This window comes from Mirounga angustirostris, unplaced genomic scaffold (genome assembly GCF_029215605.1).
Source record: "Mirounga angustirostris isolate CCGP_5_RB_7025 unplaced genomic scaffold, mMirAng1.0.hap1 SCAF_8, whole genome shotgun sequence".
In the NCBI taxonomy this organism is placed as follows: Eukaryota; Metazoa; Chordata; class Mammalia; order Carnivora; family Phocidae; genus Mirounga; species Mirounga angustirostris.
In genome coordinates this window covers 119,076,428-119,148,516 of record NW_026991716.1, presented here as the reverse complement: position 1 = coordinate 119,148,516, position 72,089 = coordinate 119,076,428, and the positions used below count along the sequence as shown (strand labels likewise).

Sequence of the window (72,089 nt, the reverse complement as noted above, 5' to 3'; positions counted from 1 at the left end):
GTAATGAAAATGAAGATCGTGACTCAGTGCCTGGCACATGGCTGAGAACTGTTGACTGCTGTTATGAAGCACATGAGGTGGGGTCACAGGTGGCGAAAGGACAGGAGTGCTCGGGAGACTTTGGGGGACGCTGTGGCTTGGGAAATTCCGCACCGGAGGTAGGCTCCAGACAGTGAAGTAGTCAGTATAAGTCACTATCAGATATGGATCCCTAAAGTCCAGTGGCTTGGATTCAATAATACTGATCCTAGCTTAATTTAAAATTTTCGTATTTTTTTCATCCTGGATTTTTTGCCTTAGTTTCTACTTTCAAAAATATTATAGGTGCGCCTGGGTGGCTCAGTCAGTTAAGGGTCTGCCTTCGGCTCGGGTCATGATCTCAGGGTCCTGGGATTGAGCCCCCTCATCAGGCTCCCTGCTCAGAGTGGAGTCTGTTTCTCCCTCTCCCTTTGCCGCTCCCCCTGCTCGAGCACTCTCTCTCTCAAATAAATAAATAAAATCTCTAAAAAAATTTAAAAAAATATTACAGTAAAACAACTATCTTGATGACTGAGTTTTGAGCCACACTCTTTAAATTCTTTAAAAAGCAGCTGAGGCAAGTGCTTGTCTCACCTTAGTCCCAGTGCTACTCAAAGCAAGGCTAAAGATTTGTTTAGTCCTAACGTATAGTAATTTGGTATGGAAGGTTGAAGGGGAGCAGGGTATGCCACTCCAAAATATGCCACTTTGACATCAAAATTATTTTGAGCTGAAGACATTTGAATTCCTGAAATCCCTTATCTGCCCAAAAGCAGAGCCTCCCCAAAGAACTCAATTGTCATAAATCCTCTCCCTGGAAGCAACTCTGCTCTTCTCTTCTGGGAGCCGGGAAATCAGCACCACACCCAAGACAGACGTCTGCCAAATTATCATATCTCCCATCTATTCTCCTAAGGGCCCATTTATCTTTCCAAAAAGTCATTCGCTTTTTCCATAAGTGCCTTTTCTCCTCCTCCTTTCCTCTACTAAGTTAGATACATAGGCTCCATGTTCTAACCACTCCTTTGAGTCACTCATCACTGAGGGCTCCCACGTGTAAGTGTGATACATGTGTTAATACGCTTCTGTTTGTTTTTCTTTTGCCAACCTGTCTTTTGTCAGTTCCGCTTATAGTGCCCCCAGAGAACCTAAGATGGGTAGAAGGAAAAAAAAATTTTTTTCCCTTCCTGAGAAGACTCAAATCCATCTAAGTGATCACAAGAAGAAGAAGAGGAGGAAACCTACCTGTTTTGTTTTGTTTTTACTGACTACGGAAGGGAGTGAGAAAATGAGAACTGCTGTGTCTCCCCTATTTTGGCAACCACCTGCCATAAAGACAGAGTCTAGGCCCCTTAGAGCAGAGGAAGAAAAAGTAACAACACCATTAACATAAGCCTTTCTTTAGAATGCCAGGCACAAGAAGACTCCAGTGGAGCTTTCTAACTTGGAGAAGAAAAGTGGACTGCTGTGAGGCCTTGAGCAGGAGGGGGAAGGCAGAAGTTCAGCTTCATGGCTAGTTGGTCAAGGATGGTTCTCTGAAGAAGCAGGAATTGTTCTTGTAGATTAGCAGCTATTGGGCAATTTGGATTTTAATGAGGACAGACGGAGAGGGGCTATCATCATGTGCAAAAGTGGGTGTGGAGGAATAGCTGCAAAGATAAGGATAGGTGAAGGCCCTTGTGGGTGAGCCCAGGCCTCAGGCTCTCTCACAGGCCTGCCCTGGGCATCCACAGGTAGGAGCCTGGGCTGATATTCAACATTTTCACTGGAGCTCTGATTATTTCTTTATAGCCGGTGGGCTCAGTTGGGGAGGGAATGGATAGCTTTAAATATCTTGGAAAGTTTGAGTTTCCCTTGGCTGGAACAGGCTTTCTTATCTGTTCTTGGGAGAGACAAGAGCACCATTCACAGCTAAAATGACAGACAATATGGTCAACAACCCATTCACCAGCACCTACTCTCAGGCCCTGTACTAGAGCATGAGGCTGCTCACAAGAATACTGCCCCAAGGAGGTTAGGGGGCAAAATTCAGACATCAGAGTGACTAACACAGTATGAGCAATGTTTTGTTTGCTATCTCTATCATTTCATATGGCACAGAGATTCCTTATAAAGAGGTTTTATACATATTACTACATTATACATAGCTTTTGTTTTTACTCCTACACTGTGGATAAGGCAACCATTTTTTTTTAAAGATTTTATTTATTTATTCATGAGAGACAGAGAGAGAGAGAGAGAGAAGCAGGGGGAGAAGCAGGCTCCCAAGGAGCAGGGAGCCCGATGCAGGACTCGATCCCAGGAGTCTGGGATCATGACCTGAGCCGAAGGCAGACGCTTAACCGTCTGAGCCACCCAGGCGCCCCAAGGCAACAATTTTTAATCCTTCCTTTTATGGATGAAAAACTACCCCATAATATGGTTAAGTGGCTTGCCCAATATTAGTCAGCTGGTTAATGAGAAAACAGGAGACTGAGTTTCCAAATTCTCATTCTTCAGTTATTTCTAGGAGACCACACAGTGGAAGAATTTGCAGCTAGGGACACCTTTCTCTGATCCAATAAAAGCTCTCTTTTCAAACTTCATTAAGGACTTTTTGGTGAGAAGGTTGGCTGTCCTCCCCAAAGCTGGCCAGGAAAAGAGCTCACCAGGCTTCCTCATGGGGCCAGAGTCCACCAAAGCTTTCTTTCACCCATTCCCTCTTATTTTTGCTCCAGGAAAGTATAAACATCTGTTATCTCACCACTGGCCACCATAAATTTCTGGTTGGCCTCTGTGGTCTAATCCTGGTTCTTTCTTTATCAGAGGGGAAATGCAGTGCAAGAAAATCCCCAGTGTGTCCCAGATAGTTTATAAATTTATTCATGAAAGATAAAATATTGTCCTGATGCCAGGGACATCATCATCATTATTATCATCACCATCAAAAGGTACTGAAATTTCAAGGAAGATACTTACTCTCTGATTTCAGGGAACTTCACGTAAAAGGAGGAGACAGACTTACAAATAAACAATCTCTACAGTATGTGATTGCTGAGGAATGAAACAGATTCAAGGCACTATGGGAGTAGAAAGAAAAAGATGCCTCAGTCTCCCTGGTGATGTGATGAGAAGAAATTTCCCGAATATCAACCCCCTCATAAGACTGAGGCCACATGTGTGTGTGTGTGTAGGGGGGTTAGAGTGGGCTGGGGGACATTTGCAAGGAGGCTCATTATATGTAAACAAATCCTACTTAATATTTTAGAATTATGTTTGGGGCTAAAGGATCACCCCCAGGTCTATGTCCAGGAAGGACAAGAGAATTAAGTAATTGAGTAAAACATTCAGTGACAATTTTTACTTTGTTTATGTTCCTGGGGCAATGCCCTGATCTGCTTTATAATCATGACACTGCCCAAATACAATTTACTGAGTGCCTAGTATATGTCAGATATTCTGGGCAGTAGGGCAATTTCAGTGAACAAAACAGAAAAATGAGGCTTATTTTAGTGGTGTATATTGAATATGCTTTTCAAATGACACCTGTTTTCCTTGGACAGTGGTTCCCAAACTCTACCCCTTAGAATCACTGGGGGACCTTTTAAAAAATTCCAAAGCTTTGCCCAAATTTGGGTGATTCTTGTGTGAAGGAGGGTTGAAAGCCACTGCCCTAGAAATTCTCATGTACTTCCCTAGGGAGGCAGGTCATTCTTTCCCCACCTCCCACCAAGCTTCTGAAGGTCATTTATGTAATTAGCAGATGAGGAAATTGAGATTCAAAGACTCAGAGTGATATTGCCAAGGTAAAGGCCACATCTAGAGTCACAGGGCCAGAACTTGAACTCCAGTCTTCTGATTTCCTCTAGTGTACTCTCCACGATGTTGACAGAATTGAATGTTGTTACTGCTTACAGCAAGGATCCTAGGGGCTCCCTAGGGGCAGTGAGGAGATTGTCTGCAAGCCTCCTGGTCACTTCTTCTCACTCACTGAAGACTTTAGCACCTAAGCTGATCTTTATTCTAAGAAATGAATATCCAGAGGCCCATTCAACACAGGGTCCAGTGGACAGGCTCTTTGCTATGACCTTCTCAGGGTTTGTACCCTGCACTCCAGCCATCCATTCCCATTGCTTCCCCCTGCACATCACCTCTATTTCTATTTCAAACTAGAATTTCTCCAAGGAGAAAAGTTTATCCTTTCAGATGCAGGCCCTAGTTTGCCCACTGCAACAGCTCTCCAATCTCATCAGCCACGGGCAGGTCACCAACGCACCCCTCACTCTCCTCTTTCAGCACCTCCTTTTGTCATGCCCCTTCATGCCCAATTTAGAACCTGTACTTTTCATCACTGTGAGGCAAAGACTTGTAACTACCATGCCTACCTCTCCAAAAACTATTTTGAGCGCCAGCCTTCACACCTGCTGTTGTCAATGTCTGGTACCCTTCCACACCATTTTGGCTGAGTCCTTTAGGTCTCAGTTTAACTACTTTGAGAGATCCTCCCTGACCCCTCAGTCTAATAGAGGGACCCCCTTGTTACACCATTCCTTCCCAATCCTTGTAAGTTGTGTTTCTGCATGTATCTGTGCAATGCTTTGCTCTATGTCTCCCCACCAGGCAAGGGCATGGGCTCTCTATTTTGATTACTGTTATGTCACTTTCTGTGGACACACCTTTTGGCACATAACAGGTACATGAATGATTGAATGAATAAGTGAATGAATTGATTAATATGCCCAAATTCACATAAGGGTTATTTAGTGGCAGACCCACAGCTTACCCATCTGATTATGGTTTGACCTCTGAGATGATTCTCCACCACAGTCAGACTTCACAGTTGAACTCTCAAGGCGCCCATTTGCAAGGCCCTGTTGTTCAGGACTCCATGAGAGGCAGAGTTTGTCCAGTGGTGAATCCTAAAGCTCCATGGTTGAAGATCCTATCTCATGGGGTTGTCCATGTGAACCCCAGAGGTCATAATGCATCATGGGCAGAGTGAAGAGCAGCTCAGGTTAAGTCACCATGCTAGCCGGTTCTAATGCCAGCTCTAAGAGATGGCACCTCCAGTTCTTTCCTAGACCAGGCCAAAGGGATCTTGCTTAATATGCAATTTCCCTAATTCAGTTTCAAATGGATCTTCTTGAATATAAATTTAAAACATTTGTTTACATAGAAGGACTTTATAATTTTAAAATTCAAATTTTAAATTTTTAAATTTTGAATGTGCTCAACTGTTCCCTACAAAGATCACTTTCTGGCAGGGCTTCTCCAGGTTTTATACATATGACCTCTTAGGAGAACTATTTTTTTCCAAAGGGAGATTATTTTAGATCCCTCAGAAATCTCAAACTTGTGTTGCTTCTTTTAATATTTATTTAGGTCCTGACTGAGAAGACTGAAATAGGGACCAGGAGAATGGAATAAGGCATCTACTGCCTTAACTGGTTAATTTATTAAGCACAGAGAGGAAGGTGACTACGGTCATAGTTTTATGGAGAGTAGGATACATGACTTGGAAAGTTTGAGGCAATGGCCATCCAAGGTGAGCTAGGGAAGAAAGGCACCCTTTGTCTCTGTTTGGTATCTTCCCCAGGACTGGGCATGACATAAGCTTCTGTTACTCATCAGGTGTCCAAATAGAACACATGGCTGGGCAACATGCTGTAACTACTGTTTTCATCTAGCTTACGTAACCTTGGCTTCCAACCTCAAACTGATGTTAATATTTGAACTTCACCCCCAGAGATCTGATTGAGAAGAGCTAGAGCAAAACTTGGTGTCTGTTGTATTAAACTCCACAGGTGATTCGGCCAGAGTTGGCTACTTGCCACCTTTACTAAAACCTCTGAGTAGAAGTCTTTTGGTGATTTAGATGACTGATGTCATGTATTTATTTAGTGAGAATCATCTAGGCCCTGTACTTTAAAGGGCCCAGTGTTTCACAAACACACACAAAATAAATGTATTGAAGAACACATGGGTGGCTTTGTGGCTTGGGATCTGTCATCCAGTGCCGGCCTAGTATTCAACCCCTAACCCGAAACATTCTTAACAACGAACACCATCCAGACCCCCCGGAAGCTCTGCAATGGTAGCAGTGGGCATGCTGGGCAGCCAGTAACCTGGGGTCTTCTCTGAGGATGGATCCAACTGAGCCCCCATCCAGTATGTGTTTCTTTTAACCCTCTGCCCACCCTCTCCCTTTCCCTTCCCCGAACTAGCTGGAGTATCTTTTGGCCATGCTAAGAAGTTTTAGCGAAAAGGAATGATTCATTTGAAGTTCATTCTTAGAAGCCCTGTTTTCCTTTGATAATGGATCCGGAGAAACCAAGTGGGAGAAGCACTCTCCCTGTCTGGGCTGTTAGTCTTTATTGAACCGTGAATTCCCCTGGACTCAGGCCTAGTGCCGAAATCCCTCATTCTTTACATAAATAAACAAATAAATAAAATCTTTTGGCGGGTACCTAATAAAAACTCATACAGGCAAATCAAGTTTAGCACATATCTTGGAAACTCCCAGATTTCAAACTTCAATAAGATAGTCATAGAGTGTTCGACCCAATTAAGGTAATACACATAAAATCCCCGTTTAGCCTAATAAACAACAAACAATGGGGTCTTTTGCTTTTCTCCAGACACTTTGATTGAGGTTTAGTGGCTAAGAGTGGGATTAGTAGAGAAAATTATTACTAATCTGAAAACTTTTGGGGGAAGGAAAATGCCATGATGTATCAAAATATCCTAAAGCAAAACAAAACAAAACTAGGTTGAAAATGATCTTTGGCAAAGGGATTTGCCACTTTTGGCTCCCGTGCTTATTTTAAAAAGCAAGAGGGGAAAAAGGTGGGTGTCATATTCCTGCTCTGGACATATGGTTTTGGTTTTATTTGGATCGGTTTGGACAGAAACATCCAAAAGCAGAGACTGATCAACTTCCCAGCTTTCAAATAATGCCAAACTAGAATCTGTCCCCACTCTATTTTGGTCCCAAAGCCAAAATTATGAACTGAAAAATCCCCAACAGATATAATTTATTTCTAGTGGCATACATTTTATATTTAGAGTTTGGAAACTCGCGTCTAATGTGACAGAGGTACAGATTAAGATTTTTGGAACCCTTTTATTTTTCTTCAAAAGCATTTAATGCAGTGGTTCTCAACTGCGGGTGATTTTGTTCCCCTCAGGGGGCATTTGGCAAGGTCTGGAAACATTTTTGGTTGTCATAGAACTGGGATGGGGAGGTAGGGGTGGAGGTGGGAAGCAGGTTCTCTCCAGTGGGGAGAGAGCAGATGCTACTAAAATCCTACAGTGCTCAGAACAGCACTCACCAGGGAGACAGTGAATAACAATAGCTATTATTTATTGAGTGTTGCCTGTGCTCCAGATGCCAAGCACATTAATTTTTTAAATTAATAGACTTTATTTTTTAAAGTGGTTTTATGTTTACAGATAACTTGAGCAGAAATTATGGAGAGTTCCCATATGCTTCCTCACCTGTCCCTTTGTTTCCCATATTATTAGCATCTTGCATTAGTGTGGTATATTTGTAACAGTTGATGAGCCAATACATTATTAGAAACCAAAGTCTGTAGTTTACATTAGGGTTCACTCTTTGCATTGTACATTCTATGGGATTGACAAATATATAATGACATGTATCCACCATTATAGTATGATACAGAGTAGTTTCACTGTCCTAAAAATCCTCTGTGCTCTACCTAGTCATCCTTACCTTCTTCCTCCCAAACCTCTGGCAATTATTGATCTTTTTACTCTCTCCATAGTTTTGTCTTTTCTAGAATGTCATATAGTTGGAATCATATGATATGTAGGCTTTTGAGATTGGCTTCTTTCACTTAGCAGCGTGCATTTAAATTTCCTCCATGTTTTTTCATGGCTTGATAACATTTATTTACATTGTCCAGATGTATCACAATTTGTTTATCCATTCCCCTATTAAAGGACATCTTGGTTGCTTCTGTGTTTTGACTATTATAAATAAAGCTGCTACAAACATCCATTGCACAGCTTTTTGTGTGGATATAACTTTTCAACTCATTTGGATAAACACCAAAGAGCATGATTGTTAGATTGTGTGGTAAGAGAATGTTTAGTTTTGCAAGAAACTGCCTAACTAACTTCCAGAGTAGCTGTATCATTTTGCATTCTTACCAGCAACGAATGAGAGTGCTTATTGCTCCACATCTTCACCAGCATTTGGCATTGTTAGTTTTTTGGGGGGGTTAGCCATTCTAATAGAATATAGTAGTATCTTGTTGTTTAATTTGCAATTCCCTGATGACATATAGTGTTGAGCATTTTTTCTTATGCTTATTTGTTATCTGTACTTCTTCTTTGGTGAGGTGTCCAGATGTTTTGGATTGGATTGTTTGTTTTCTTATTGTTGAATTTTAATAGTACTTTATATATTTTGGATATCAGTTTTTTAATGGATATGTGTGTTTTGCAAGTATTTTGTTCCAGTCTATGGATTGTCTTTTTTCTTTATCTTAACAGAGTCTTTCACAGAGCAAAAGTTTTAAATTTTAATGAAATCCAACTGATCAGTGTTTTCTTTCATGAATAATGCTATTGGTATTGTATCTTAAAAGTCATCACCAAACCCAAGGTCACCTAGATTTTCTCCAGTGTTATCAAATATAACTTTCAATTCCTCTGTGGTCATCCTTAATACCCAACAAAGTACACACTTGAGAAATGCATTTCACAATCATCTGATCTGATATACACACATACCATTTTATATTCTAACAGGTAGTACTCAGAGTTTACAACATGTAGATCATTATATAATTCCACTAAGAACAGAAATGACTTTACACTGAACTGAGTGGCCTTGTAGTTCGGGATTGGTTTGTAACAGGGTCAGATTAAATCCACTGGAGGATCATCACTTGCATATGCAATAGAATGGTGAGCACGTTAGTGGGAAAACAAGACTGTCAAGTAGGACACAACACATTCCTCTTCTCAAAAAGCCTGATTTATAACTGGGGAAATCTCTCATTCACACTATATAACAAGTTGAAGGGGGATGCTGGGAATATAAATGCTAAAATACTTTGAGGGATGATTATAAAGTCAGGTGGGATTAATCCTATGTCTTTCAGCAAGAGGTATATTTTTCAATTGTACTGATAAATGAAAAGACTGCTTTTGGATATTTCAAGGAGTTTGGTTAAGAAAGTTAAAAATGATGAGGATATATTAGGCTGACAAAAAGGGAAGCAATTGTGTTTGCTGGACAAATTCGTTAGGATGTCCTCAGGGCCTGCCGGTGAAGCATCTCTAAATGGGAAATGAATTAAAATGAAAAGAATGGCCACCAAAGAAGAAGAGCTTAAGGGGCAAGAGAGAGACAACTTGGCTCCAGGATTCTGTTGTTTCCCTAACATATTCCCTGCCTGTTGTCGAGCCAATGGACCTGTTTTGTAGCATAAAGGTGTTTCCCCAGCACAAATGAGCAGCGAAGATGCCAAAAAATAAAAAATAATAAAAAAAAAAGTACAGCTTTAGCCATCAATCCTTGCACTCATTCATTTCTTAAATCTGCTGATTTTTCTGCTTAACTTGATGGGAGGGAAGATTTTGATGAAGAACAGCCTGGTGAGAGACTGTGGCTGACAGAAGGTAGAGGGACGGACTGACTCTACAGATCAGCATCTGGTCTGGGCATATCAGCTGCAACCACCTGGAAGTCATATGGCCAGACAGGACATTTCAGATACATTAGCTTCATTTCAATCCAATCAGCATTTTTCAGTATCTGTGCTGAGGTCGCACCCTAATCTGGAGGTTATACTGGGCTGAAGGGATGATGGGGTGAATACAGCATGCTTGCACTGTGGGGTTTATGGTGGAATCTGTAGTGTACATGACTGAGCAATGGGAGCATGGGAAACTATGAGAACACAGTGAAGGGCACTGCAATATTGTGATTTATACAAAATATATATTTGCTCATTTTGATTCATCCACGATTCCGGGCTCATAGCTCTCAAACCCTTGGAATTTCCTAGAGAGCTTAAAGGTGTTGTTTGTTATGTTAATGAGGTGAGTTTTGGACAGCATCTAAGGATGGGGTCTGGTTGCCAGTGGAACCAACCATGTGATTAGAGGGTTGAAACTCTCAGTCTTGCCCTCAGACTTCCAGGGAGAGAGGAGGATCCGAAGGTTGAGTTCAATCACCAGTGGCCAGTGATTTAAACAATCGTGCCTCTGTAATGATGCCTCCTTAAAAACCCAAAGAACAGAGTTCAGAGAGCTTCCGGGTTGATGAACATGTGGAGATTTGGACAAAGTAGCACGCCTGGAGTGGGCATGGAAGTTCTGTGCCCTTTCCCCATTCCCTGCCCAATGCATCTCTTTCATCTGGCTGTTCCTGAGTTACATCCTTTTATAATAAACTGGTAATCTAGTAAGTAGAATGTTTCTTGGAGTTCTGTGAATTGAACTGATAAGGGAGTCATGAGAACATCTGATCTATAGCCAGTGGGTCAGAACTACAGGCAACAACTTGAACTTGTGTTCGAAGTCCAAGGAGGGGGTTTTTGGAACCCCAATCTATAGTCCCTCAGTCAGAAGCACAGGTGAAAACCTGGATTTGGGACTGGCATCTAAAGTGGAGGGGAGAGCAGTCTTATAGGACTGAACCCTTAAATTGTGGAATCTGATGTTATCTCTGGGTAGATAGTGTCAGAATTGAGTTGAATTCTTGGATACCCCACCTGCGTCCAAGATGTTGTGTGGGAAGCTACCCCAGTCCATTGGAATTGGGTCCAGGAACCTAATTTAGGTACACAACCCAGCTTCCAACCCTTCCAAACCTTCCAACCCTTGAGGGAAGACTTCTTAGTGGACAGTAACATTGAATGTCCATAAAGGGCACTCTAATGATAAAAACATCTGAGCTTCTGTTTATCTATAGGAAAATAAAATGGAAATAGAAAATTCCCTCTTACTGAAAAGAGTAAGACTAATGAGGTGGAGGGAGATTTTGAAAAAGTTAGAGAATTTGTGGTGTTAACCAAAATTTGATTGAGTAAATCTGATGATCTAATTGGCTTTTTTAAATTTAAATTCAACTAGCCAACATATAGTACATCATTCGTTTTGATGTAGTGTTTAATGATTCATTCGTTGCACATAATACCCAGTGCTCATCATATAATGTGCCCTCCTTAATGCCCATCAACCAGTCCCTGATCGCCCCACCCACCTCCCTTTCCATAACCCTCAGTTTGTTTCCCAGAGTCGAGAGTCTCTCATGGTTTGTCTCCCTCTCTGATTTCTTCCCATTCAGTTTTCCCTCCCTTCCTCTATGATCCACTGCACTATTCCTTACATTCCACATATGAGTGAAACCATATGATAATTGTCTTTCTCTGCTTGACTTATTTCACTTAGTATGCCTTCTGCTATTTCTAATTGGCTTTATTCAATGATTAATGAGTCAGACAGCATCCCATCTAGCAGACAGAACCTAGCTCCGAGGAGCTGTACAAAATGGAAGACATCTATAGGCAGAATGGGCATGGGACAAAAGTTATTAGCAAGAGAAAAGAGAACTGTTTCAGGCAAGGTCACTTTCCTTTGGGGGAAGGGCAGGGGGTCTATCATGCCGATGACCTCACTGGTGCTGATCAGGAAATTCCAGATTGACTGGTGAGAGGTCACATTACTGCAGTTTAATCATGGAACCAAGTTATTCTGTTTTGAACCCATGGTTTGTTTGTTTGTTTCAACAATTCTCTCCTTCTGATCAGACTGTCAGCCTGACTGAGATGTGATCAAAATTTAAGTCATTTGCACAAGTCTAAGCTACCACTCTGTAGTTGTCATGGCTTTTCCTGATCCTCTGTGATATTTACAGGTCATGATACGTCTTGCTGAATCTCTATGACATTCATAGGTCATGATTTCCAGTTCACAGTTTTTCAGTCCATCATTTTCTCCATTCCTTTTCTGGTGTTCCTGTCTTAGGGAGATTATTTACTCAGTGGCTATCAGTTGCAAACATTCATTTAAAGCCTTTGAGAGAATATAACGTCCCAGGAAGATTACTGTGATTACTATAAGCAGGATAATGCACGATTTTGGAGTGGACTTCAGAGCCATGGTCCCCAAGGCCCAAACCAACCAAAATCAAGAAAGTCACAGAAAAGACTCCATGAAAGGAGGTGCCTTTTAAAACCAAGTGGCTTGCTCAGTCGTTTTATTTAACTGACTTTCAACTTCTCCAGAAATGTTAAGCCAGGCTCACCAGGTGGTGCTGGCCACAGCATAGACAGCTCCTTGTTCAGTTACCAGATAATCAAGAGCTATTCTATTACTATCAACAACTTTGGCCAGAGAGTCTAAGGATTTTTGCTGGGCAGCTAACACTTTTGCATCAGATTCTGCAATATTTTTATGAGTTAAGCAGAGATTTCTGGTCATAGCCTCATTTGCAATTACTTCTATCCAGGGAAGCAGGGACCTGCCAAAGGAAGTGAACCATGAATCATGAAAACCTCCTGGTAGGTCCTTTCTAAGTTGATGATGTAAATTCAGGGCAGTCGACCGATGAGGTGTCTTAGTTTGTTTGTGATAAGTCAGGGGCACAGTTAGGTAAGCTAAGGGGCATTGCCCAGCTATGTGCCAAGTATCGAGGAGAATGATGACCACCACAGACAAAAATAAAGCCTGTTGAGACACCAACTATTCTTGTTAAGGTGATACTGTTAATAAATTCATTCACAAGGATTGTTGCATTTGCCTATTCAAGCCAAGGGTCAGTTAAGTTTACTCCTGGCCTGAAATTTAAAAAAAAAAAAAAATCGTTCTAAATTTCAAAGGTTACCCCCTTAGCAATGACCAGGGAGATACTGAAGATGACATGATTTTTCCAGGCCTCCAGAGTAAAGGAAAGAAAAGGAAGAAGAAAGGGTTTCATGATCCAAGTGTGAAGTTCTGATCTGGTGTCTTGGGAGCTGTCTACCTTGATGCCAACTACTTTTCTCACAAGCCAATTTGAATTGGAGGTCTCCAGCATTTGCACAGGACCAGGTGTCAAATGGAGCCTTCTTCAGCTGTGAGATGTGCACTCAAGATTTAAGTCCCTGAAGTAGTGAGAAGGACCTGGGCTCGCCCCTTCAGAGAAGATTCAGGAGTGATCTTTAAATCTTAGTGATTCCCAATCAGAAGGGTGGGATTGGACACATTAGTATACTGAGTTACTGCCAGATATTTGAGGAAACTAGGATTCAGGATCTAATCCAGTTTACAGGTTTATAACATAACCTCAAAGACAATTAGCAGGATTAGAATCTAATATATTCAAAGGTGCAAACATAATTTTTCTCTCCATGATTATCCCCGTTTTTTCCCCCCCAAGGATAATTACGTAGAACTAATTTGCTTGCACTGGACTTGGCCTGATCATTTACATAAGTGCAGTAAAATACTGATTGGCCATATAAGCTCTTTTTAAGGTTGCTTTTCAAGACCCTTGTAAGCAAGATAACAGGCCAGTTTTTTCCAAGGGGTTTTATTGCCTCCATAAAGTCAACCTTAGCTCCTTAAAACTGCCTGGTCATATTACAGTCTATGCACATCTCTCTCAAATATGACATTACAGTCGAAGTCTTAGTAATATAATCAATATTTCCAGTGGTCTCCTGTTAGAAGAAGAGATTCTCATTGAACTTATATAAGTAACTATATTTCCATGAAAAGAATATTCAAGAGATTCTGAATTCTGGACAGGTCGGGTAGGGAGGAAAAGTAAATGTTTCACCTTTGTTCACAATGTATGTTTTACCAAATTGTTGATAGCATATGAGAAAAGAGAAAAAGGTTTCCTAAAATCTGGAAAAACAAAATATTAAAGAAGCAGCAATGTTTTAAACAAGAAGTTGTAAAAATTATAATCAACTTCCTCAATTCATTCAGTCCTGTGTAACTGGTATTTGTTCCCCTTAAATCTAGTTTTCCTGTTAGTTCTGGAAATTCTTACCTAGTTCAGTTTTGTGATCTTGAAGTTATCAGAAACCTGTACTTGTCAAATTCCTCTCCTTGAATCTGCTTGATAATTAAGTACTTTTGGGGCGCCTGGGTGGCTCAGTCAGTTAAGCGTCTGCCTTCGGCTCAGGTCATGATCGCAGGGTCCTGGGATTGAGTCCCGCATCGGGCTCTCTGCTCAGTGGGGAGCCTGCTTCTCCTGCTCCCTCTGCTATTCCCCCTGCTTGTGCTCTCGCTCTCTCTCTCTCTATCAAATGAATAAATAAAATCTTTAAAAAGAAAAGAAAATTAAGTACTTTTGCAGGAACACCTTTACAAAGGGTCAGAGTAGAGCAATAACTGTAAATTACAAAAGACTTTAAAAAAGTCCACTATTAGAGATCTGATGAGAGTTAATCATAATGGAATTGACAAAAAAATGAGATTATTTCTATAACATACATTTTAAGAAGATAACTACAATTATGACCAATAACATTATACTAGGACATATCACACTTTAGGAATTTCATATAATTTCTACAGCACTTATAACATATACAAATACAACATAAAGAAGGCTTAATATTCTTATTTGACAATGCTTCCCACAGGATTTAACACATCAAATATACCTATCAGTTTAACACCTCCCTTTTTATAAGAAGAGAAAAAGTTTTTAAGATGTTTCAGAGAAACATCCCAGTTATTTCAAGGTCAGAAAGATGTCAATTTCAATTTTGAAATTTTGTCAGAAATAACAGAAGTTTTAAAAACTTGAGTCATAGGTCACTGTGAAATAATTCTTAGTTATCCATTTATCCATCGTGACAACTGAAGACTTCACAGGCAAATATAGGTTACATAGCTCTAAGCAAAAGTTAGGTCCTTTACTGTAGAGACAACTACGTTTGCTTAAGTCATCAAAGACCTGATAAGGACAACATGGAACATAGGCAATTATTTTGACAAAACACAGGATCTTTGTTTTTTCTAAGCTAATTACCAAAGATACATAAAGAAAAACCTTTTGTAATCTCTTATTAACAAGAACAGACCAGTAGTCCAAGAAAATTTTGTCCTTTTAACTGAGAGAAAACCAAATTCTAATTTTGGACCAGCTTAACTTGTGATAGTAATACTCATTTACTTGATTATTTCGAGTAGGCTTAATTACATATATTAGAATTTTTAACCCTTAGAAACCTTTCATCTCTACTGAAAACTTAGAACTAAGCAGTTATGAATTGTTTTAAAATTCTTCTTATAATTTCTCATAAGGGTAAATTTCTCAGCGTGGGACAAAACATATTTACTCCTAGACCTAAATGTCTGTAGTTTTTCTGTAACAGGAAGGAAAAAAATGGATAAGCCTACGCTCAGTAATTAATATTTCAATATTTTACCTTATTTAGAAATGATCTGGATACTTAATGACCTTAAGATTTAGGGAAATTATTTAAAGGGTTCACCAAGAAACTTTTTATCCTACTTTCATCTATTTGATTTACTTGTTCTCAGCAATTATGTTTAGGCGGCCCACAAGACCTCATGAGACATTAGACCAAGTCAGCCATCATCCCACACTATTTTTCTTGCTGACAAATTTTGTAAGAAATAACATGAACTCATTTGACCTTTAGTAAGCTTAGGTAGAGTAAAAGTATTATATTTATTGCTGATAACTCTAAAGACAAGCCTTTTTTTTTTTTTAAGATTTTATTTATTTATTTGACAGAGAGAGACACAGCGAGAGAGGGAATACAAGCAGGGGGAACGGGAGAGGGAGAAGCAGGCTTCCCGTGGAGCAGGGAGCCCAATGAGGGGCTCGATCCCAGGACCCTGGGATCATGACCTGAGCCGAAGGCAGATGCTTAATGACTGAGCCACCCAGGCGCCCCAAGCCTGTTTTAATTAAGCCAACAAACTTAAAATAGCTTTGATACCAAATATTTTCCCAGGTCATGTGAACCTGAAATTCATTTGGGTTAGTTTCTATTATATTTCTGAGAATTCCATTTATTTAGGCACTTAGTCTTCTTTAAGCCCATTAAATAGAGATCTTTTACAAATTAATTTTGGCAATACCATCTGGATATAGAAATACCCACATATGTAAAACACACACATATATATGTGTGTATATATATATATATATATATATATATATATATATATATACATATGCACACATAAACATACAGGTAAAAACCTAGACCTTATAGCTTTCATTTTAAAATTACTGCCATGAGTTAGGTACAATAATACAAAACCACCAATTATAAGAGAAATTAGATCTAAATTGTTTTTCTGGTAAGTGAAATGAATTAAGGTTAGCTGCTTGGACGACTAAAGCTTTTGGTATTAATATTTGTGGAGAAGACACTTAGGATTTATATTTGTCCTTGATGAGTCAAGTTCCAAATGACTTCCCCCTTTTGTTTTTTCTTTTGATAAGAATTACCTCTCTGAAGTTTGCACAACCAGTTTGCATGATCTACATAAGAATTGTGGAGAAGACCCTGGACAGAACATTTATATCTCACGGGCACAGGGGAAAAAATGCAAATTCCTATACCCTTTTTGAGATAAACTTGGGAGGTTTCGGGATTGGTAAACAGGATAGATGGACTTTGAATTGTTTTAGGATCTGTTTCTCTGGTCCTGTAAAGACTAGATTTATAAAATGAGGACAGCTGTTTTTAATTCCTCAAAGGATTAGGTTGCCGCCCAAATGATACCAAGAACTGATACATCCAGACTTCTAGGTTAGAGTGTTTTTCTTTCCCTCTGGATATATTTAGCTCTGGGGAAAAGGCCTAAAAAACAAATTCCTACCAAGCTCTAAATATCAGCTTCTAATTTGGCCAAATTTCTGATCCTAGAGCTATTAAATCTTTTCAAATCTCTTGTCAGGTTTCTGCTGGGACAAACAGTAAATATTTCTGGCAGTATTGAACAAGCCCCTTAATTTTAATTTTAGTTGCCCCTTAGCTGTTTAAGGGAATAACATTGCATTTTATCAGACAATCCCTCAGAGTCCCCTCCTTCTATGGGGCCCTCCTTTGAGGGTAGATATGGGGGCATTCCAGCCAGTGTTATAGAACTTACATAGGGCCTTTGAAGACAATCTCTTTTTCGGTGTCCCAGTTGACTACAACTCAGACATCTGTCCTTGGCCCTGCATTTTGGTAACAGGCTCCTAGAAGGGTGCAATGTAGAAGGCCCGGGTGTTCTTTTAGGTGTCTAGCCTCGGAGCTGTTAAAGCCATAAAGCCAATAATGTGGCAAACCCTTGTTTATGGTTTTGTTCCAAAGTCTTTTCAAAGGGCTTGTCTATGATCATGAATCAGTCTGGTGGCCTCCTATCCTATTTTCTGCCTTTTATCAATCCACAGATCTCTGAAGATCATCCATTTACAAATAGGGAGGCTAGAGCAAGTTGGGTAGCCTTATTTATTGTGCAGAACCCTGAATACTGTAGGAAAAGAGCTTTTAAATGAGCTTTAAAGTCTGCCACAGATTCATCTCTCTTTATTTGCATGATTGAATAGCAGACCAATTGGTTCAGGCAGGGAAGACTTCAGGAATGGCTTGTAAAAGATCAGTTGCTATTTTGCAACTTTTTACTGTTCCATGAGAACATTTTGAATACTGAGAATCTCAAATAACATCCTCAGGGGTTTGCCATTTTGCTTCCTGCATCTAATTTTGGGTTTCACCATGTACACAAGCTGATCAAGATCTGGTAGCCCAGGATCATAGTTCCCAATGACTAAGTTCTTCAAAAAACTTTTGGGGTCCTTCATAGGGTTTAGGTAGTTCTTTAACTATGGCACTAAGTTTGACCTTTGACCAAGAAGTAAAAGATGTCTGAGGAGAATCTCTGGAAATCTTGGGGTAGTTTTATCTTAAAAGGTAACTTTTAATAGTATCTTTAAGTGGAAAGGCAGTTCAAATAGTTAGGAAAGCATGAATGCTCAGGTAAAGAAGGGTACAGGGGGCAGTAGGAATCATGCCAATCTTACTGCCTTTTGTTTTAGGTACTTCTGTGTTTTTAAGACTTTATTTATTTATTTGACAGAGAGAGACACAGCGAGAGAGGGAACATAAGCAGGGGAAGTGGGAGAGGGAGAAGCAGGCTTCCCGCTGAGCAGGGAGTCCAATGAGCGGGGAGCCCAGTGAGCAGGGAGCCCGATGCTGGGCTCGATCCCAGGACCCTGGGATCATGACCTGAGCTGAAGGCAGACACTTAACGACTGAGCAACCCAGGCACCCCTGTGTCTTTAATTTTTCATTAGACCTTTGTAACAAATCTTTTAATGAAGTTCTTTTGGCAACTTGAAACCCTTTGGGAGCTTCTGGCACCCGTTAAAATAGGTGTCCCATTCTATTTGTTTATTTATTTTTTTTTAAGATTTTATTTATTTATTTGACACAGAAAGAGAGAGAGATCACAAGCGGGGGGAGGGGTAGGGTGCAGAGGGAGAGCGAGAAGCAGGCTCCCGGCCGAGCAGGGAGCCCCATGTGGGGCTTGATCCCAGGGCCCTGGGATCATGACCTGAGCTGAAGGCAGATGCTTAACTGACTGAGCTGCCCAGGCACCCCCCCATTCTATTTATTTAATTCAGAAGATTAATTATAGTAAGATTTTGCCATTTTTTGTAGATAGCTAGCTTCTGGGACTACAATTTTTAGACATGAGCAGGTATGCTAGAAAGTGGTGCATTTAACTCTAGATTACAAGATCCTATTTCTTTTAACTAATCTTTTTTGGGTCTCTCGAAGGCAGATTAATACCTAAAGGCATGTGCTGCAGGGTTGGGGATTGTGTTGTATTTTACAGTGTACTCCATTGTATGGAAATTTTCTTGAGGTTGGTGGGTGACCTAGAGTTAATCTAACCTGTTTCATGACCAAATTATCCTTACAAAGGGGTCTTTCAGTTAGCTGGTGCATCCTCTCATCAGTGAACACTCTTGCTCAACTATAGACCTCAACAGTTATTTCTTACTGCACTTTCTTGGCACACTGATGAAGGTGTTTGAAAATGACCAGAACATTCCAACTGCCCGGCCAGGAAAGCCCTGACAGCAACAGAATGCACAGAAGACATTGCATAGAAGACCACGTCCCACAAGTCCCCTTCCCTTCCCAGGATTGGCCGAACACACACCAACTGCCGTCCATGATCACGTGCGTCCCTTCTGCTCTCCTGCATGTACCCCATTGAACAGCTCTCTATAAAACTCTAGGTGTCCATCTTGCAGGTGGAGAAGTCGGTTGTTAAGATTTGAGGCTTCTACCTCCCCCAGCTGCTGGCATCTGAAATAAATTTCGCTTTTTCTCTTCTCCAAAACCCCCTCTCTTAAGTTATTGACTCCTCTTGCAACCAGTTTATCTGAGTTTGTTTGACAACAGTGTTGGCAAACCCAGCCAGGAGCTATGCTTTCAATTTGTCCAGCCCTCCTCAGGATTCCCCAGGATGGAGCAGTTGGCCATCACAGTATACCATGGCTTACCTGTTTGTTTCCTGAGTTAGTGGCTATGATAGATGGACTTGTAACACTCTAACACCTTTTAAATGTTCAACTCATGCCCACCAATTTTGTGGCTCTCTCTTTTTTTTTTTTTTTGCTTTTGAGATTCCCATTAGCATTAGCCTTTGCTTACTGCATCCATTCTTGCTTAAGTTGAACCCAGTCCAACTCCAGCTGGTAACCACCAACTGTTCCCAACATGAAATCTAGGGATTGGGGAAAAGAATGAAACAGTAGACCTCCAAGAATGGGGACCATGGACTGATTTCAAACAGAGGGGGAACTGCAGCTGCCACCAGCAGCTCCCAGCCTGGACCCTGGGGATCTGGGGGAAAAAAAATAAGAGCTGAAGTTTCCAACCAAAGAGTGAAAAGTGGAAAACCAATTAGAGTGGGAGCTCAAGGCAAAGTGGAGCTAAGAACTGAGAGGAACTTATTCTTGGAAACAGAGAGAAAGAGAACTCAAAAGAGTTCACAGGGTACTGATGTGGTTTTGGAATATAGGTGAGGTTCGGTGATGTGAGGTGCGGAGCCGATGACCAAGAAAGCATTCTTGAGACGTCTTTGGTGCAAAATGGTGGTTTTATTAAAGCATGGGGAAAGGACCCGACCGTGGGCAGAAAGAGCTGCTGCACCCGGGCTCTAGAGGAGTGGCTGATTATATACTCAGGAGTTGGGGCATTAAGGGAAAGGGAGGTTTCAAAAGGATTTTCATATGTTAAAGGAGACCCTTAGGATACTGCTAAAGAGGAACTAAAAGATAATGCTAAAGAGGACCTACAGATGTCAGAGGCCTTGCCATTGTCAAATTAAAGTTGTTTTCCCCTCTAGCAAAGCATTAACATTAAGACAGTTGGGAGACTCCTGGAAGAATGTCCCGCATGTCCCATCCAGGAGTGGGGAGTGGGGGAAGTTGCAGGGTGTCAGCTTATGCTTTATCTTTAGCCAGCCTTCTGTTCCCTCATCAGGTACCATACATGTTTCTTGTCCCCAAATACCATCAGAAGTTTGCATCAGATCCCACCACTGCCACCAAATCTGTTAAAAAACAAAATTTAACTGAGTAGATTTGAAGATGTAATTGGCTTTGTTCCATGATTCATGAATTGGGCAGTATCCCATCCAGCAAACAGAAAGGAGCTTCAGGGAGCTATATAAAATGGAAGACTTTTTGAGGCAGAAATGGAGCTGGACAAGTTATTAGCAAAAGAAAAGAAAGGATTACTTTAGGCAAGGTCACCTTCCTTTGGGGGAAGGGCAGGGGTTTTATCATGCAGATGACTTCACTAGTGTTGATCAGGAAATTCCAGATCAGCAGTGAAAGGCCACACTTCTTAAGTCTTGATTTGCTGTTGTGGGGGCAAGTAACTCTATTTTGGACCTCTCTTTCTTTTTTCTTTCTTTTCTTTTCTTTTCTTTTCTTTTCTTTTCTTTTCTTTTCTTTTCTTTTCTTTTCTTTTCTTTTCTTTTCTTTCTTTCTTTCTTTCTTTCTTTCTTTCTTTCTTTCTTTCTTTCTTTCTTTCTTTCTTTCTTTCTTTCTCTCTCTCTCTTTCTTTCTTTCAACAGTGGATATGTAGCTTAACTGGTGAAAGCAATAAATAATCCTCTGACTTATTCATAGCTGTTGCAAGAGTAGCTATAGCTATGTTATACTTGAAGTCAGAACTTTTAAAAATGGTAGATGCCAAGGAAGAGTCAAGGAACCTAGAAAATCTATTAGCTAAGTAATGCCCCCAGGAGAAAAATATGGGTATTATAATAAACAATATTTCAAAAATACATGTGGAGATGCTGGGCTTTATTTTAATTGGTGGAAATTCCCCAGGCTTGCATTTCCATAAAAAGAATATACTTTGGAAATTGTGTTTGAAGACATGAAGAAGGAGAGGAGCACAGAAAGGGATCCCAGTGGAGAGAGGGATGAGGGTATAGAAGTCCCTGTGGTTTGGCTTCTCCAAAGCCAATCTCAGCCCTCTCTCCTCTTCCTCTTCCCATTATGAAGCCTGAAAGCCACAGAGTCTCTATCCCACACTGCCTTGGACTGAGGGTGGCCATTTGACTGATTTCTGGTGAAGAAGGCATTAAGTTGATTTGCAGGGGGACTTTTGAGAAAAATATTTTGCTTTCTGATTAAAAGGACAGAAACTTTCCCTTGCCCCTGATTCCTACTTGTGATGCTGAACTGAGGACAAAATCTTACAACCATGAAGCAAACCACAAGGACAAACTCAACACCTTGAGGTTGACTGGGCAGAAAGACACACGACTTGGAAACATACCAGTTGTTGAGCCGTCTAATGATCCCTGGCAGCACCTACCTTCAGACTTCTTGTAAATAACACAACTACATAACATAATTCCCATAGAATGATTAAAGATGATGCCAGTTAGTAGAAGCAAGATTTTCTCACCTTAACCCTGCCTCTAACACATATGCCTTTTCCTTTACCACTTGAATTAAGGTAAAAGGAAGTTATATGAAAGATACATACATGATACATACATACATATATATATGCTAATGTATAAAAGGAGATAAAAAGCATGTTTGTTTCTAATTTGTGAATGCATAGACATTATTCAAGAAGAGAAGAATCGAAGAAAATATAATTACAGGATAAACAGATCCCTGAGGAAACTTACAGCATCTCCATGTATGATATTGTAAATAACTGCAGTATTGTTTGAGAGTTGGGGGCTGAATGACCTATTCTTTGAGATTCACTTGCACTACAAGAGTAGGAGCATGTGAACCAACGGGAAGGTCATATTCTTGGTCTCCTGCATTTTGCCTCAGCTTTCTGCTGAGGTGAATCCAAGGTATTGTTGTTCCACGTGCCTTTTCTTTCTTTTCTAACAGTCTTCCTCTACTATGACTTCTTTATCTCCTATCAGTTTTTTCTGAGCAAGAGTTTTCTGAGCGCCCCTGCCTGCCACTCCAGGGCATCCCCTCTCTGCCATTGGTCTGCTATTCCTCCAGGTGTGCTCACCTGCTCTCTTCCCTGATTTTTTCATGCTTTCTCTCCTTTTTCTTATTTTTGCCCTTCACATATTTTTGTGTCTTCTTTCCTTCCCTGTTCCTCCCCTCACCCATCTCTATTCTTCCTTCCTGGCCTCCTTTCTTGAAGGGAAATGAGAAGAAATTAACCATGAAATTATGCCTTTTGGAGATACTCATGATTTATTAGGCAGATTACTGGGTTGAAATGGATGTTCCAAACACAACAATGAAAGGATAAAATTCCTATATTATCTAATTTTCCTAAACAATATGACTTAGGCTTCTTCTACTTTAAAATCTCATTTTTCTAAAAAAACAGAGAGACTTCCACTCCTGTTTCATGAGTATCTTCTCTCCTTCTCGGTTTTACCTTTTTCTAACTTCATTCAGAGAAGGTGGAGGACAGAACCCACATTAGAGCACCAGTGACTGGGGCTGGCATCTCAGACAAATTCGATCTGAGTCTCAGGATGGGGCTCAGATATGGGCATTAAAAAAAAAAAAACAAAAAACCTCCCTTAGTGATTTTAATGTGTAGCCAGAGGTGAGAAACAATATTCTAGAATTTGCATTCTCAATATAGTACTGCCTATTAAAATTGTGTAAGTTGAAGTTGGGCTGGGGACATAAGGAAACCCCCCATTGAGTTGAGAAGGGTAAAATAAAGCAGAAAAAAAAAAGTCTCCTCTGGAAGGTATCAGGACTTCCCAAAAGGGTAAGAGGAGGCTGAGATGACAATGTGTAGGCGCTGCCCACGTTCAGGGGTATGCCCGAAGTTAAAATTGTTTCCAAAAACCCCTGTGTGACCACAGACACCACTGAGCTTGTCATACTTATATTTAGAAACAAAGCAATAAATGCATGAAGGAATTCCATCAGACACAATAAAATTAAAATAAAAAGCTTCTTTCCACCTTAGAAAGAAACAAAGTTTTATACTCTAGTCATCTTGTTGAGAAGTGCCCAGAGAAAACACTTTTTTTTTTTTTTTAAACTCCGTGGGAGCAAGCACACCAATTTCTAGGGTGGGTAATTTCGCAGAAAGTTTTCCCAGGTAGTTTTAGTGAAACTTTTAGGAAGTTTTTTGGTTCCATTTAATGATTCAAGTTTAGAGTCCTGGGGTGTGTGTGTGTGTGAAAGACAGAGAGGCAGGGGGGTGGGGGAGGGGTGGGGGGAGGATTATAAACTAGATCAGACACAGAGTTGGTGGAATTTCATATTAAAACAAAATCGCTGGAAGACAGTTTGGCATACCATTTTTTTTAAAACTTAGAATTTTGTACCCCAGAAATTCTTTCCTGAGTAAATCATTATGGAATGGTAGAAAGTTAGAACTATTTATAGTAACAAAAAATTGAATACTGTCTGTGTGTAACAAAATATAATAATTATTATAATACACATACATATATAATTAGACATACAATGGAATACACTATGCATTTATCAAAAATAATGTTGCAGAAGAATTTCCAGTAGTGTGAAGAAATGGCTGCATATATTGCTTATGAAAAGTATCAGGTTACCTAATTGAATGTACATTACCTCATTCGTGTTAACAATGTGTTTATTATTCAACTGAAGGACCGAATGAGTATAACATCAAAAAGTAGTTTTTCACTAGAAAGCAAAATCCTTGAAAACAGGGAATAAATAGCTGCATTCAGATACACGGTAAGTTATTTAAAAATGTTAGTGAATTTTATTAAATTGTGTGATGGAATTATGTGTGATTTTGATTTTCTTGTTATGTCTTTTTGGAAATTTTCTACAGCTCATAGATATTACTTAAAAATGAGAAAACTTACCAAATTTATATTATAGAAGATTTATATATATGGACAAAGAATTAAATAAATATACAAAAATGAAATTAATTTTTGTTTAAGTGATAAAATAACAGAATAATGGATACCTTTTTAGTCTTTACTGTATCTTTATACATGTGTGCACGCACACAGACACACAGACACAAAACTTGAAAATCACCCTTCCCATGATATAACTGTCCTCACAGAGAGCACAAAGCTATAGTTTATTAAAACACAAACTCTGCACACAAAAGTCAATTGTATTTTTATATAACAGCAAATAAGTTAGAAAAAATAACCAAAGTTTTAAAAAAGATAGTACTCACAAAAGCAATAAAAAATAAGGTACACAGAAATACTCTTTTCAAAAGAAGAGCAAGAATGTTATCGAGACTCTGGTTATTGAACACAGGTGACCGGGCTTCAGATTATGTGTCTCTCCTGAATTCACAGAAAGGAGTAAAGCCAAATTCCTCACTATTCTCTACCATATCCCCAAATCAATTTCGGAGATATTAAAGATTTAAATATGGAGAACAAAACTTTAAAAAGGTGAACACATAGGATAATATTTTTATGGCCTCTGAGAAAGAAAAGATTTCATAAGATTTTTGCTTATAAGGGAAAAAAAATTAAATTTGACAACATGAAAACAGACTTTGTGAAAATTCATGCAAAAATTTGGAGAAGATATTTGCAACATGTATGTCTGATGAAAAAAATAGTAATAAGATAGAAAGGCCGCTTACAAATTAATAAAAAAATGGCAAACAGAACAATAGAAAAACAATGGAAAATGAACAAAAAATATGAGCAGACTCGTCATAGAAAAGCAAACCCAAATGATCAATAAACATACGAAAAGCATTTCAATCCCACTAGTAATCAGGGAAATTTATACCAAACTCAGAATGAGATTCTGTTTTATACCTACCAGATTGGTGAAAATCAAAAGTTCTTTGAACAACATCAAGTGTTGGTGAGAATGTGAAACAATGAAACATCTAAAATATTATAAGTAGAAATATGAAACATTTTTTTCAAAATATTTTTAAAAAGTGATTGGCATCATTCTCGAAGATTGAGCATTGACATACCTTTTGACCTGCCAATTTTACTCATGGAGATACACCCAAGGTAATTTTAGCATGTGTGTACGAGGAGACTTGGAAGAGAATGTTCGTTTCTTTTAACGGCAAAACCCAGAAATGACACGGATGCAGATAAACGAGAGAATGGATAAATAAATGTGATATATTCATACAGCTAAATACTATGTCGTGGTGCAAATGAAGAACTACACACTATTCTCAGCAGTGTGGATCATTTTGAATGAAAAGAACAAGTCACAAAAGAAAATCATCTTAGGTTCAAACCTGAGCAAAATAAAGCAGTACACTGTTGAGGAGAAAATGCCCATGGCATAGGAAGAAAAACAAAAGAATCATGAACCTATAACAAAAAACAGTCTTTTTCTCATGAAGGCTACTTTCTAATCGGAGAGATCACTTACCCCCATGCACTAAATCACAAGTTTCTGGAATGATGAATAGGATCCGAAAAAGCTACCTGGGTCTTCAAAAGTATGTCTAAGTTCTTAAGCTCCATGGTGGGTATACAAGTATCCAGCCCAGAAATATTCTTTAGACTTTACACATATGTTAAAAATATGGTTTTTTTGTGTTATTTACTTACAGTTTTTTTGTTAAAGAATAAACTTTGAAAATGAGAGAAAGCTTTATTAGACAAGCAGCCCTTTTAATATTGGCTGTCTGATATTTTGGAGCCTCAGTGTTCTCATCTATCGAATGGGCATAATAGTTAACTCATAATGTACATTATGATTGAATAAGATCTTTTTTTTAAGCCTCGCTCATGGACTGTTATATAATAATAAGCATGCAGTACATGTAACTTAAAAATTATTATTATTAAAATGTCATACTATAATAGTGAAGAGTCCTCTCAAAATAAACAGAAATAGGAATTAGAGTCTTTTGAAATGAAATATGCTGAGGTTATATTAAACAGTGCTGCATTATTTATAATATTGCTCTCAAATTTGAGGAATATGTTTTATTGGAATAACTCAAAATAATTGTTGCACATCACCTAAACTTTGTCACACCTCATTTTGCACGGGACATTTACAGTTACTTGCATTTTGTCCATAACATTAGGCTTGATGACTTCTTAGTTACTACAGGTCTTCAGACAGACAGCACTGAAGATTATTCATATTAATGTTCACTTCTCTTCGAAAGAAGATAGAGGGAAAAAGTGACATGAATTTCAAAGAGGAAACTGAAGGCGACAGGTCCCAACAGTGTTGGCTGAGATGTGCCTCTTTAGAGGCACCAAGACTGAGAGGCAGGCAGGGAGCCCCCTCAGGAGTTTGGTCTTATGTGTGCACTCCACGGCCATGACATCATTTGATAAATTTACCTCAAAGCCCATTGGTTTTACAGCCCCAGAGACGTGGGTTTGGGGTAGCTTCCACGGACAAAAGTCAAACGACTTAAAAAAAAAAAAAAAGTTACATTGCTCAAGTTTCTGAACCAAAAGAAGACAGAATTTCCTCCAATCGCAAGGAACCAAGACAAAGATCACATTTCCTGGCTGCCCACTCGACTTACCACACCCCCTCCCCCGGCTCCCCTTTAGCAACAGAGAAAGAAATCACAGTAGTGAATTAATAATTCTGTGAGACAGACTTTCCTTCCCAGGTGTGATTCAGCCCTGCAGCCCGGAGGAGGGGTAGGTAGCGAGTTCTTTAACTCTGCGCGCTCTGGACTGGCTTTCAATATTAGACATCCGGAGTTTTTGAAAATTAACACTGGAACAAAAGTGACTATCATACTCCATGTCCCTTTCACCCGCCCTCGGTCCAAACTTACTCTTCTGTTGCTTTGGGGCCGCTTAAAGACAAAACAAACAACACCCCCCAAACAAACGGGAAACACTATCTGGAAATGTAGAAATCAAACTAGTACTAAGAGCGCGTCGTGGCAATCATCACCACCTATGATTGATTTTACTACGCGCTAAAGGAAAAATCTGTTTTACCATAAATGACACTCCTCCGACTCTGTAATCAGCCTCCTTCCTCTCTCTTTCCAGCATATCTACTTAATCATGCATGACTGCAGCAAGGTGATGCAGTAGTTTCGGTGTAACTGCCTTATCTAGGTCTGGAATGAGCAACCCTCTGTGAGTGAGGTGTCCTCGACCCCGACAGCACCGCCCCTTGGGCATAAGAATAGCAGCAAGAGTTTTTCCACTGTGGCCCTTATAGGGGTATCTGTGGCACCTGAACCCCCTGGGACATGCCCCCCAGTAATCCACAGCCCAGATGGGAACTCCAGGGCACTGTGCTGACTTTCTTGCCCAACACATTTCTAAGATAGAGGTCTAATAATAAATTTAATTTCCAGTCCCCTTTGCTGCTTTCTGGGTTTTCAAAACCGGAAAGACTTACCTATAGTAACATATTGGTCCAGAGGAGATCCTGTTCACCTGTAGTGGGATTGAGGACTCATTTCATTTCTTTTCTTTTCTTTTTAAAGATTTTATTTTATTTATTTGAGAGAGAGGAGGGGCAGAGGGAGGGATAGAGGGAAAAGCAGACTTCTGTTGAGCAGGGAGCCCCACCTAAGGCTGGATCCCAGGACCCTGGGATCATGACCTGAGCTGAAGGCAGATGCTTAATTGACCGAGCCACCCAGGCGCCCCTGGACTGAGGACTCGAAGATACCCCTGCTGACTCTGGTTTTTCAGTCCTCCGCTGACATTCTTGGGATAACTCTATTGGAGATATGCTTCTAGTGGGTGAACTTCCCATTAAGAGGCAGTGTAAACCCTTCTAGTCCACCAGAGTAAAATCAACACTTTATGCTAAAGCCTCACAGGACTCCCTTCACTTGGGGAGTGTGGATTATTGTATTCATAATACAGCTGTATCCACAGTTAGGTGGGATGGTTGTCAACCCAAGCAGAGCCTGAGATAATCCTCAAAACGCAACTCTCTGGGACCACTCAAAATTCACTATTATTATTCTCCAGCACATGATAGAACATCCTAGAGAGAGCCCAAAGGCTGCTCAGATTCACAAAGGAATAAGGAACTCCAAATATAACTTGGGGCTGAAAGGTGTTTGGACAATTGCCATCCTCTGAGGAGGAGAGCCCAGGCCTTGGGGCCCAGAGCAGTAGGGTCCCTTGAATCTCATCTCCTCCCTCCCTCCTTTGGGAAAACTCTGCGTTGGATTTTGACCTCAAAAATTAATATGATCCTATCCATTAAATGCATTTCACACAAGCTACATGTAAAATATTTGAATATAGGCTCTGTTTCCAGTTACAAGTATGTTCCCACTGTTAGAAAATTGGTCCCAACTTTTTCTTAAAAATATTAACATTTACTTGAAGAAGTAAACTGAGATTCTTTCCCACAGCTTTCCCTGAACTAGAGTCAATGGACAAAAAATTCTTATGGTTTAATATTGCATTTAAAAATAGGTACTCTATGAGAGTTTGTTTTTTTATAATTCCAGTGTCTTTTATGACACTGGTCATAAAAGGACTGGTAACAGAAGGACTTTTATTTTGTTGAACAACATGATGAGGTCTGGGTATAAAACTTTGAAAGGAGGAGCTCTACTGGAGTATAATTGTTTATCACATTTATTAATATTTTCTTTTAGGACGACATATTCAGTTTTGTTTAAGAAATTGTTTTCTATTTCCAGATCAGACCTGTATTTTCTTCCCAGAGATTTAAAGTTTTGCTTTTGACTTACACATCCTTGCTTTATCTAGAATTGATTTTTGTGTGTGGTGTGAACTAGGACTTCCAACTTCAATTTGGTCCACAATTTTAACCAGTTTTCCAACTGTGTTTATTAAAGATTCCTTCCTTTCCCTATTGTTCTGCTATATCATCCCCATGTAACAAATTTCCATGTATCCATATGTCATATAAAGTGATACTTAACCTCACTAATGATCAAGGAAGTGCAAATCAGGACTATTGAGATATCATTTTACGCCTGTTCAATTGGCATCTCTTTTTCTGCTCCACTGAAAATTTGTTTGTCCCTGTGCCAATGTCAAGGTGTATTATTTTCTATAAATTGTCCTTCTAGGGCAAATCTTATAGTTTTCAGTATATGGGTCTTTCACCTCCTTGGTTAAATTTATTTCTATTTATTCTTTTTGATGCAAGTGTACATAGGATTGTTTTCTTAATTTCTCTTTCTGATAGTTCATTGTTAGAGTATAAAAATGTAACAGATTTTTGTATATTGGTTTTGTATCCTTCAACTTTACTGAATTTGTTAGTTATAACAGTTTTGATTGAGCCTTTTCTATTTATAAAATTATGTGATCCATAAATAGTAAGAGTTTTACTCCTTCCTTTCCAGTTTGGATGGCTTTTCTTTTTTTTTTGCCTAATTGCTCTGGCTAGAACTTCAAATCTTATACTGAATAAAAATGATAAGAGTGGGCATCTTTGTCTTGTTCCTGATCTTAGAGGAAAAGCTTTCAGCTTTTCACTGTTGAATATGATGCTAACTGTGAACCTATCATATATGGCCTTTATTATGTTGAGGTACATTCCCTCTATATTTACTTTGTTGACACTTTTTTATCATAAATGAATATTGAATTTTGTCAAGTGCTTTTTCTACATCTATTGAGATGATAATATGCTTTTAATCTTTCATTTTGTTAATGTGATGTATATTGTTGATTGATTTGCAGGCATTGAACCATCTTTGTATCTCTGGATAAATCCCACTTAATCACGGTATATGATTTTTTTAATGTACTGATGAATTTGATTTCCCCCTATTGTGTTGAGGATTTTTGCATCTATGTTCATCAAGGATATTGGCCTGTAATTTTCCTTCCTTCTTTTCTTTCTTTCTTTCTTTCTTTCTTTCTTTCTTTCTTTCTTTCTTTCTTTCTTTCTTTCTTTCTTTCTTCTTTCTTTCTTTCTTCTTTCTTTCTTTCTTTCTTTCTTTCTTTCTTTCTTTCGTTTTTATTTATCTAGAAAACTCTTCATCTCTTTTTCAATTTGAACAATAACTTTGGTGGGTAGAATATTTTTGGTTGGAAGCTTTTTGCTTTCAACACTTGGAATATATCATGCCACTCTCTTGTGGCCCTCAAAATTTCTGCTGAAAAATCTGCTGATAGACATGGGACTTCTCTTGTACATAACAAGCTGTTTTTCTTTTGCTGCTTTTAAGATTCTCTTTTTATCTTCATCTTCTGATATTTTAATTATAATGTGTCTTGGTGTGGATCTTTTTAGATTCATTTTCTTTGGAACTTTCTGAGCTTCCTGGATCTGGATGTCTGTTTCCTTCTGCAGGTTAGGGAAGTTTTTAACCACTATTGCTTCAAATATGTTTCCTGTCCATTTATCTCTCTTTTCTTTCTGGGACTTCCATTATGTGAATATTGCTCCACTTGATGTTGTTCCGTAGGTCCCTTAAACTATCTTCACTTACAAAAAAAAAGTTTTTCTTTTTAGCTGCTCTGTTTGGGTGAGTTCCACTGCTCTGTCTTTCAGGTTACTGAATCTTTCTTCTGTCATCTAGTCTGCTATTAAACCACTCTATTGTATTTTTCAGTTCAGTTATCGTATTCCTTAGCTCTGTGATTTCTGCTTGGTACTTATATTTTCTCTTTATTGAAGTTCTTTCTGTGTTTATCCTTCTTCTCTTGAGATTGGTGAGCATCTTTATGGCCATTAATTTGAACTTTTTATCAGGTAAATTACTTATCTCCATTTAATTAAGGTTTTCTTCTAGGGTTTTATCTTGTTCTTTCATTTGGAGTATATTCCTGTTTCTTCATATACTCAACTCTCTTTGTTTGTTTCTGTGTATTAGGCAAAAACAGCTATCTTTCCCAGACTTGAAGAAATAGTTACAAGAAGACTAAGGTGTGTTAATGTCTGTTTTCTGTGCATTAGGGGGATGGAAGCCTGCCAAGAATTGTCTGGGGATGGGGAGCCTGCCAGGAATTGTCTCTCCAATGGTTTTAGTCCCATGGTACTCAGAAATGCAAGTGCCCCTGGTCACCTGAGCCAGGCATTCAAGGGGTGTCCCCTGTGTGGACTATGTGCACCTGCTAGCTTTGGTGGGGCTGCTAGGAAGTGCCAGACCAGGGGAAGTCTGACTGCTGAGTTTAGCAGGATGGGTCTGCAGGAGAGTTCAGGGGTGGGGCAAGCAGTGTTAGCAAGGTAGAGAGAGTGCAAAAATGGAGCCCACCAGTATTTGTCCCTGGAGAGAGTTCCAACAGATCTCTCTCCCTCTGGCAGATGATTTAAGAATAGCCAACGAATCTCCTTCATGTAGGATCTAGGCACTTTCCAACCTGCTGCTTTTGTGCTGGCTCCAGCATATGTGAACCCTTTAAGAGTGGAGTCTCAGTTTCCTGGAGTCTTTTGGTTCTCCTGGTCATAAGCCCAAAGCCAGACATTTTGGGGACTTGATTCTCCAGTGCAGGTTCCAAGGGTTGGTGTACCTGACATGGGCCTCAAATCTCTTACTCTTCAGGGATACCCTCCATATTTTTTAGATTTCTCCTGTTTGTGGGCCATTGTGTAGGGGGTGAGAAGACTGTGCCTCTCACTCTCCTACCTGTCTTGTTGTGGACTTTTTATCCTTTGTTGTGGATGAGTTGTTCAGCTAGTTTTCAGGTCTTTTTCAGAGTGAATTGTTCTATATGTAGCTGTAGATTTGGTGTGCCTATGGGAGAAGGTGAACTCAGGGTCTTCCTGAACTACCATCTTGAACTGCTCCCAAGAAAACTTTTAAAAAAAAGATTACAAAAGGAATACATGTCCATCGCTAGAAATTGTAAAAATACCCAAAATTATAAATTAAAAATAAAAACAATTTTTAACATTTTTATTTAGTATGTTAGTTTAGTAAATACTGTTTGTATTTAGGAAGTTCTGCTAGTTTACTACTAAATATACTTTGATATCTATTCTTCTGGAACTTTTTGTCAATTTGTTCAGAATAAATCCAATTTACTCTTCATATATATCTCTGATATTCTTAGATACACACATACATGCATACACACAACACACAGAATTATAATCATAACCATAGATAGTATTTTATCTACTTCTTTTTCTACTTCATTAGCATTTCCCCATATTTTTCTTCAAAAACAGGAATTTTGGTAGCTGTATATTAAGCTAATTACTAAAGTGAATCCAAATTATACTCCTTCTGGATCTTAAAACAAAATTTTCATTTTTTTAGGTGAGTAATTGTTTAACAACTGAATATAATAATTCATTAATGTATATTTTCACATCCTGTTAAGCTTTAGACACCTGCTGTGTTCATACTTAGCTCCAACCTCGTCTTGGCCTAGTTGGCCTTATCAAGCCTGGAGGTATATAAAGTGCGTCAACCCTAACCATAGATGCAATCCTTAATTTATGTAGGAGCCACGCCATTGTTCATGGGGTGGGCTCTTATATCTTTAGCCCACTGAGCTGCATCTTTTCCTTTTTGTCCTGCACTGAAATTGCTCAGCCCATGTCACCGGGCAGCTAATTCTGATTAACACTAAAATTCCCCCTATGTCCCTGGAGCCAGATTATAAAATTCTACTCAGCTTTTCTGGGGCCTTGACAGCATGCTTTCTTATCACCAGATATTTATTAATTTATTTTGTTAGTCATTTAGTCAAGTCAGTAAAAATATATTGATTGCCTTCTCCATGCCAAGGTACTAGGTAGGGGATACTACTGCCTGGGCTTTGATCTGCTGCTAAATGAATGATAAGATATCATTTCAAAACAGACAGACCTCAGTCAACCTGTTAAGTGCCTGATTCTGAAAATCACCATTGCCTGGACAGTCCTGTTTTGCCCCAAACTGGATCTCTTAGAAATTGATACCATATGGAGTTTACTATACTCTTTGGACTATAACTTGAAAATCTGGTTGCCCATTTTAGGACCCTGTTCTGTAGCTAGGTTAGTCCCCCATAAATTCTGGCTTCCCCTCCTATCCTCATCTCCCCTTTGCCAAGGTCCTGGCAGACTTTTCATGTAAGCTTTCTTGGCTTCTGACCTTCACAACATTTATAACTTACAAAAATATCTTCATATACCCTTTCTCATCCTAGTTTTAAGTCTCAAAATAGCTATTAAAGGTAGGAGGGAGGGTTTATTACATTTCTGTTTCACTAAAGAGGAAATTAACTTTAAGAAGTCAAATGACATTGATATTTACATAGTTAATAATTGGCCTCCATAGATCTTGAACACAGACATTTTGTCTCTTATTTCAGTGGTTTTTCCATCTGATGGGGGCCAGAGATGACTAATCTCCACTTTGAATTGACCTTACAGTTCATCTCAGGAAGCAACGAACTTTCCAGTGTGAAAGATTAATATATCAGGCCTCCCAAATAGTTTAACCCCCAAATAGTTACTCAAAAGGTATCAATATCAGATACTGTATAGGTAGTAGGATATAAACCAGTGGATGTAAATGACATATCAGATAAAGGGCTAGTATCCAAAATCTATAAAGAGTGTGACCTCGTGGCACAATGGTAGCACGTCTGACTCCAAAATCTATAAAGAACTTACCAAACTCAACACCCAAAGAACAAATAATCCAATCAAGAAATGGGCAGAAGACATGAACAGATATTTCTGCAAAGAAGATGTCCAAATGGCCAACAGACACATGAAAAAGTGCTCAACATCCCTCGGCATCAGGGAAATCCAAATTAAAACCACAATGAGATACCACCTCACACCAGTCAGGATGGCTAAATGGGATGTTAGCAGGATGCGGAGAAAGGAGAACCCTCGTACACTGTTGATGGAAATGCAAGCTGGTGCAGCCACTCTGGAAAACAGTACGGAGGTTCCTCAAAAAGTTGAAAATAGAGCTACCCTACGACCCAGCAATTGTACTATTGAATATTTACCCCAAAGATACAAATGTAGTGATCTGAAGGGGCACCTGCAGCCCAATGTTTATAGTAGCAATTTCCAGAATAGCCAAACTATGGAAAGAATCCAGATGTCCACTGACAGATGAATGGATAAAGAAGATGTGGTATATATATATATACAATGGAATATTACACAACCATCAAAAAATTGAAATCTTGCCATTTGCAACAACATGGATGGAACTAAAGGGTATTATGCTAAGCGAAATAAGTCAATCAGAGAAAGACAATTATCATATGATCTCACTGATATGTGGAATTTGAGAAACAAGGCAGAGGATCATAGGCGAAGAGAGAAAAAAAATGAAACAAGAAGAAACCAGAGAGGGAGACAAACTGTAAGAGACTCTGAATTTTACAAAACAAACTGAAGGTTGCTGGAGGGGAGGGGATGAGGGGATGGGGTAACTGGGTGATGGACATGGGGGAGGGTATGTGTGGTAATGAGCACTGGGTATTATATAAGACTGATGAATCACAGACCTGTACCCCTGAAACAATTAATACATTACATTTTAACTAATTGAATTTAAATTAAAAAAAAGATGAGAGAAATTAAAAACAAACAAACAAACAGTGGATGTTAAGGACCTTTGAGAAACATCCCTTAAATTTCTCCCAGTCTTTTGAATATAGGCTAGCTCCTATGTGAGAATACGGTTTTTACTGGCATACACCTATCAGGGGGAAAGTTCTGTACAGGATTCCTGCAGATCCAAGCTGACTTGGCTATCTCCAGAATAGAGAAGTTATCCTCTTATATGTAGTATATGGGAGGTGTGAGTTGCTACCATCTTTCCCAGCCCTTCCAGACTCCCCTTTCTAGGTCGGGGCTGAAGGGCTGGAAATTACATTTCCCAGGCTATCTTGCTAGCAAGAATTCTTGTTTAGAGTGGCCCTCTGAGAGGAACTCACCAGAAACTGAAAAGCAAAAGAAACTGTTATCCTGTGGTGACCGAGGTAGGTAGTAGATATAGGCAAAATGGAAATGTAGTTCTTGCATTGCCCTACTTTTTGAAAACGAACAGCATTTTTTTCTGAGCTTCTCTCCCCCAACAATTCTGTTTTATTAGCATTGTGTTTCATTCCCTTCCTGCTTAGAATTTCTAGAGTGGTATCTTTTATTTCTTGACCTAATTTTGACCAATGAGAGCACTTTCCCCATGGTATTGTAATTTTGGTAATCATATTTGTTTCTTTCTCTGGATGTTTCTTTCTCTGGTCTCTCAAAGATATGGATGTGTCTTATTCATCTTTGTATCCCAATGCTTGCAATATAAAAGGCACTCAATAAATGTTGAAAGAGCACACAAAGAATAAATTTGAGTAAGGAGAGGGTGAGGTGTTTGGGAGCAAGCCAAAAAATGTATAACCTGAGTAGGGAAACCAAAATCTTCAAAGTGTTAATCTTTAAATCCAGACTTGTTTTAGTTGGTCAACTAGTTGATACAATCAGCACTATCTTGCTGAAAGAAATTCTATGCAAATAAAGCCTCTTCCTAACCAAGTTGAACCTCTTGAGAAATCACAAAAATAATGTCTTTTGTACATCATGCAAATTAGCATTGATGTTCTTGTTAGGGTTAAATTCAATGGTGACACGCCTTCTCACTGAAGTACTATAAAAGAAAGTACATATATATTGTCCAGGTTGGGCCCATCGTTGGAGGTAGAGAGGGTTGACCCTGAGCCAAACATGAAACTCTGATCCCTAATGAACATATTAGACATCAAATACTGTGTCAGCATTTGCTTCAGACAAAGTCTAAACTAAACTGTGTCAGACATCGTGTTAAGCATTTGGGACACAAAACAAGTAAATTTTTCTCTTCTAAGAAATTCACATTGATGATAAACAGGTTAACCAATAATTACAAAATAGTGATAGAAAGTATACAATTTAATGGGAGCATGTAGGAAAAGCAGCCAACTCAGACTGAAGAGTGAGACAGAAGGTGTTTCTTAGATTAGGGGATTCTGCAGTTGAATCCTGAGGGCTCTATAGGAGTTGGCTAATGAATAAAAGTGGTGCAGAATAAAAGAGGGAATCGCAGAGGCAGGCTCCGGGCTGTGGGCTCACGGCATGCCTGGATTCTGTGTGGGTGTGTATATATGCAAAGAGCCACAGGCCCACATCACGAAGAGCCTTGTGGACCATGCTTAGGGGCTTGGATGTAGCTGAAAGTCCATGGAGGGCCATTAAATATAGATCCTGTGTTTCAGTGAAATTCTGCTCAGTTCAGGGACCCCCACCTTCATTCAAGTCCTTGCCCCTGAAATCCTCCAGTTCTAGGGTGTTCCATGGGTCCATAAGCCTGATTAGATGGACATTTAAAAAGATCCCACTGGCTGCCGTGCAGAAAAGGGTTTGCAGGGATCATAATTGAGAGCAAGATGACCAGTTAACAAGCTGGTATAGTGGTCCAGGTGAGAGGCAATCTGGTTGATGATACGGAAACCTAAAAGAGCTGATCAGTAGATTCCAAATGGACAGATTTAGACCCTTCTTATCCTCACTTCTTTAAAAACAATTTTTTTCATTGAAAAATTTTCTGGTTCATTTTATTTCATTTTCATTTGTATTAAATAATATTTTATAGTATGATTCTCTATTTACCTGATGGTTTGGAATATATCCCTACTATGTTATTATGACAACTGTTAGCAAATGCTCTGACAATCAGGTATGATCTTGAATGTGTGTTGGGAATGGAAGAGACATCAGTGGATTTACTTGGACCTGCAATACCAAGTTGTCCTTTCTTCAAAAGTACAAAATCCTACATAGACAACAAAAGAAGCATAAAGTCAGTTTAAGCAATATATTCTAAACTCTGTGGTTAAAAATAATTGTGGTACATTTTCCATAGGCCCAAAAACTATTCTGTTGCCCCTAGAGTTCCTGTGTAGTTTGTGTTGGGCCAACAGGGCTGATCCTTCTGTGGATCCAGAAGCTTCTGTGGAAACAATTTCCTTTCCACTCTGCAAAATAATTCCTGAATTTTTTTCCCCTATAAAAAAGACTATTCTTTTTTAATGTCCATTTATTAAATACCTTTTTTTTTTTTTTTTTTAACCAGCAGTAATTTTGCATACTTTGCCTTTAGTCTGTTTTGGCTATTAGAAAACTGGAGGTCTCAGTTTCAGATAAGAAAAGGTCAGTTGCCATTTTAGATATTCAAATGTTGAATATTTGAAATATTCTCCACTTTGAATATGGTGTTTTAAACAAAATGTAATTTCGGACATGAGTTAGAAAATATAATACTTTGAAAACTGAGAAACAGCTAATAACATGACAATTACTTTTACTTTCAAGTGCCTGCTTTAAAACCCACAAACCTGATGTGTTTAAATCCTGAGGAAAATATAAAACAACCACTGGGCTTCTAGCTAGTCATTTTAAATTTTCTAAAACTTGAGTTTAAGTCCTTTTCTGTTTAAATTTTCTAAAGATGAACATGGAAAGTGTGAAGTGCTAGCTAGCTACTTCCTAATTTCTGACTCATTATTCTACTGGAAAATCTAACTATAAAACTGGAATCCACAGAGAAGCATTATAGATTTGTGAAACATGTTCAACAGTCAACCAACATATTAGGTGATTTCACCTTCACAAAGCTTGTCGAGGGAGGACATAGGACACCCTGGACCTTGACGATCTGGGGAGCAAGGACTTGAATGAAGTCTGGGTCCCTAAGCCCTGAGCAGAATTGCACTGAATCATAGGACCAGAAGATAAAAAGATCAGTATTGTTTTATTTTTTAAATTTTATTTGTTTATTTATTTGGGAGAGAGAGAGAGAGCACAAATGCGGAGGAAGGGCAGAGGCAGAAGGAGAAGCAGACTCCCCACTGAGCAGGGAGCCTGACTTGGGACTCGATCCCAGGACCCTGGGATCATGACCTGAGCATAAGGCAGGTGCTTAACTGACTGAGCCACCCAGGCTCCATCAGTATTGTTTTAAAAGCAGGAGGTAGGTAGGTGAGGGGTGGGGGTAGTTGAGGACAGCAAGAGAGGGATTTATTCCACTTCTCCCCTTAGTCATTTCAGGACTCCAAGTTTCTTAATATTAGCAAATTCATGGATGTGTTTGCTATGATTCTTCATGCTGTAAATAATGTCTTCTCTTACTTTGATTCCTGTGTAGACTGACAGCTGGATGTCATTTTAAATATGATAAAGTATTATTAGAGTAATATTTGAAAATATCATGTTAAATCTTATTCTAACGATCTCTAAGGATTTCCCAAGTTATTACCTGTAACTCAAGATTCTTAGGTATTAACTGGATGGGAGTTTAGCTCAGAAATAGGAATTTCCTCTGTGAGTTAAATAACAAACCAGTTCAGAAGTGTACAAAGTCACTGGAAGAGACAGACTGTGGCCTAACTGAAGGTATTGACATGATTAGAGGAAAGTGGGCCAATCAGAAGTTGGGGTAGTGACACAAAGAACTGGCAGGGTCTCAAAAGCAGACATGGTCCATTGAAGTACCATGGGCAGGAGACAGCATCCTGGATTCCTGCTGTGTAAGGAAAGAAGACTTGACCATTGGAACCTAGAGGGGCATATCCCAGTACACAGAAGAGTGCATCTGTCTCGTGACCTCAGACACTAGCTCCCCCTGATCTGATTCCAAGCTCACCAGGCATCCTAATAAGGATTCTCATGGAGTGAGCCTCTGAGGAGGGGGTGCACTGACCAGAGGGTGCAAGTGTTTTTACCTCTTTGGTAGTAAATTGTTCTCATGTAAATTACCAATACACTAGTATATCTCTGATCTTGGTTAATATGACATTGCCTCTGGAAGATGGAGCTTTTATGCTGAAAAATGCACATAGTGATAATCAATGCCACCTGTGGGGTTGCAGATGACAAGGTGATCAACTGCAGATGGCACCACCTGAAAGAAGACACCTGCTTTCTTCAAATGCCCCAGGTGCACGGTGTAATTGTGTTTTCTTTCCTTTGTTTTGTCTGTGAAAATAGTGCTCTTTTGGCTACTACTGATTCTAAATCCTGGCTGCATATTAGATTCATCTGAACTTAAAAAAAAAAAAATCCAATACCCAAGAGTGCCATCTCAGACCAATTAAAAGTGGACATCTCTGGACATTGGCTTGGTTTAAAAGCCCTCTGGGTGACTCTAATATGTCCTCAGTGATGAGGACCATTAGCTCAGTTACTGACAGAGAAGAACATTTTCTGGTAGGATGAGTGGGGAGAAGTTCCCTAATACATTTTAGAAAACATTTAAGGAGCATTTTACAGTTGAGGAAGCTGAGACTCAGAGAGACAGGAGGTAACTTGCTCAAATTTAAATAATTAACAGGCAATGGAGCCAGAGTTTGAACCTAAAATTTCTTTTACAAAATATCAAGTTCTTTTTATGATATCTGGGAAAATGCAGGACATAAGGAAGGAATTCTGCCAGATTCCGGTGAAGGGAGAAGGGAGACAGGAGGGGAAGGTAGAAAAGGCATCCAGAAAGACATCCCAAGAAAAGGCAAAGAGGTATACAAATTTGCAGGATGATCTCTACAGCTGTCTTCAAAGTGTGTGCATACGACTCACTGGGGCATGGCTAGGATATGGTAGAAGTTTTTTTTTTAAAGATTTTATTTATTTATTTGAGAGAGAGACAGAGAGAGTGAGAGAGAACATGAGCGGGTGAGGGGCAGAGGGAAAAGCAGGCTCCCTGCTGAGCAGGGAGTCCATTGCGGGGCTTGATCCTGGGACTCTGGGATCATGACCTGAGCCGAAGGCAGATGCTTAACCTACTGAGCCACTCAGGCGCTCCTTGTTTTGGTTTTCTATCTCTTTTTTTTTTTGCATGTTTTACAAGGTTCAGGATCCATCGATATGGTAATATATGTATATAATTTATAAAGACATAAATACACATATAATGGAGTACATTCTCAAAAAATGTTTACTGGTAGGCACACACAGTCAAAAAAGCCTGGAGTCCATTGTTTAGAGAAAATCTTCTCCACTAGGGCTGCGTGCAGGCCCCCGCCTGGCCATAGGCACTGAATTACTGGCCGCAGGCAGGGCACAGACACAAGACATTCTCAAAACATTCTGCAGGTGTTGCTGGTGTGGTGATGGCAACCTTGGGTTAAGAATCATTATTCTAGGGCAGAGGTTCTTAAAGTATTGTCTGGAGATCGCTAGGGGTCCTTATGACTTTGTCAGGGACTCCATGAGGTAAAAAATTATGTTCATAAAAATACTCCGGTGTTATTTACCTTTCCTGTTCTCAGACTCTCCTAAGTGTGCAGTGGAGTTTTCCAGAGGCTCCATGACATGTAACGATATCATCGTTTTGGAAGCGAATGGAATGTTTGCTTGTAAACTCTGTGCTTTGACATTATAGTAAATATAGTAAAATATATATATATATATTCATGTATCAAATATTCGCCAAATGAACTCAGAGGTTTCCTACTTTCTTCCTGCACCTCCTGTTGCATGCAGCCAGCTTTGGGAAAGCCATCAGGGAGTTTTGTTTTGTTTTGTTTTGTTTTGTTTTTTAAAGATTTTATTTATTTATTTGAGACAGAGAGAATGAGAGAGACAGAGAGCACGTGAGAGGGGGGAGGGTCAGAGGGAGGAGCAGACTCCCCGCAGAGCAGGGAGCCCGATGAGGGACTCGATCCCGGGACTCCAGGATCATGACCTGAGCCGAAGGCAGTCGCTTAACCAACTGAGCCACCCAGGCGCCCTGTTTTGTTTTTTTTTGATCATTTTTTTTAAAGATTTTATTTATTTATTTGAGAGAGAGAGAATGAGAGAGAGCACATGAGAGGGGGGAGGGTCAGAGGGAGAAGCAGACTCCCTGCCGAGCAGGGAGCCCGATGCGGGACTCGATCCCGGGACTCCAGGATCATGACCTGAGCCGAAGGCAGTCGCCCAACCAACTGAGCCACCCAGGTGCCCCAACCATCAGGGAGTTTTAATTAGAGGAGACGCATCACCAGGTCTCTGGTTTACAAACATAGGTGAGCAGTAAAGTTACGTGAGAGAGTGGGCTGGAAAGGGGAGAGTGGAGCCAAAAAGACAGAAGAAGGCTAGGGCCCGCACCAGAGTGGCAGGATAGACTCGAGGAGTGCATGTGAGAGACTTTGGAGATAACACTTCGTGAAGTTTGGATATGGGAGGAGGGGGAAAAAGTCTAGAGTGGCTGGGCAGATAATGCCCTTTTCTGAGCATGGGAAGAAGGGGGCAGGGATAGAATATTAGGAGTTCAATTTTGGATGATATGAACTTCCACCTTTGTGTGGTATGTGGGTGACATTCGCAGAACTGGAAGCAAAGATCAGTTCCTCCCAAGTCTTGTTTCTCAGCCTTCCTTATGCTGAGGTTCTTGGCCTTTTTGGAAAATCATCCATTTCTTTGAGACTCTGAAGAAGGCCACTGATTGGCTCCATTTCAGAAAAATAATGTACATACCCTGACATAAAATTATTCATATGCTTTATAGGCACCCCCCATCCGCAGAGGCCCATCCCTGATGCTCCCTTACTGTCCTCCAAACCTGCCCTATCTCCCTATGTGCCATTCTTCTGAGTCAGAGATAATTTGCTAATTATAAGTCACTTCCTATTTTAGAAATCCTGATGACTTATGGTCAAATGCTTATGTTCATCATGCTGATTGAAGAATTGTCATTTTTAATGCTGGGTGACAGATGGGAGGAAGAATGGACAAAAAGGGAAGAGGTGAATTTGAGGCTTTATGATGTCTCTGGGTTGGCATTCATGTAGCTCCCACAGGTTGGGACTTGATGGGACACATGGCACCACCTGGGCATGACTCTTGTCTCATTGAACCAGAATTGAATCCAAAGTACATTATAGAAGAACAAGCTAAATGGCACCGTAAGAAAGCAGTCAGCCAAATACAGAATGTAGGCCCTTCTACAGAACAAATGACCCAATTGCCCCAACAAATTAATAGGATGAAAAAAGAAAAAATGTTACAGAATAAAAGAGCCTTAAGCTCTTTTATTGCCAGCAACCCAAAGCAATAGGACTATGTCTGTATAGTGGACAACCTGAGAAGTTCGAGTATGTACTTAAGTATTGGATGACACTATGAATCATTTAGCTAGGTGTAAAAAATGGTGGTTGTAAAAAAAACAATGATCAGTTAGAGATGCACACTCATGTATTTGTGGGTGTGAGGACACATGTAGCTGGGATTTGCTTTGAAATCGTCCAGAAAAAAAAAGGGGGGGGGGGTGAAAGATAAAACAAATTTGGCAAAATGCTGATGGTTGTCCAAACCAGATAATGGATACATGGGGATTCATTATACTCTACTTTCTTGTGTGTTAACATTTCTCACAGTAACTTAACAAAGGATCACGAATGATTTGCTAAAGCACGGTTCTAAAATCCCGCCGATGATCAGAATCTCCTGGGGAGCTTTAAAAACAGTAGATTCCGGGAGCTGCAGTCCTCCTCAATCAATCTTCAGTGGGTGTGTTTGCATTGTGTAGAAGAATATGTCATTTTACAATTCCCTAGGACTTTGGTGCTGCTGGTCCTTGCAGGCACCATGGCCATCCGTCACCTCTTCTAAGGTCTGACCCAGGAAATCTTACACCAGGCTTCCCTCCTCCCCCCTATTTCTGTCTTTCCAGGCCTCTCTCTCCTCCTCTCTCCTGCTTTCCTTTTCTGCACTGCATGATGGCTGAGAGCAGGAACCTTTGGAGGGCACAGGGACCTAATGCCTCCTGGGAAGGGGACGGGTGGACCCTTCCCACTCCTATGTGGGCCTCGGTGTCCCCGCGGTTGAACGATGCCCTACCCTCATGTCGTTACAACGTTCGCAAAGTTCTCTTACTACACGGGGGTGGGGCACGTGTCCACTGTCCAGGTGTACCTCGAAATGAAGCTGTTTGGGAGACATGGCCTTAGTATTTGGGTCCCTTTCTCTCACCATTTGTAAACAGAAGACATCAAAATCTGTTCTTAAATAATTTATTTTTTAATATTGACTTTTGTGAAAAGTTACACATACTTAGGAAAACTTGAGAGAATCCAACAGAGTAAACAGCTCTCTATTAGGGACAACTAAATGTGCAAATTTCAAATGCTTTCTATAATAAGTATAAATAATTCCATTTTTTCACATTAAGAATGAAAATATTGATACACACAAAATATTAAAATGTTGACTTTAGAATTACTGGATGAACACTGAAGTTTATTTGAGATCTTTAGAAAAAAATGAAGATTTATGTTCAGGAAATAGACTTAGGGCACTCGAGGTGTCAAACATGTCAGGTTAACACAGGTAAAGGCTGTGTAGAGTTAGATTGCTCATGTTTTCAGGTCATAAGTTCCAGACCCAAAAAAAAAAAAAAAATGGCAGCCTTTACCTCTGGGGACAATGTGTTTCCCCCTTTTTTTCTAGAACAGGTAGGACAGCAACACAAAGCAAACAGAAACTGCAGGCTGAGGACAGAAAGAAATTTCCTTATGCTCATGGTCACAGGGTTTTGCTGTCCCAGCGCTAAGCTGCCACTGGTTGTGAGGTCACTGCCAGGACACAGCGTTAACACAGCAAATAAAACTGTCATTAAAGGTCACATCGTCCCGGTGACCTTCTCCAATCTCATCCCCATTCCTTCCCAATCTTATCTCTAAGGAGGTAGGATATTCAAGGCGTCTGTCGACCGTGGAGAGCAGTTTTGGTTTTTTTTTCCCCGTCTGGCTAGGAAGAGGCTCTGACCCAAGTTTCATTAAGAAGCCTGAGCTTTTACTGAATACATCTTTGATGCAATTCCTTCTTTCTTAGGGAAGACAACCACAGTACATCGAAGAGACCAAATCCCCAAGGTACTCAGGAACTCGCCTGAAAGAGGACTCAATATGAATATATTATTTCAAGAAGACACTACAGCAAGCGCTTTACCCAGAGCAGAAGAAACGTCTTCATTTAAATACCCTTGAAGTTTGAAATAAAATAAATAAAGTGAATTACATAGACACAATAGGGAACTCACTTTAACAAGGCAGCTGGTTGAATTCATGCAAGCTGTATACAGATGGCGCCCCAACAACAACCAGAAAATAGGTTATTATTCAGTCTTCTACTTAAATCTCTAGGGCGGCATTTCAACATAAAAAAAAACCCCTCATACATAATATAAGGGTACATTATAAATGTACACACTTTTATGCACACCTCAGTTCAGGCTAACTTCTTTAGAAGTGAAGACAGTGATACCCAAAACGTCACACATATTCCTACTAGAATATTCTGATTTTTTCCAAGGTGCATACTGTAAAGAGCAGCTGGTTTGCTTTTCAGTGTGAACTGAGTCGGTCTCAGCAGCCTCAGAACCACAGTCTGTGGATGGCTCCGTGGCTGCCGCGTCCGCGGGAAACGGACGAGGCGGGGAGGGAGAGACCATTCACCCCTGACACTGAGTACGTCCTTCCGTCCGTTCTCCCTGAGCTTCCTGAACCTGCGGCCGACGGCCCGTGGGCGCGGCGGGTCAGCTCCACGGCTCGGAGCCCGGCGGCGTGGGGCTGGGCGGGGGTACGGCTCCGGGGTTCCCAGCCCGCCTGACCCAGCGTCTTCTCCCTTTTCTCCCGAGATGATGAAGCAGTCCCGGCACACATTCCAAGTCCACGAAGCTCCTGGCCTTCCGTGGGAGGCGAGGAGGAGGAGCCCCGGGCTGGACCGGACGCCATCCGCGGCCAGTCACTGGCCTCGCTCTCGCTCCCACTCCAAGGCCACCTGGGCAGGTTGGCGGCGACCGCGACCGCGACCGCGAGCTCCTCTTCGCTCCGCCGCTGCTCGAAGCCGCCCGCAGCTCCCCGCTGCGGCATCGCAGTATTTCGGGGCTAGCACCATGCCGGCTAAGGCTCGAGGGTCCCTGGGGCCGGGCCGGCCCGCCGCATCCGTCAGCCGTACAGCTGCTTGAACTGGAAGCACTCGTTGCAGTAGCCGCTACACTTGGCGTTGCCGAAGTGATCGCAGGCGGGGGCCCGGCAGCGCTGTTTGGGGGGCTCCTCGGGAGCCGGCTCACCCCGGCGGGCCCCCGCGCCCACTCGCTGCCCGAGGTGCTGGCACTCCATGCAGAGCTCCTCGCTGCGGCAGGCCAGGATGTTCTTGCAGGAGGCCCGGGCACACTTGGGCCTGGAGGCGCTCGCCGTGCTTCGAGGCGCGTCTCTGCGCTGGCTCGACCTCTGAATGGAAAGAGCAGAGACAACTGTTGGCCCCTTTGGCAGGGAGAGCACCAGGCAATCTCGTCTGATGGCGCGCGTGCTACCAAGAGCGCGGTGGGGGTGGAGAGCAGCCGCCTGACCCAGGGAACCAAAGCCCCACGTGCACTCTGTGCCCGGGAGCTCACCAAGCACGAGTGCTCCCAGTCCCACGACAGCAGGCCCGGCCCCACGGAGGCCAAGCGCAACCACCGAGCGGAGCCTGACCCGGAGGCCTGCGATTGCTGGTTCCGCTCCCTCCGCTTGCGTTAGTAAGTAATAAGCTGCCCTTCTCGAGATAGAATCCCCACCCTTCTGTAAACAACAGGAGAGGCACCCATCAGCCAAAGTTTGCTTTTCTTCTATGCCGCTGTGTGGATGCACCCGTCCTCCCCCTGTCTCCTGATAAAGGACTCCTTCCTGAAGTCTGCAGCTCGCTCAACCGCCTGTGTGGCTACCACCAATCACCCCGTCTCTGTTTGGCATCTGGCTTTTTGCAGACTTGAAGAGGTTTGATTTACTCTATGGCTGACTCTATGGCTGACGTGATTTACTTTTTAAATGAATTCTAAAGCACACTCAGGCCATGAAAATCAAGAGTAGCTACTGCACTTCCAGCCCCGGGGGGCCACAGTGACTTCTACCCCCCACCCCCCTCAGAGTCTTCCCCCGAACTTGGCAGGGAGGAAAGTCTATCAGAAGCAGGGGCTCCAGCAAGGAGGGCTGGCCCAACAGGGAGGGGAAGTACCTCAAGATGTCTCACCAATTGCTCTTCGGTCCTTTTTGCTTCGTGAAATCTCTGACTCTGAGCTTCGATGAAACACTTCTGACAGTATCCTTCAAATACCGTGCTTCCCAGGGTGCCACATTCCCTGCCCAGGCAGGGGACAGCGTTCTGGAACCTGGGGGCCGTGGGACTGGCTTTCGCGGAGGCAGTGACAAAATCTAAAAGAGAGGTGGAGCTCATCAGTGCCATGGGTGGTCTCCAAGTGGAGAGCAAGACACCGCCGTTAGAGACAGACAAGTTCTGGATACCGGTTAGGGCAGCCTGGGCCGTGCATCCGTGAGCACGGCCTTTTCTAAATTCAGCGAAAGAAAAAAACGATAATAATGCCATTATCGACACATCTTTGACTGGACAAAGGTCTCACTTTTGAACTTGCTGCACCAGCCAGATATAGTAACAGAACAAGCAGGGACATCAACTGCCTGTCCGTCCGTCCCTCTTTCAAGTGAAAGGTTTCTAAGACCACCCGTGTTTTCTCACAGTGTCAGCAGAAACTTCCCTCTCTCCAGCTACTGCCCTTCCGCTTTGGACTTTTCTCTATTTACACCTACGTGTCCAAAGAAGTCTTGTTTAAACTCCGCCTCACAAATGCCAGATGCTGAACGACCTACAAACTCTATCTACGAGGGGCTGCAGGGCTTTGGAAGGTGGTTTTCCCTGTCTTTGGCCTCCACGTGACCATCCCTCTGGGCCAGCCGCACTCTCCCCCACGGCCCAGAGGGGCTGCTTTCTTACAGCTCTGGAGCAAAACCGCCCCTAGCCCAGGGGTTTAGAAACGGGGGTTAGGAAATCCATCGTTTCACTCACGTTTGTTTTCTCTGTACTCGATGAAACACAGCGTGCAGAAGCCTTTGTTTTCTGGAGTCCCAAAATATATGCAGCCAGCTTTTCTGCACTTGCTCGTCCCCGCCCTGTCCCCTGGAGTCCGCAGGCCGGAGGGAGCCTCGGTCCCGGCTCTGTGGCAAGAATGTGGGGAGAGACTCTGGATGAGCTGCGAGGGGTCTGACTTGGACCGCTGGTGACAGGAAGGAGGGACGCTGGAGTTGAGGCCCGAGGAGGGCTCTGCCGTAGTCCTTTTGAAGCAAGTACTGCAGATTCCATTAAAGGTCCTGGTGACATCCTGCAGGCAGGCTCGGCACTTACCGGGGTCCAAGTGCCTCGTGCTGTCCGAGGGGTGGCCCGCGTTCAGCTGCCGGGCGTTGTGGCAGCGCTCACAAAGTCCGTTGTGCTGCACGTTCAGCGTGAAAGGGCAGCCGGGGCTCCTGCACTTCATAGCAGTGGTCTCGCTGAACAGGAAGAGGCTGGGTGCCGTCGGAGGGGCCGAATGAGGCCCCCCAGCTGGCTCCTCGGGGCTCCAGCCCACGGGCTCATAGGCCTCACCCCGGGAGGCCCCAAGGGCCATGCCAGGGAGCACCTCGGGGCCTGGCTTGGAGTGCAGCTTTGAGGATTTGCTCTGGGTCTTTTGCCGCCTCTCTGAGCACTCGTGGCACAGCGGCTGCGTGTTCACCGACATGAAGAACGGACAGTTGGGGGTTTCACATTTTATGTCCATGAGAGAAAGCTGCGGAACGGAAGGTTCCAAAGGATTCTGAGCATGCATCTCTCTCCGCTCCTGCTCGTTGTTCTCCTGCCATTTCTTGTACTCGTGCTGAACAAGTTCAAAGTAATCATCTACCAGATTTATTTCTTTGGGTAAGTTGGCTTCATCTAGCCTAAAGACCAAAAGGAAAAATATGAGACCACACACAAACACGGACACACACAAACACAGACACACACAGACACACACACGATTTCACATCATTAGCTCACAGGGCAAACTTTTAGAATGTGGATTATGGCAACAACTTGATAACCACTCGTTGAAATACAGGCCTACGATAAAGAGTCTGCACCTCCAATATAGCACAGTCCAATACCGCTAAGAAGATTTCACTATTTCAAAAATCACAGTCTTATTTAATCAATCTTGGTCCACCCCAAATTACTGATAATTCTAAAGAGAGGGCTATTCTGGGGATGCCTCTACACTTGGATGACTCTATTCCTCTTTTAAAAAGTCACTTTTACTTTTTAACTTCTCTGAGATCAAACTTTTAGTAAAGCATTACGTAGGCTGTTCATTTGGGACTAGTCTACATTGTAGTTCAAACTACTTTGGGACCTTGTTGCCTGTATCTTGCCGTTATTAATCTCAAACTCGCACCCGGTTGCTATCAGCATGGACTGCCCTGCGCGGTGACTGAGCAGCAGACACACCCACAGGCGCTGCCCACTGACTTCTGAGCCTCTGGCACGTGTCCGCCTCCGCTTTGAGAAACTGATCCTCCTATGCCTCCGTGGTCCCCTCTGGTCTATTTCAAGTCCTTACGAGCAGGCATCTCTCCAACATAAAGCCAGTGTTTAAGATCTGGATAGCCGCACGATGCGCACTCTGGCTCTCTCCTCCACTTTCCACGTGGCAAAAATCATACGGCTGCCACATAAACACATTCTACAACCCTGACTGTGTCTGATGTGTCTGTCCTTTCCAAGAAGCCAAGAGAAAAAGGTTTTTGTTTCCAAGAATTTTCACTTGCTAGCCTAGTACTAGGGCAATTAAAACACAACAAAACTATCCTTGGTTTAATATACTTAAAAGCCACAATTCTGACTGTCAGCATCCAGATGTGCAGGAAAGTCACCATGGAGAAATTACTCGTTCCCACGTGAAACCCAAGTTAGTACGGCCCCCGGTCATCCTTTCTGGCTGACTCACATACACCACTCTGAATTTGTTTTGCACTGGAGGAAACTGGCCTCAAATAACTTTATGGTTGAGCTCTGGGGTGGCATCAGCTTATGTGGCGGAAGTACAAGCAGTTGAAGACGACAAAGGACAGAGCTAAGGATAAACTCTTACTTTGCGGCATTGATCAAATGGGTGGTGCCGTGGTCCCAGCCTTGGACAGGGATTTCAATCACCATCAAGTACTCTTTCAAGAGCTTTTCCTTCATCTCGTTTTCAGAATCCGTCAAAAAGTGAACTTTTAAGTCTTCAAATCTTCCTCGCTCTCTGTTCACTAGTGGAACAGCTCGGATTTCTGAGGGAAAGAAAGAACACATAAGCGACACATGATTCTACTAAATGAGATTATGTGTGAGGCCGCATATATAATGATCACATTTCGAAAACACAGAAAGAATACAATGAAAGGGTGGAAAAGTATCACCTAGCCGCCGTCAGACTCAGATGGGAAAACAAACTACACTAAACTCTAATATGAAATGCTTTGTTCTGGAAGCTCAGAGAATATTAGGCAGCCTGGAGGCAGTGGATCTCGCTGGGTAAATCGCCACACTTCAGAACCAGACTGATATGAGTCTGAATTCTGACTTTGCCACTATCAAGCTCTGTGACATCGGGCAAGTTACTGAGCCTACCTCTCTGAGCTTCAAAGGTCTCATCTGTAAAACAAGACTCCCAGTGCTTACAGTCCATAGGGACGCCATGAGGATGAAATGAAATGCAATAACGTCCCGAGAGCACTTTGCACCCGGCCTCTTCCACTGGAAGCTATCATAATAATAGCTAACCTGACAAGACATTTTTACCTGCTCCATGCCAGGGCTCTGCGCACCTTACTCGGTCATACAGCAAAGGGCGGTGGTCACATGTATGCACAGATCTCCTACTTGCAACTAAGCTGTGGAAAGTGCTTTCCAAGCCATACCCAGAGATAGTGGGCACAGGAATTACCGCCACTGCATTACTGCTGCTAATCAAGCACGTGACAGAACACTGTAGTCACATAAAAATATGTAATAAACATATACGAGGCTATTGCCAGAAGAGCCCGATGTTCAGTGGGAACAGGGCGTCCCAGTATCTACCAGCAGTTACAAATGCGAATCAATGCTCAGTGTACTCACCAGGTCCGCTGTCCTTCAGGGTCACCAGGGGTACAAAGTGCTGGCTGTCGTAGCCGAGAATGATGGGGTATCGGTAGCACTCCTGAGCTGGCCAGTGGAGAGGCAGGTAAATCCCGCCCACCTTCAAGGGAGCAAAATTGGAACCCGATTCCAAACTTCTCAGCATTTTGTCTGTTCAGGGAAAGAACAAGAGCAATAAGGCCCTCAGGTGATTTTCATCAAATTCCCTTCAGCTACTATTGCCCGTGACTCGGGTAGCCTCGCTTTTTCCTAAGAGCTAAAAGCATGAAAGCTGACTAGCACTCAAATACAAATAAGCAATCTGCAGGCATCTCACCTGAAATGACAATGATTGGCCTTCTGAGGATGTTGCAAAGGACAAATACGTGTATTTCTTCCAGAGAGTTATACTGAAGTCCACCTCGGGCCATGGGTGTGTCTGTGGATGCCATTTTGACGAGGCTGTCCCATTCATCGGTCCAATTCTAAGGACAAGTGGGTAAAGGGAAAATCATGATTGAATGTACTATGCATTAAAAACTCAGTCTGACTTCGCTCTACAATTATTCATTTATATAACTCAGCTTACTTTTCCCCTTTCTGGAAATCATCATTCAAATGATCACCCTTTTTTCCCCATTTTGGTTTTCTTCCTTTACTTTATTCCCCACTATAAGGCCAACTTAAAAGTGGGGGAAGATGGGGACAGCACCTGCTTTCAAAAAAAATCCCTGATGAGGCCTAACACCAAAGCCCCTTATCCAAACGTGCATAAAAATTCCAAGCCTGTGACTGAGAATGGTGAGCCCCATGTCTGAATTTGATTGGCAGGCTCAGTAAAGCATGCAAAGGGCAATCACACTGGAAAGCAACCAAAACATCACAGGAAAGGCCATGAGCAGAAGCCCTTCTGCTAAAAGGAAGAGATCCACAGCTGGGAATCTGCTGCCCGGAAACCTCGCAGCGGTGACAAAAGCCTCAGGTTCATCCCACAGGGAGGTTTCTGGTGTTTTCCATGGACTATGCTTTGCTTAGCCAAGTTCATGTGACCTAGTAAATCATATGCTCCTTGAGAGCAGGGGCTGGCCCGAGAGACCCTTTCCCCACCATGGAGCTCTAGCGACAGGCACTCAGTGGGGAACAAAACATACCCGAGTGTCGTAGCAAAGCCCCGTTTCCACAAATTCCTGAGACTTAAGAGACTCCAGCTGCCAGCGGAATTTAAAGTTGCGTGTATCCGTCTCCTTGAGAGTGCTGAAGAGTGCCTTCCTCAGGACCAGGTCTGTGTCCTGAACACCCCACATATACTGAGAAGCAGCATGCATTAGGCAGTTGCCATCACCTGAGGACAGAAGCCACACACATCAAAGGCCTCGCAAAGGTTTTTTCGAATGCACTAGCCCTGCTGCCTAGTATGGGGGACCCAAAGGGGCATGTGAGAGATACAAACGGTTTACTTTCTTAGTCCAACAGCCAACTGAGAACATTTCACAAGGTGATGCCAGCTTTAAGGAAAAACAAAACAAAACACCACACTCTTTTCACTCTTATTTTTAATGACTGACAACAACAGAGCAAAGGGGCCAGGGACTGATTATCAGGGGACCTTGGTTCTAGCCTGGCTTGCCCTAACTGGTTTAGGTGTGACCTTGGGGGAAATTCCTCCACTTCTGAGTGTTTTTTTTTCTCTTTGTGAAATGAGGGTATTGGATTATGATCTCTAAAGTCCATCCCGTTCTAGCATTCCTTGATGTTTTGCCCAAGACACTGGCCCTATCCCTCTGTGGCTCTAGAGGGAACACACGGGGTAACATGCATAAGCCAGGAAGCTGGCTTGGCTCCATTTACTAGACAGGGACGGTCTCTGGCTATGACTCAGTGGTAAATGACTTGACCATTCCACTGAGGCCTCTGGGGCCTGGGATTTTCCTCTCCTGGTTTATAAAGTGGGATCGAGAACACCACATTACCTCCTCAGCCTGCCTTTGAGCATTGGGAGAAACAGGTCTAATTTTACTCCATTAATTTGTTACTTTCACAGGTTAAACCCCACAATTCAAGAGACTGCCTTTTTTCCAACCCCCAAACAATAAACATTTGGGGGGAATGTTTGATACCAAAAAAGTCAACTCCTTAATATCTTGTGGCCAAGTGCACCACTGTTTTTATAAAGAGTTCAACTGTTTTCTTACATTACTCTACAAGTAGGGTTCATCAACATTTTTTGAAATTTCTTATCAACTCTTCAGAGTCAAACTGTAAAAACAAAAACAAAAACAAAAACAAAACAAAACAACAAAGAAAACCCCTCAAGCATTTATATCCACAGCTCATATCCCTGCAATTCAAACATACGGAAAGATGAGCTAAGTAAGTATTCACAAGAATGAACAAAAAAAAGATCGCTCAGCCTTTTGTGTTGGCAGAAGTGTGGCAACGATTGCATTCTGTTGAAATTTCCCCTTTGCAAAATCTAGAGCAAAGATAAGGCTTTTTTTTCTTCTTCTGGTGCTTACTTTCAGTTCTTTATTGAGATGCACCAGTACAAAATTCCCTAAGCAACATCTGGAATTCCCCAGCGCTAAGTTATTTGACTAGCAATTGAGCAACAGCTATTGTACTTTTTGTTCTGGTGTGTAGACATTTAAACTGCTAAGGGCGCCCTGGACTTTCCAAGTGGGTGTGGTCAGGGTGAGCTGGAATAGGGCTACTCATTATACAAGTGAAATCGCGGCAGCCAATAGACGCTGGAATTTTTCACATCAAGTTTCAATTTTATGCCACCTACTCCCTTCCTCATTCACCGCAGTCTCATATCCTCAAATGCAAACTTGTGAATCACCCCCTGCCCAAACAGACCACTGACTTTGTAGAACCCTCCTAGAGGAGAAGGGTTAAAAAAAAAAAAAAAAAAAAAAAGTGCTTAATAAAAGCCAGAGAGTAAAAGTCCCTTTTCTATCCCCCCTCCCCTAAATATCTTTTTTTTTCCTTTTCCAGAATTTTAAGGAATTTTCTTGAAAGGGGGGACATAAAGAGGATCTGAGCCCCCACATTTCTATATCCCAGAAAATGTTATCAAGATGCACTTGCTTTTGTAGCTTTATTTGTAGCATGAATCTTTGTTGACTTTAATGACATGTCTTTGCAAAACAAGTGTTTACTATTTATAGCCATTGTTTTCTTAAAGGAGTAGTTCAACCTAAAATGTCAGTTAATTCTGTTAATGATAAGAAGGTTTTCCTCTTCCTACCACATCTCTAGTTTGGCAGAATCTCTCTGTTTCCAACTCTCCCAGAGTTCACTCCGTTTCTTTTTTGTAACAAAATGGGAGACAGTTAAAACCACAACTGTCAGGAATATAAACCTCTTGATGATGACTTAACATAATTACCCACTTCTACGCATCACTTGATTTAAGGCCAAGAAAAATGTAAACACTAGCTCTCCCCAGTTTTCATTCTACCTTTGTTTCTAAGAATCCGTGCTTCAGAAGTAGAGGCAAGACGTTGAAGTAATGCTCAAGACACCCCCCACCCCCGGGAGCACCGCAAAATACGTATCTCCAATCACTCCACACTACCCAACTCAAAAATGGCCAAGGTTAATGTACCAACTAAGTTAATTAATACTCTTATCCTCTCTTTGTCAACAAGGATTTCTGTGCTTGGATGTATTATTTTGATCGAGGTGGTCTTAAGGAAGAACTGTTACTTATGTAAGAACCTGATTCCTGCCCTCATCTCGACTATAAGCATTTAATTGATCGTGGACAACCTACTTGCTTCTTGTAATAATTAGCAACATTAGAATGTAGGATTTTGTATCTGCATGAAATAGTGTGCTTGGATGTGGCCATGATACACACACTCTTGCTCAAAGGAAATAGTCAAAAACACAAAACAGTAAAGTTTAAAACAGGAAATAGCTACTAGTGGTAAAGGGCCATTGGGCAGATACAGAGAGATAGCAAGAAATTCAGAACCAGGGATTCCTAAAAATAATGAAGTAGAGGTCTAAAGTCTGTGCTAAAAATCTCAAGTATCTTTCTACTTCATGTCACTGGACCCAACCCAACAGAAGCTAGGTAAGGGGAAGGCAGACAACAGCCATTCACTGGCTAAGCCCTAAAATGCCATCAATGCAAGACGTGTAAGGTCATCATTAGGAGCATTTTCTAATGATAGTGGGAAACAATAATAATACTAGTTTTCACACCACGCTCTCCTTTTGAACTTAAAGCCTTTTAATGTTTCCATTACTGGCCAGGAAAGGGTATTTTACAAATGATTACACAAACAGCCACAAAAATTAGATACGTAAGTCCTCCAATGGGAGGCACGGTGTTTAGAAATGCATTCCTCAAGCCTCAGGCGGCTCTCCTCTCTAATACGCACAATTGCGAAATATCCTTCCTAAAAATACTGGCAAAACAAGCTTGCTTTTATCACATGCCTTCTATAGAGTATTCTATACTAAGGGATCTATGCTCTCAAGAGACTTGAGTCTGGGCCAGCGCTATTACTATTGAATGAATGGGGACCCAGCACCGTGGGGGCCAAGCCTTAGACAAAAGCTTCTTACCATTCGTTTTCAGTGCCACCAGCTTCCTGACTTCTCGACACCAGTTGAGCTTCTTCTGGCTTTCGAGGGAGGCCTGGATGTTTCTGTCAATGAGAGCTTTGTGGATGATCTCCCGAAATTGTGGGCAAAACTGGCAAGTTCTGAACATTTCTAGTGTGTATCGGTGCATGGATTTAAAATGATGAATGATCCCATTGGTAGGCTTAAATATGTCTTCTGGAGTTCTCTCTCGTATCTTCACAGCTTTCCGCATGTTGCTCAAATACAAAGCCTGGGGAAGGAGTTGTTCAGCCATTGTGCTCTGCAACACCTGAAGAGGAGGGGAGAAAAACCCATTCCGTTAGCCCGGCTTTGATACCACTCCTATACACCTGCCTGCAGGAAACCCCAGTGTTTGATCTTGTCATTACCCTAATCTGTAGGCAAAAGATCTTAGTCACCTCTACTCCCAGGATACGAGCTGGCCCCCAAGATTAACTCACACTGGACTGTTGTAAGTTACATCATTTTTAAAGATTAGTCTAAACAAGAGAAGGAAGGCGGGGGGGTGGGTACTGAGGAGGAGGGGAATAACCCGTGTTTTCAGTAACGTTTGTCAGGGAGCCAAGCCTATCTGTCAGCACCAGGTACTGCACCTCATAACCAACAAACTCCCATCTGGTTCTCATGCCCCCCTGACACCGCCACTGGGTCTTAGGAGCTCTGAATGCCAGTGACGGCCACAAGGCAGCCCTGACAAGTCTGTAGGCTCCTCCCCTAAGACCACTGCTCAGCAACCCTTGCTCTCAGGCAAAGCCTTGATTGATCTCTTCTAAGCCCTCCCTCACTTCCTATACTGCAAAGTAAATGTTTTGCGAAAAATCTGGCGATTTTATGTTGTCACCTAGGCTGCTGCTTAGAGTTTCCTCTTTATCCCCAAAGAGAAATATTTATAAAGAGCTCCTTTATAAAATGTATTATAATACTTAAAAAGGTTAAAACTGAATATGTTATAGCCAATGAAAAAGCGGATTTCCAGTAAGATGCTTTGCAATTTTAAAAGCAAACAATAAGTCTTTTGGAACCTCTCCATTGAACTTCACAACATCAGAATGAGAAATAGAATTATAACAATAACAGAAGAATAAATTTTACACTTCCAAGAGCAGGCATCAGAGTTCCATTATTCCAACTCAACTGCCAACCACATTTATTATCATCCTCCAGGTACCAACATCAGATGCATTTCCCACCCTGTCTTCACCCTGAGATCTTCAAGCATAATCCACTGGTGGAAGGAAATAAAAGTCTGGAAGCAGGCAAGGAAAGATGGCCAGGGGGACACTCAGGACAAATGAAGGAAGCAGGGGACAAAACACGGCATCTCCAACCCATGCCAACAGCCTGGGATGTTGTGAACTGACGCAACACGGGATCCTTGCAGTGTGGAGATGTGTGGAAAGCCAGCTGTCGTTCACAAGCCTTCGCAGGGTGCCTCACTATACATCTTGGTTTCCAAGATGAAGACAAAGATGGCTTCAGAGCACGAAGATATTCCCTAGGAAGTTTCATGGCGATTGTTAATCTCACTCCTGTATCACACTATTCGCCAGGGCAAGCTTTTAGTTGAGGAAGACCTTAAACCTATGCAAGAGTGAGAAGAAACCTAGATTTTTAGGGAAGCCACTGCTCGGTGGGTCTAGGCTCTCTTAAAGCCATTGATGAAGTGGTTTAAATTCTTGCGATGCACTCAAAGTAGAGAGGTTGGACTAGATGACCCCAAGGTTGCTTTCTGGTGATAGTTTTGGATCAGGACTCCTAATCTGCTTGCCAGTGAGGCCTGAGGGAAGTAATTCTCTGGGTCAGTTGGTAATTTTTCCTCTGCCGTCAGACATTCCCTGAAGGTGGAACTGGGCAAAATTAGAGCAGGACCACAAGCACAACGAGGGGATAAAAACAATACACCCATTTCCACTTTGTGGCATGGCCAGCGTCTCGCAATGTCACCCATTCATCTGTCCATCACTCAAAAAGCACGGCCTGACCAACCTACTGAAGGTTGAGGGCCATGCTTGACGCTGGGGCTAAAAATCCAAGATGACCTTATTCCCCGTCTGCAGCCAAGACAACAGAAGTACAGGTCCTGCTCAGGTTCCACGCCATCCTGGGCAGACAGCTTTGCCCAGACGCCAGATCTCCCAACACCTGCCCCTCGCTATTCCCACAACATCACCCCTGTGGCCGCTGGGCTTGCTGCTCTCAGACGGGAAGAGGCGGGAAGTGAAAAGATTTGAAACAAGCAAGGTGTTGCTTTTTTGTTTTTCTGAGTCTCCTATTATTCTCTTCTCACTTAAAGATCTTTCAGCCAAGACCTCAAATGGTGAGAGTTGTAAGCCTAGGCAAGACATGCAAATGTCAGTACCAGATAGCCCAGGGTTATCTCCTTCATAGGTTTAGCCTTGCACAGATTGCAGAACCGTCTCCTTAAAAGAATCAAAACCCACCCTCCAAATTCCCAGTTCTCGTTAAGATTAAAGAATAAATGTTCCTGACCTATGACTGTAACATCCTTATAGGTACAGACATATGCTATCACCCTTAACATTTCCTTTACATTTTTTACCTCACTGACTTTTTATCAACAAATGCCTCATCGCAGTTTTGGAAGGTATCCCTCCGAAATTTCGAAAATTGTACAAAGAATCGCAAAAATCAAAGAACCACCTTAGACCATGAGAATGGAGCAGTAACCAGCTGCTCAATAATTGGGGACACTCAGACTATGGTCCAGAGGACTGTTGAATGAACAGCGGTGCTCCCCACATGCTGCCCTGAGACCCTGGACCAGAGACCAGCTTTCCAAGGAAAGAAGATCAGACGCAGGGAGAACTGAAAACAAAGCGGTCTCAAAAGAGCTGAGCTCCTTCCTTACTTAATACCACTGCTTTCCTGAGAGGCCAGGTGGCAGGATGTGGGACGCCCCGGGGGGCTGACAAAGACTGTCAGACTGTGGGGTAGGGGCTGGGGCAGGGGCCTGCAGATCGCTGTAAACTGGAGCACCCGAAAAGCAGGCCGACGACCCACTTTAACGTGCACACTCCTTCTCTTCCACTGCAGCGACTGAAGATCAGCACTGTCCCTCGACCCCACCCACCTCCCTGCACTTCACTCCCAGCGTCTGCAAGCCGACCCTGGACAGGCTGGCTGGCCGAGTCCCCCGCCCGCGCCGGGTTTTGTCCCTCCACGACATGCCACCGGCGGCTGCTGCTGCACAATCTGGGAAGAAGCCACAGCGGTTCTGCAAGGTCTACGTGTCCAACAGCATCCAGAGCTCGATTTAAAAATACAAAAGGCACGAAAAGGAGCGAAACCCCAAGGACCACCCGACCTAGGAGTCCGGAGGCTCCTCGCCAGCAGTCTGCTGCAGCTTAAGTTCTTGGCAGGATTTAAAAGGAACAGCTGGCTGGAGGATTCCAGAGCTGTCACCCGAACATCTGGCGCGGCGACCGCGACTCCTAGCATTTCAAACCTACAGTGGGCACCGACGGCCAACAAACTCCCCTCCAGGACCGCTGCAAAACCCAGGCCAGGTAGACGGGGCCAGCCCGCGAGTCGCCGCCAATTACGCATCCGCAGCCCTGGCCCCGCGGGAGCCAGTGGCAGACGGCAAGGGGACGCCGCGGTTACCTGTCCCGGCCGCGCGATCCTCCTCCGAAGTCCTCAGTCCAAGTCAGGGCAGGCGCGCGCCGCAGGCGGGGGTAGGGGCCGCGCGGAGGAGGCGGCCCATGGACGCCGGGGCTCGGCGCTCGCTCGCTGGCCCGGCCGGCCGGGGGTGTGGATCGCGCCCGCTGCCGCCCGCCGCCGCCGCCGCCGCCGCCGCACTTGTCCCGGCGGCTGCTGTCACCGCTCCGCCCCCACGGGCTCCGAGCTCGCTGCACTTGGCCCGCTGCGAAGACTGCAGACTGCCAGTTCTCTTTTTCCCTTTCTGTTTTACCGCCGGCGGAGAGCGGGGATTTCCACCCAGGGACTTTCCAGTCACGTGACGCCGGGCCCGGCGCCGAGAGCCGCGGGCCGCCGGCCGCCAGGGGGCGCAGGGGGGGCGCGGGAGGCGCGGGGGGCTCCGGAGGCGAATGGCGCCCCGCCCCGTCCCGCTCCGCCCCGCCCCTCCCCGTCCAGCTCCGCCCCGCTCCGCCCCGCCCCCCGCGCGAGAAACTCCTGAGCCCCGCCCCCGGGTGTCCCCGCGTGAGTCACCTGGGCATTTCGGAAGCTGGCCCAACGTCACGTCCATGTGGAAATCGCGGTGATGGGAACTGGAAATGAAATAGGTTCTTTTTTCTCAGCCGTTTTTCTGCAGAAAATCACCAACTGTGGAGAACAAGAAGGGAAATAATAAAGAAAGAAAACCCTAAAAACCACCCGGGCGTCCGGGACCACAGGCTTGGGGTCGGGTTTGAGAAGCTGGGGCTGTGCACGTGATGAACTCTTAGGGGAGCGTACTACTCTGGGCCCTGGTGGGGATTTCGAGAAAAAAAAAAGCGGTCACGGCCCTCGGTCCCCACCCCTGTGTTCCTGCCACCCAGAACCCAGGCTGGTGGAGGTGACATCCTGAGGCTCCGCAGCCTTGAAGTTTGCAGGGGCAAAACCAGTCTTAGGTTTTGAAGTCTGACTGTGGGGTAGGGGCTGGGACAGGGGCCCAGTTAAGAATCAGAGCAACTATCAACCCTGTCCTGCACTTAATTGATTTCCCCTTCTCCATTTCTGCATACTAGGCGCCCAGGTGACACCATGTTCCGGTAGCATTTCAGTTTAGAAATCTAGTCCATTACTCTCCTTGCCATGTCTCCCTAAGACCCTATTAGGAGTTCTTTTATTTATTTTTTAGTTTTTTAAGAAAGATTTTATTTATTTATTTGACAGAGAGAAAGAGAGAGAGAGAGGCAGGCAGAGGGAGAGGGAGAAGCAGGCTCCTCACTGAGCAGAGAGCCAGATGTGGGGCTCCATCCCAGGACCCTGAGATCCTGACCTGGGCCGAAGGCAGACGCTTAACCGACTGAGCCACCCAGGTGCCCCTAGGAGTTCTTTTAGATGACCTGACAATTGGTTCACTCCAAGGTGCCAAAGGCTGATCATACTCCTTACCCACCCGCCATCCCCACCCCCTATTAAATAGTGCGGTAACCCACTATCTTTACCCAAAGGACGTCCTGTGGAAATAGGTGTCAGCCACCTGGGCAGTAGAGGTGCATGAATTGCAGAGGGACAGGCAGGCCCTTTTACTATCTAGCAGGCCCCCTAGGCCCATTTCTCAGAATAGCTAAACTAGAACCAGATTGAAATACTCTGTGCATTGTCCCCTTCTAGACTTAACTATACTTGTCAGGCCATGTACCTCAGTTTTGAATTAGCAAAATATTCTTCCCTCTCCAGTAGGGACCCGCAGAGACTGGGATGGGGGCTGGGTGGAGGGTGGCACTTTTTTGGCAAAGCGAGACTTAGAGCAGAGAGTCGGAAGTGGTCAAGTTTCCAAGGCCGGTGCTGGCCATGAAACCGATAGCTGGGACTTCTGACAACTCCAGACCTCCTGGTATTTCTTCTTATCCCTGCTGGTATAAGCTTCTCATTCACAAGTATATATGGCTGCCAACTCTCAAACAATGGATAGTGAATGTGATAATAATAATGTTTATTAAGTCCTTACTATATGCCACTCCCAGGCTAAGTGTTTGAAATGCACTCTGCCATTTAAACCTCAAAACAGCTCCACTTTGAAGCTGAAGAAATTGAAGTGTAAGAAGCTTAAGCCATTTGCCCAAAGCCTACATAGTCAGAGGCAGAACTGTGATTGGAACTGGGCCTGTTCACTCCAAGCAAGGTAAATGCTGTTAAGTCTTAACTATTACTTTCAGAAAAGATCCTCCAAGATTTAGAATCTCAATGCTCCTGTTTCTACCCTGGCCCCCAGCCTCACAAACACACGACACTCACTTAGTCAAATGTGGATGCTGGACAGGGGCAGAATGTGGGTTTGGGAGTCAGAGAGGCCTTGGTTCCATCCTCAGGAAACTTTCTGGTCTAATTGAGATGATAAAAGATGGTGTATGTGAACGAACAGCCTCAGACCACTCTCCTCTTGTGCTCCTTTGGAAACAGAATTTGCCTTCTCTGTCTCCTGTCTGGCTCTGGCCCCCCAGCCCCTCCTGTAGCTTCCATTGCCCCTCTGGGTTTACATCTGCTGCTTGGTTTGATGAGCTGGGAATGCAATAGCAGGAGTAACAAGCCTGAAAGACCATGAACACCTCTGCCACTTCCGAGTGTCCCAAGGTCGCTGCTATACCATCTTGCCTGCCAGATTTGTGACGAGTTAATAGCGGTCAGATGCAGGAGTGGTCTGCAACCCTCGGTTTTGCTCTCTCTGCATTTTCCCACAGCTCTTCTGCTGGAGCAACTGTTTTGTTGAGGAGGCATCCTCAATCCTGTCCTCTCCTAGTGTTTACTGTCCTTTTCTGTCTTCTAAGACAAGGCTCTGGCCATACACGTTTCCCTTTCTAAAACTTAACATGTGGGCAAAACCAATAAGGATTTTCTCGGTGGTAAATCAGAGGGAAGAGTGGACAAGGAACAGAGAGACTCGTATGGGCGTATGGGAAAGGAAATATAAAATTTGGGGAGATTGGTGGAATGCATTGAAACCAAAGAGAGACAGACAGAGTACCCCAAAGCCCAGCAAGGCACTCTAATTTCCGTGATAATCTTTAGCAAGATGAACGGAATTCTGCAAAGAGGAAGCTGTGCTTATTAACATCTAGTGGACACATAGGAGGAAAAAAACCTGTTTTCTTATGAGAGGAAAATTGAATTCTGATTATATGGAGTGTTTCGGAGAATTCCTGAATTATGTGCCATTTTCACTGTGGTGCCAACGTTCACATGTCACACACCACATAAAGTGAGCACACATGACCTCTTGGAGTGCGTCTGGAGGACTGTGTGGGCAGCCTGTATGGGTATACCACGTAATGAAAAAGATGTGCATCTCGAGTGAGTGGGTTGGGGGTGAGGGCAGGGAGCAGGAGAAGCCAGATTACGGAGAGGCAGATATGACAGTTGGGAAGGGGACCTGAATCCGACTCAGCACTAACTGTAGTTCATGAGTCTTTCCTAATCGAGATACAGCCGTGTGTTTTTCTGAGAGTGTATGGAATTCCAGGGCACGGCAACCACGGGTCAAACTAAAATCGGACATCTCGTATCTGTCGTACCATTCTTCCTTTTAGCCCCCAGCATGTGCTCTGTTGCGAAGGAAGGTCCCTATTAAACTTATTTTGAAATAGCCTTTTGTAAGTATGGCAGTTTAGTTATTGCAGGGTAGCTTTGAAGCCTGCTTCAAACTTTAATAACCCTTGGCTGGGCTTTGAGATTCCTAGTGGTGTTGGTACTCTCAAAGGCTAGTGCTAAGAAGCAACACAAGCTCTCTGTGGGCTCTAACTGCAAGGAGAACTGCGATAAATGCTGTCATAGATTTCATTAGCTACGAATGCCAACTTCTCCTGAAATACTGCTTATCTAGGAACCTCAGATCTTTTGTAGGTATTATCTGGGGCTGTGGAGAAACAAAGACCCACCGTGGTAAAGGGACGTAACTGAGGTAATCCAATGAGTCACTAGTAACAGGAACAAAGACCTTCCAGTGGAAGGAAGGGAATTGGTCTCCTGCCAAGAACAGCTCCTCTTACGTCCATTTTGCCTGAAAATATGGGATGCTGAAATCTAAAACTTGTCAGAAAATTCATTTCCCCGTGAATTCTGGCTGAATTTCCTGTCAATACTTGGCTGCGACACTTGGCAAAATAATTTTATTTTACGTTATAAATAAATGTTCAATTCTTGGTTTCATTTCTGTTTCTATGGAGGCTGCTGTAGGTGACCAAATATGAACAATGACAGATCTGAAGTGAGTGCTGCTAGAAACCAAACAATACGCAGTGTTGGGCTCAGCAGTAAGCAAGCTGTTAACTGGAATGCATTTGTTTTTATTTGGAAGAGTGTGGCCATTGTGAAAATTGGCCTTTGATACTCCCCTTTTCTCTTCGTTTGTGCCTGAACTCCCTCAGTCCAGTTTGGGATGCCCATAATTTTTGTCTCCTTGCCAATCTTGCCTCCTCTCCCATCCCACCCCTCCACCCACCACCCCCATCTCCATAAAAAAGGATTTTGGCTTTCACTTTTTGAGGGGCCTGTTTTCTGGGCCTGGCTAATCTAGTAAGGTAAATCATGTTCATTTTCCAAAAAAAAGATTTCAATTCTTATTGTGCTATATTTCTTGGGAAACATTCCTATTGAGACTGGAACTTCCTAGAGCTTTAATGGCGGAAATTCTAAGGACCCTAGCAGGCTGGAGAAGAAGCTGTTATATTTCCGTGTGGGAGTCCATAGTTATAAGACACCTCATAGACTTAATAATGTGGGAGAATCAACTTCATAATATTATATGTACACACGTCCCTTCTTTTACTCACTGACAATGGGCTACATTCATCGATGTCATCACGTTCCTCCTTCTGCTCTGTGTGGGGAAGGAAAGACTTTTCCTCTTCTCTCCTAGATTCTGTAGCTGGGTCTATGAAATAAACTGACAGCAGGCAGATTAACAGAAGAAAATGTATACAAATTTGTTAATTTTTAATATTATGTTCATGAGGGCGTCGTAGGAAAACCGTGTATTGTACCCCAAACAGTGGTGAGGTTTGACAGTTTATGTAGGGGACGGGAGGGAGAGATGTAGGCATTATAGGGGAAAGTAAATGGTTTTTAGGGAAAATGAATGGGCCCTTAGAAGAACAGATAAGAGAGGTGATGGTTTGTGACAAAGTTTGGGCGTGGTGTCAATGTCTAGTCACTTCTCTGATGAGTCAATCTCTGGTTAATGAAGCTCCTGGGTAGGGGATATATGACAATTGAGTCAGTTTGGAGGACCTGGCCTTAGGTGGGTAAGGGAAGTTCGGAGAAAACCTATTCCTGCATGTTCTGTTTTTCAAGTGCCTTTAGCTCGAAAGATTCAATATACCAAAGTGCAAATTTTTGGGGTGGCATGTTCTGAACTTCATCAGCAACAACCAGCAAAATTCACCACTGTGGTATTGTGTTTCCAGCTCAGCGAGAAGCTCAACTTAACTTAAATTTGGATTCCTGTTAGTTAAATAAAATATCTTTAAAAGATACATTATGATTTTTGTATTGAAGGTAAAAGAGAAAAACACAGAACAAAAGCACATGAAAATATTCTAAGAGAAGCAAGGGCTCATCATTAGAGAGATAATTGCTCTCTGGTTGTCTCTGGTAAAGCAGAAACCGGTGGACTTTTGGGACCTTAAAGGAAAGGTCCCCACATAGAGATAAAGCTGTTTAAATGTGTTATGGAGATACAGACCATGCCTTGACAGTGAAGGCTTAGACAATGCCAAATTCCTCCCCAAAGTTAGAATAGGTACCCATCACCGAACAGAGTCTCTTAAAGGACTAACTCTCAGTTTCTTGCTGATCTTCAAGAGAAGTTTAAAGGAATATAATTTCATGGTCAATGCTAAAGTTCTAAAGAGGCCAGTAGAGGAACCGGGTTACTGGAAGCAGCCTGTCTTAGCACTTCATCGCACAGCTGTCAAGGGCCCAAACTCCAAGGAGCCTGAGATCCAAACATGGGTGGTGACAGGTGAAGGAATTCAATGCATGTCAATCCCCAAAGAGGTACTTTGTAATATTGATTATTTGGGGCTGAAACACTTAGAAAAACAAGTGCCTGGGGTTGCCTGGGTTTTCCACACTTGAAATAAATCTGCTGACTCTGTCTTGAGACATGTTCAGTTCTCTAGAGAAAACAATTAAACAGGCATCGTACTTCATCTCCAGAATGAAATGTAATTTTCTACCAAAACAAGTGACTTTCATGGTATCTTAAAGAAGTACTCCCCAGAACTCAACTCATTACATCTCAGCTCTGAAATAAATGCTTAAGAAGAAATGCCTTGATTCTTCAGGCTCTCATGGTTGGTTCTTGGCTTCTCAGGCTGAATGGAACACTTATCATTTGGTTGGGTCTCAATGATGCCCGACACCCAAACTTGAGCAAATGAGATTAAACATAATTTTTTTTATAATGAAAGAACTTAATTCATATGTACATTCCTGGCTTTGAACTTCAGGAAAATTACTGTACTGCTTGGGTGGTTGAAAAATTCTTGGCCCTGGGCATTTTAACAATAATCGCTCAGAAACGTACAACCTGTTATGTCTTATTCCCTAACTATGGGAGGGTTTTTTTGTTTTTGTTTTTGTGTGTAGGTTTTTTTTTTTTTTTTTTTTGGTTTGGTGGTTTTAGTTTAGTTTAGTTTTGTTTTTTTTTTGATAATTGAACTATCCATGCAGAACTCTTGTTTTCAAAGTGCCTTCTAGAGCTAAATCAGATGATTTGAATGGAAAACTTACCAGGACAAAATGTAAACAGTCTCCTAAGTTAATAATCATTTATTCTAAGTTTTAAAGCTTCTATTTTTCTGATGTTTTCTGAGTTAATACTTGTTTTACTTTTTTAAAAGCAATGTGAGTTCTTTAAGCTGAAAATTCTGATAGAAATCATTTTGAAAAACTTCAAGGAAATTAGTAGAACTTTCAGCTGAGCCAAGATATTATTTTTCTTCTTTAAATTGGTTTTATTTATCAAACGAAAGATTTGGAATACACTGGTCCCCCAGAGTCATTCCAACTCTAACATGTTATCCTTCTATGCTTCTATCAAGAAAATTGTATTTGGATTACGACTCCAGCGGGCTACATTTAATACAGAAATCTGACTACAGGGTCTAAATCACATTGCTAGGTTCAAAGCTCAGCTCTGCCACTTACTAGCTAACTGAACTTGGGCAAGTTACTTCAGTTCTCTGCTTTTAGTTCTGTTTGAAAAATGGAGCTGATATTAGGACCCAGGGTTATTAGGAGGATTAAATAAATTGATACATGTGATGTGCTTTGAGCAGTGATTGACACATGGTAATGTGAATTATTATTATTTGTTCATTTTAGTGACAGGGCAAATCCTTTTTTTCCAAGGTTTGCTTGGCATTAATCATACAAGGCATTCCATGATTATTTTCCATATTATTGGGTAAGTATCACCTTTATATTGCAAGGGAGTTCAGGAATTCCTTTATGCATTTACTTCTTTTTTTTATAAATATAGAATTATAGAACTATGGAATGTTAGCATGTGATGGGGCTTTAGAAACTGTGAAGACCGATGATTCTTTTTCTTTTCTTCTTTTTTCTTTATGACAGTATTTTAGTTCTTTAAATAAACATTTTCCTGGGTGGCTCAGTCAGTTAAGTGGCTTCCTTCGGCTCAGGTCGTGATCCCAGGGTCCTGGGATCAAGCCCCACGTTGGGCTCCTTGCTCAGTGGGGAGCCTGCTTCTCCCTCTACCTCTGCCTCTCTCTCTGTCTCTCATGAATAAATAAATAAAATCTTTAATAAATAAGTAAATAAATAAATAAATAAACATTTCCCCCAGCTTTATTGAAGAATAATTGACAAATAAAAATTGTATACATTTAAGGTATACAATGTGGTGATTTGATATATGTACACATTGTGCAAAGATTAACATACCAATCTAATCAACACACCCATTGTCTCACATAGTTACCATATTGTATGTGTGTGGGGAGAACACTTAAGATGCACTCTTAGCAAATTTCAAGTATCCAATAAAGTATTATCATTTTTCATTAAACATTTGAATTTTGGGGTCCATTAAAAAAATAGCAAAGCAAACCAATTTTAGGTCATATATGCTTATTTTTAATTCACTGAATGTATTCTTATCAGAATCAATTACTTTTTTTTTTAAAGATTTTATTTATTTATTTGAGAGAGAGAGAATGAAAGAACACAGGAGAGGGGATAGGGTCAGAGGGCAAAGCAGACTCCCTGCCGAGCAGGGAGCCTGATGTGGGACTCGATCCAGGGGCTCTAGGATCATGACCTGAGCTGAAGGCAGTCGCTTAACCAACTGAGCCACCCAGGCGCCCCAGAATCAGTTATTTTAATGTAAGTGACCTGATTTCTTGTCCACATCACAATTTGCATTTTAAAAACATAAAAATTATATACAGTTAAGGTATACAACATGATGTTTTGGTATACATCTACATAGTAAAATGTTTACTACAGTTGACATACCCATCTCCTCACATATTTACCATTTGTGTGTGTGTGTGTGTGTGTGTGGTGAGAGCACCTGAAATCTACTCTTTTAGCAAATTTCCAGTATGTGATACAGTATTATAAACTATGGTCATCATGTTGTACATTAGATCTCTAGACCAATTCATCCTATATAATTGCAGCTTTGAACTTTTTGACCATAATCTAATTTTCCTTACCTCCTGGCCCCATTGGTCACCATGCTAATCATTAGATCCCCAGAACTTATTAACCTTATAACTACAAGTTAGTACATTTGACCAAAATCTCCCTGTACCCAGGGATCCCTGAGTTCCTTGGAAATGATATGAAGGTCACACACACACACACACACACGAACACAAACCCATATATTTTTGTCTTTTAACTTTGTTTAGTTTTTCAAGCAGAATTTTTAGGAACTGTTTGATGGCTTCTGGGTTTTTATCATCTATGAAAAGTTCTTTCTCAGTCTGAAATAAAAAAGTTAAAATCTCCAAATTTTTTTCTTTTCCCTTCCTTTCCTTTCCTTTCCTTTCCTTTCCTTTCCTTTCCTTTCCTTTCCTTTCCTTTCCTTTCCTTTCCTTTCCTTTCCTTTCCTTTCCTTTCCTTCCCTTCCCTTCCCCTTCCCCTTCCCCTTCCCCTTTCTCTTCTCTTCTCTTCTCTTCTCTTCTCTTCTCTTCTCTTCTCTTCTCTTCTCTTCTCTTCTCTTCTCTTCTCTTTTTTCCAGATGGCCACCTAGTTGTTCCAATGCCATTTATTGAATAATACATCCATCTCCCACTGAATTTATAATATTCTGAATTTCTGTGCATATTTTAATATATTGTTAGGCTTTCTGCACTGTTCTACTGATTTTTTAATCTGTTCTTATGCAAAGAAAACATTGTTTTTGATAATTTGAATGTTAAAATATACTTTCAAATCTGATAAAGTATCATCTAATTTTTTCAAGACATTTCCTGGCTTATCTTGCTTGTTTACTTTTTCATATGAAAAATTCCCTTATCTAGTTCCCTCCCCCCCAAAAAATTGACCAGTATTTTTTGGGGGAGTGCATTAAATTTATAATTTTTAAGGAAGACTATATATTTATGATGTTGAACGTTTTTATTCAAGAATATGATATGCCTCGGGGTGCCTGGGTGGCTCAGTTGGTTAAGTGTCCAAATCTTGATTTCAGCTCAGGTCATGATCTCTGGGTTGTGAGATCGAGCCCCTAGTCGGGCTCTGCACTGGGCATGAAGCCTGCTTAAGATTCTCTCTCTCCTTCTCCCTCTGATCCTCCCCCTGCATGCTCAATCTCTTTCTCTCAAATAAATAAATAAATAAATCTTTAAAAAAAGAGAATATGATATATCTCATTTTCATTTAACTATCTTTGTGTTCCTCGGTAGAAGTTTGCACATACAGATATTATAAAATGGAGATAAGGACACCCGGATGGCTCAGTTGGTTGAGCGACTGACTCCTGGTTTCGACTCAGTCACGATGTTATGGGATGTGAGATCAAGAGCCAAGTCTGGCTCTGTGCTCCGTGTGGAGACTGCTTGAAGATTCTCTCCCTCTCCTTCTGCCCCTTACCCCACGCATGCGTTCATGTGTTCTCTCTCTTTAAAATAAATAAATAAATCTTTAAAAAGATAAAGTGGAGATACTATGAAGAGGGATAAAAACAGTACTTATCTCAAAGAGTCATGGTAAGAATTAAATGAAGATAATGTATAGAACCTGGCCTTTAGCCATGCTCAAAGAACATAATGTGTATAATGTGTGACAAACGCACACTTTACTGCTGTATCCTGAAGTGTATGTGACTAACCCAAGAAGACAAATCAGTCTCTCAATAATCTGAAATCTCCAAGATTGTGACTCATACTTGGCTCTACCCTGAAATAGAAACTATTTTCCTCTCTTTGCCACTCTTCCCTATGCCCTACTCACATCGGTGACAGGTGCAACAAGGAGACTGGAAGTGCCACCAGGGGCATGAATGGCATCCTTGTTGGATGTGAGAGTTTAACAGGTTATGGCTGCCCTGCCTATCCAAGGAGGGTTTCAGCAGCACCCGGGAAGAGGAAACTGAATGGGCCTCACACTTCAAATCTCTTGAAAACTGTGCACAGAATGAAGAAAATATTGCCAGATTCTTTATAAATTTTAAAGCTATTTTATTTCTGTTTTGAAGGTAGAGAATCTCCCTCTATAGGATAGTGAGGGGTTTGATTAAGATTGCTCAGTTGTCGATCAAATGGAGAGTCTGGATTATCATCTTCTGAGACTCAGGGCCCTGTATCCATATATTTTATACACCCTTAGAGCACACTCACTGCATGCTCAGTATTGAACTAAATGTTTTATTTGCTTTCTCACATTTAATCTTCGCCAAGAAGTATCATTATCCCATTTTACAGATAAAATAACTGAGGGTTAAGGTCACAGATCTAGAAGCTGACAAAACCTCTCCTGGAGATTGGCTTGTCTCTAAAGTCTGTGATACTAACCACAATGCTTAAGTTAGCAGATGTTAAACACGTTAAATAATATCAACTGTAAAAAAGTTAAAATATTATTTGACTGTATGTTGGAGCATGCTCCTTCATCTGGAATGGTAGCATTGTCGTGCTAGGTATTGCTAGGTAAGTATTCTTTTTGTTACTAAAATCATACCTCCACTGAGGGCTACAGTTCCTGGTCCTTCTTGAAAATCAACCTGAAAAAGTCCTAGGGAAATTAATTATCTTTTCAACTGCATTTGCTTTCAGGGAACAAGATTTATATTTTCATGTGATCTGAATGTACCATAGCCACAATACCAGAGGAATGCTCCACTTGTTTTATTTTTTTAATGCTTTCATTTGATAGAAAACTTACTTGTGTCACACCTCCATTTGGCCTTTCCCAGGTAACTTATCCAAACTCAGAAATATTTCAGCAAATATGGAGGGTGATCCAGTGAATTACTTACTCCCCAGGGGAAAAAGTATGTGGCCAATGAATCAGGGGAAACTGCCCAGGGAAGAGCACACTCAAGGCATTTCAGTGTGAGTCACAAAACATAAGGACTATCCCATGATCAAAAAAGGTGAATGAACAAAGCCAGAGTTCCTTTTATAGTTTCCATTCTTGCATTTAGCTTGGGCTTGTTTCCACGCGGGCTGGTGAGGCCTGTCATGCTAAGGAATAAAGGATTGTCACTAAAGCACCCAAAGAGATGCTCTGTCACAGAGAAGGCTCCAATCAGGTGTGGAGGGACCTGGGAGCCACCAATGAGAGAGCAGACAGGCATGTGGAAGGTCAGCATCGATGAGGTCCAACAGGGCAAGCCTGGGAGCAGCGGTATGTGGAGACCCACATAGTTACAGCATCTGCAGGAGATGTTGGCAGGACTAAGTATCAGAGGACCTCACTCCTAGAAGAACCGGGGAGAGCAAGTCTGGGACTCAGTCTTGGAGGAAGTGGAGTATTTGGTATTTTAGCAAGGCAGGTACTCAGGGAAAGGACCGATCCAGTGAGGGGTAAGGGGAAATCTTGTTCTTAGGAACTGTATGTCTATCTTGCTCACTGCTCTATTGTCTTTCAGGAAGCCCTCTGCTTAGCACATAGGAGACACTCGAAAAAGTATTTGGTGAGTGAATATATGAGGCATAAGGCAAGCACCCAGTTTCTGAATAGGACATGTGGGGCGAGCAGGTCCCTGAATGGGGCTGACTTGGTGTTGAGTCACCAAACACTGACTAAGGCCCTGGTTATCCCAGAGCCCAGGGTGGGGCTGAACCTGCAGGTGGCGATCAAGGGCCCAGGTGGAGGAAATTAGGAGGATGAGCAGTAGGCAGGTAGTTCCTTACTCATTCCTGGACAGCTTTACATATTATTGGGTCTTCACTTTGGTCACACACACATTGTCTTAGCCCATTCAGGCTGCTATAACAAAGGTACCGAGGACTGGGTGGCCTATAAACAACAGAAATTTATTTCTTACAGTTCCAGAGGCTGGAAAGTCCAAGATAAAGTTGCTGGCAGATTGGGTATTTGGTGAGACCTCGCTTCTGTTTCACAGATGGCCATCTTTTTACCGTGTTCTCAAATGGGGGGAGAAGGTGAGAGAGCTCTCTGGGGTCTCCTTTGTAAGGGCACAAATCCCATTCAGGGGAGCTCCACCTTCACAACCTTACCACATTCCGAAGCCCTGCTTCCAAATACCACCACTTGGGGGGATTAGGTTCAACATGTGAATTTGGTGGGGACACATTCAATCGAACACTCTGAAAAGTTTTGCCAGTTTCCTCAGTTTCTATGGACCCCAAATGGTAGACTCTTTTTTTTCCCCCCAAGATTTATTTATTTGAGAGAGAGAGAAAGAGAGAGAGAGAACGATATGAGCAGGGGGAGGGGCAGAGGGTGAGAAATCCCCAAGCAGACTCCCCGCTGAGGGCGGAGCCCACCTCGGAGCTCTAACCCAGGCCTGAGTGGAAATCAAGAGTTGGATGCTTAACCGACTGAGCCACCCAGGTGTCCCCCAAATGGTAGAGTCTTAATTAGAAAGATCACATGCCCCAAATGCCCATCTTCGGCGCTACCATTCAGTTTCAGTGTTTTAAATTTGGCTGTCACTGCGATAGGTCCACTGTAGATAGTATCCCTATTCTTCCAAGTAATCCTTAAAGGTAGATGTTTTTGATTGTACTTTACAGATTAGAAACCTGAGGATCAAGTTCAATGTTATATGTAGGGCTACATAGACAGGAAATGTTGGAGCCGACACTCATAGCACTTACCGTGTGCTTGGGAATGTTCTAGTGTTTTATAAGCAGTGATCTGTTTCATCCTCACGATCACTTTATAAAGTAGGCACTGTTATTATCCCTATTAGACAGATAAGGAAACTGAGGGTATCATGCCCAAGGCCACCCTTTCCTTAAGTGGCAGCATAGTTTGGCTCCAGCGTTCTTGTTCTTAATCACCACAATGGAATTTTCCACCTCAGGCTCCCTAGACTCTCTGGATA

General features: G+C 42.1%; 1 protein-coding gene across 7 annotated transcripts; it reads right to left on the bottom strand.

Annotated features, from left to right (window-relative positions):
• Positions 1 to 43,344: 43,344 nt before the first annotated feature.
• On the bottom strand, positions 43,345 to 58,818 carry TNFAIP3 (TNF alpha induced protein 3). 7 transcript variants are annotated; one of them, XM_064598147.1, is made up of 10 exons: positions 58,538 to 58,818; positions 56,006 to 56,408; positions 54,872 to 55,181; positions 51,442 to 51,632; positions 50,628 to 50,775; positions 50,291 to 50,461; positions 49,281 to 49,461; positions 47,186 to 48,090; positions 46,340 to 46,536; positions 43,345 to 45,576 (listed from the first exon to the last, which is right to left on the bottom strand). In XM_064598147.1, the coding sequence occupies exons 2-10, from the start codon at positions 56,021 to 56,023 to the stop codon at positions 45,292 to 45,294; spliced, it is 2,406 nt and encodes an 801-aa protein (XP_064454217.1). In that variant the 5' UTR covers positions 56,024 to 56,408; positions 58,538 to 58,818; the 3' UTR covers positions 43,345 to 45,291. The 7 variants fall into 7 exon arrangements, with proteins under 7 accessions (XP_064454217.1, XP_064454222.1, XP_064454219.1 ...); XM_064598152.1 differs by having other exon boundaries at positions 43,345 to 44,233; positions 46,355 to 46,536; XM_064598149.1 differs by lacking the exon at positions 58,538 to 58,818 and adding an exon at positions 57,783 to 58,359.
• Positions 58,819 to 72,089: the final 13,271 nt, after the last annotated feature.

Coding starts and splice junctions, on each gene's coding strand:
- TNFAIP3 (XM_064598147.1), bottom strand. Junction 50,776..51,441: donor GGCTTTGCTACGACACTCGG/GTATGTTTTGTT, acceptor ACTTGTCCTTAG/AATTGGACCGATGAATGGGA. Junction 50,462..50,627: donor GCCAATCATTGTCATTTCAG/GTGAGATGCCTG, acceptor TTCCCTGAACAG/ACAAAATGCTGAGAAGTTTG.